General features: G+C 46.1%; 2 protein-coding genes across 2 annotated transcripts; one reads left to right on the top strand and one right to left on the bottom strand.

Annotated features, from left to right (window-relative positions):
• Positions 1-22,226: 22,226 nt before the first annotated feature.
• Positions 22,227-54,581, bottom strand: LOC147636339 (calmodulin-interacting protein 111-like). Its single transcript, XM_086802109.1, has 8 exons — positions 54,486-54,581; positions 52,488-52,542; positions 52,160-52,335; positions 51,109-52,061; positions 33,072-33,276; positions 32,780-32,987; positions 31,126-31,529; positions 22,227-22,682 (listed from the first exon to the last, which is right to left on the bottom strand). The coding sequence occupies exons 1-8, from the start codon at positions 54,579-54,581 to the stop codon at positions 22,242-22,244; spliced, it is 2,538 nt and encodes an 845-aa protein (XP_086658235.1). The 3' UTR covers positions 22,227-22,241.
• Positions 54,582-61,118: 6,537 nt separating this feature from the next.
• LOC147636338 (calmodulin-interacting protein 111-like) lies at positions 61,119-62,616 on the top strand. Its single transcript, XM_086802108.1, has 4 exons — positions 61,119-61,200; positions 61,474-61,554; positions 61,979-62,169; positions 62,251-62,616. Exons 1-4 carry the CDS (start codon positions 61,119-61,121, stop codon positions 62,392-62,394), a joined length of 498 nt encoding a protein of 165 aa, XP_086658234.1. The 3' UTR covers positions 62,395-62,616.
• Positions 62,617-72,089: the final 9,473 nt, after the last annotated feature.

Genomic DNA, 72,089 nt, shown 5'->3' with positions numbered 1-72,089 from the left:
CCTCCTTTCTGTGTGGAAGGCGGTCCTAATCTAGCTTACACTAGCTGTTAGCATTCTTAAGCATTATGGCGAGCCAAACAGGTACTTCACGGGATGTAAATCCAAGGAAGAGTACATATGTGAAGCCAAGAGGAGACAATGTGCATGATGATACTCAAATGCATGAACAATACACTGCTGAAAATGTTTTTCTTGGGTCACATGATGGTATTGCACATGCCGGACAGCCATCTTATGTTAGAAGGGAAGGAAATGCAACTCATGTATATATGGGACAGCCATCCCGAGGTAAGGAGAAGGCTATACAGAGTGATGCACATGATGCTATGCAGGCTGAAATTGCAGACCTCAAAAGGCAATTATGTATGATGCAAAAACAACTCAAGGATATGCATGAAGACTCACAGTCAAGGCATGTATCTCGTGTGTCAAAGCATTCTCCTTTTGTGAATGATGCATTGGAAAATGTTGCCATGGAATTGGGGGTTCAACCAAGAGATATGGCTGTCTCTTACCTCATGGGACAAGGTGATGTAGTTACTCGAAAGGAAGGAGGGCTTAGGTTTAAAAAGCCTCCTCTTATGAATCAACATGCAGCTGAAACATCAAAGCTTAAATCTATTGTGCGACAGGAAAGAGAAGAGGCGTCTGCTACCTCTCATCATGCCTCTACCGCACATGTTTCTCCTCCCCACAGGTCATCTATTAAAGCTCATGAAAGCCTTCTCAAGGAACCGACTCATAAATCAGCCCCTCCTCATAATGGAATTGAGCGATATGTTCCTACTAATGAAGCAAATAAGCAACCACTCGAGAGAGATGAAGAGGAAACGCATCAACATAAGAAGAAGAAGACTAAAGAGTTTACTGCAGGTGACAAAACAGTTAAGTTTGAGTATTTTCATGGAGAATATGATTCTACCAAAGCTCTATCTTTTATCTCCTAATTTGAAATTGCTTTTCATGAGGGAGAATTTTCAGAATCATCAAAACTCAGACATGTGGGCATGTACATGAAAGGCACTGCTGCTCATTGGTGGTTGGCCGAGAAGCTTTCCGGCAACACCATTTCTACATGGGCTGAATTCAAACAAAAGTTTTATGATCAATTTTTGCCTCCAAATTTTACTCAGGATATATGCAGGAAGTGGGACAGGTTGGAGCAAAAAGAAGGGCAGTCCATTACCTCTTACGTCTCCAAATTTTGGGAGGTATTAATGGAAGTGTTACCCTTCATGACCGTTACTGAAGAAGAAAAGAAGAGGAAATTTGAGTCAGGATTGCAACCCATCTTCCAAAGAGGACTACAAATCTATCCATACCAAACTCTTCGTCAACTCATAAACTCGGTCTTGGCTTCCGAAGAGCTTAATGTCAAATGGGTGCAATCTAGAATTGACCAAAGCTTGGGCAAGGGTAAGGAGAAAGCTGGTTTTAATGTGCAAAAGGGTGGACAGCCCTTTAGAAGAGATTTCAAAGCCATGCACAAAGCTGAAAATTCAGATTTGAAGGATGTAAAGCCCCCTCAAAGAGCTGAAAATGCAAAAGAAAAGAAACCGTGGCAGAAAAAGGGTGTTTATGGCTTGACTCCTCAACAAAGGGTACAATACATTCGTGAAGGCAAATGCTTTAGATGTGGTAGTAAAGATCACATCTCTCCACAATGCCCTAACAAGAATAAGAAGCCAGAAGAGCCTAAAGTGCATGTCAACATGGTATATGATGTACAGGGCAACACGGGACATGCAAACATGCATAGAATGGTATGCAAAGCATGGGGACAACTAAAAGACCAGCCAGCTTTATTCATGTTTGATGACTGCTCCACTGACAACTTCATCTCCACTGATATGGCTGCTGCCTTGGGGATTGAAGTAGGTGACATGGGACCCGAAATTCATGCATGTTTAGCTTTTCTGGAAAAAGATGTGAAGGTTACACCCCTTATTGGAAAGCTGCGAATGCATATCCAAGGATACCTCGACCACGAGAACTTTCTCGTTGCCCCTCTTAGTGGATGTGATGTATTACTGGGAAAACCTTGGCATGCACGCCTTGAGCCTACCAAGAATTACAAGACCAACAAAATCACTTTTATGTATAAAGGTAGAGAGCATCATTTAGATGCAGGTGTGTCGGGTGATACTATCCCCGTTGTATCTCATATACAAATCAATAAAGCAATGAAAAAGAGTGTTTCTTCGTACTTGGTTTTTGTACGTGATAATGTGGAACACTGTAATGTACATGTGGACACTCTTACTAAAGAGAGGCTGAAATTTTTAAGCGAATTCGGGGATTGTTTTGCTGACTCTTTACCTAATGTAATGCCTCCTTCACGGCCAGAAGATCACCGCATTGAATTAGTTCCAGGGAATTCACCTCCAAATAGGCCAGCATATCGTGTTAGTGCTTGCCAACAAGAAGAGATTATGAAACAAGTGGGTGAACTACTTGAGAAAGGCTTGGTGCGGCCTAGTTCTTCGCCATTTTGTTCACCCGTTCTTCTTGTACAAAAGAAAGACGGTTCATTCCGTATGTGTGTGGATTACAGGGCATTAAATAAGATTACCATCAAGAATCGGTTTCCCATACCGAGGATTGATGATATCTTGGACAAGCTGGATGGATCATCTTGTTTTAGTCGCATTGATCTTAAAAGCGGCTATCATCAAGTGCGAGTGATGCCACAGGATGTACATAAGACAGCATTTCGCACTTCTTTTGGTCTCTATGAGTATTTGGTCATGCCATTCGGTCTTACAAATGCCCCGGCTACTTTCAATCGCATGATGGACCGAATTTTCAGAAATCATAGAACTTTTACAGGTGTGTTCTTTGATGACATTCTTGTATTCTCCAAGAATGAGGAGGATCACAAAAAGCACTTAAGAGTGGTCTTTGAAGAACTAAGGCAGCATAAGCTTATGATCAACGCCAAAAAGAGTGAATTTTTCCTTTCAGAGATTCACTACTTGGGACACATAGTATCAAAGGATGGTGTACGAATGGATCCTGCAAAGATCCAAACCATCAAAGATTGGCCAGAACTTAAATCTATTCATGAAGTCCGAAGCTTTCTTGGTCTATGTTCATATTACAGGAGATTTATCTTTCACTTTGCAATGATTGCTTCGCCATTGCATGAACTCACCAAGAAACGTCCTATGTTTAAATGGACAGAGGTTGAGATTAATGCTTTCAATAAGCTCAAAAATGCCATTATCACAGGGCCAGTCTTAATCATTCCAGACTTGCAAAAGCCATTTGTGGTAGAATGTGATGCTTGTGGCAATTGCATTGGAGCCGTCTTAAATCAAGAAGGACATGCCATTGCATTTGAAAGCAGGAGATTGCAAAATGCTGAACTTACTCTTGATGTTTATCAGAAGGAATTATTGGCCGTCATTCATGCTCTCACAGTATGGAAACATTACTTATTGGGAGCTGAATTTGTTGTCAAAACTGATCACCAAAGTTTGCGGTACTTTCTTACGCAAACTAAACTCTCTGAGAAACAAATGAGAATGGCCAATTTTCTCTCAATGTTTCATTTTCAGATTTTGCATACTCCTGGCAAGAAAAATGTGGTAGCAGATGCATTGTCCAGAAAACCATATGTGGCTGCAATTTCGGTTGCTTCTCATCAAGACTTGTCTACTATGCGAGAAATGTACCATTTGGATGCTGATTTTTCAGATTTATGGGCTGATTTAATGACTGGTCATACACATGCTTCTTATGTGGTCAAAGATGGTTATATCATGAAGGATAACTGCTTATGTGTGGTTTCAAACATGAGACAAAAAGTTTTGGATGAATGTCATGCACCACCTTATGCAGGGCATAGAGGGATACTCCCTACTACTCAAATGATTGAGAGATACTTCTTTTGGCCAGGTATGAGGAAAGATATAGAAGCCTATGTACGTGCATGTGTCACCTGCCAAAAGGTAAAATTTGATAGGCAAAAGACTCTTGGTTTGCTTCAGCCTTTGCCTATTCCGGACCAGCCATGGGAAAGCATTGCAATGGATTTTATTATGGATTTGCCCCGCACCCCAAAATGGCAATGATGCAATATGGACAATTGTGGACAGGTTTAGTAAACAAGCACATTTTCTACCTGTCAAAAAGACCATAAAACCAGAACATATGGTCAAAATTTTTGTGTCACAGGTATTTAAACACCATGGTATGCCCAAATCAATTGTGGGAGACAGGGATCCCCGAACAACAAGCCTCTTTTGGAGAGCTCTTTTTGATAACATGGGCACAAAGCTGAATTTTTCTTCAGCTTATCATCCTCAAACGGATGGACAAAGTGAAGCTGCAAATTCAGCTGTGTTGGATTTGCTTAAATGCTATGTGACAGATCAGAAATCTTCTTGGGAAAAGTATCTACCGCTTGTAGAATTTGCATACAATAATACGGTACATGCTTCTACAGGCAAGGCCCCATTTGAGATCATTTATGGCAAAGTGGTATTACCACCTATCTTACGCACAAAAGATGAGATATTTGCTGCTGATGACTTTGTCAGGGACCTTGATATTGCCTTTTCACAAGTTCGGACAGCCATTGCACGCTCTCAAGCAAAGCATAAGAAAGCTGCCGACAAGCATAGAAGGCAATTGGACATTAAAGAGAATGACTTGGTATTGCTAAAATTTGAGAAAGCTAGACTCAGGAAGAGGTCTGGCAAGGAGAGAGCATGCCCAAAACTCTCTACCAGGTATTATGGACCCTTCAAGGTGATCAAGAAGATCAATGATGTGGCTTTTCGACTTGCTTTACCGGATCATTGGAAGATTCATAATGCATTCCATGTGAGCCTCTTGCGCAAATATTTGGGACCGGAACCTTTGGAACCGGTTATGGAAGATCCACCAGAGGTGGAAGAGCTGGAAGAGGTATTGCAGCCAGAGCAAATTGTGTTTCATAAGGAGCGAAAGTTTGCAGGTGGCAAACTCCAGAGGCGCTACCTGGTGAAATTCAAGAACTATTCTCCTATGGATGCAAAATGGATGGATGAAACATACTTCCAGGAGTATCCGCAGCTCCTCCAAGCATATTTGGAAGCATTTCAGTTGCGGTCAACTGTTTAGAAGCAGGGGAGGATGTCACTATTTGGGCATTCTCTGCGCTTCAGGCCTATGGACGAGTTCTGTAGGATGGACTGGCATCTTATGGTGGGGGACTTATGTCTACACCGAGAGCCAGTAGGCTGGATATATGGGTTGGGATTGTGTATCTGCGCCCAAATCCAGAGTGTGGTACCACGGACTACAAGCTAAATGAATAGGGAGACTGTTCAATGCATCCTTGCATAACATGTTTGCAAGTTAAAAAAATCCTGTCTTTGCATGAACTATTTGATTGCATGCAAGATTTGTTTGTGTAGTTCACATGTAGGGGACGCCCTCTTGTGAACCGTGCGAGTGAAACTGTATTCTGACCTCGTTTGTGGGCTGTAGACAGGTGGTAAGTACACCACTTTACTCTTTTATGAGTTAAAGCAATGTATTCTTTGTTTTGCAGGTCCACACTTTAATAAGTGTGTCCGCCCAAGTTATAAGTGAGATTGGGCGTCCACACTTCATTAAAGCTCGGGCGGACAAACTATAAGTAAGAATAGACTAGAATTCCCTTCCGGTCGGCTAGGCGAGTGTCCAGGCACCCTTCCCACTAAATTTGTGTGGAAAAGGGATGGTTATGGACTGGGTGGCAGTATGAGGACCTGCCACCATGCTATTACTCATTTTGAAAATTACCTCTCTCTACACTCTCTCTCTAGAAATAGGCGCCCCCCTTCAAGAGAGCCTATTTTTGTTATTCTCTCTAACTTTTTGCTTGGTGAGAGTGCTGATTTTCATTCCCTCTTGCTCCCAACTCCAATGGAAAGCTTGAGGATTCTTCCTTTCACAGTTAAGCCTCCAGTTGCTCACCTTTTCACTCTATCTCTCTTTTCTAAATGAATATGGAGTCTCCTAACCATTCTACCGCCCCCAAATTCTGCTGAAACCCTAATTTTCAGAAACCCTAATTCTGCAGAAACCCTAAATTCAAAAACCCTAATTTTGGAGGAAACCATACCAAGCTGTGCCCCTTACTCATAGGCATCTAAAGAGCCCAAAATGCCCAATTTTGGACTCATATAACCTGCTTAAAACCCTAAAAATCAGAAACCCTAATTTCAGTCGGAAGTGGAAAACGGTCACATTCAAGCTGTAGTTCGTCCGCACGGAGGTGGAGCTCGACATTGATCGTCCAATACTTGGTAAGAGCATTTTGCAAGCAATTTTCAATTTGAGATTCGAATGCTTTGTCAATATGGTCTCCTATGTCTCGGTCCTGGCACACACATGTGTATGTGTATGGATGCCAGTGGAGCATAGCTGCGTTTGACAAGCTTCAAGGAATCAAGGAACGAAGCTACTCTCAAGTGAAGCTATGGATTCCATCGTCTACGACAAATTTGTTTGCAATGCTGTTTTCATGATCATGGATGCACTTGAACAGTTTGGCATGTGAATGCCCGTGAGGCTTGTAACAGTTTTCCTTGATAATAAAACCTATTACAAGGGGGGTCGGCCCTTTCCGGCCCTAGTGCAGTGTGCAAAAATAAAATTCAGCTTCTTACTCTATTGTGTTGCGCCATTTAAAATTGTTTAATTATGTTAATAGCTTAAGTGTTTGCCAAGATTGTGCTCAACCCCGACCGGGGGAATCTCAGTGCAAGCTGTGAAAGAGTAAGATCATCACCAAGAAATTTCAGCTCTTCAGAGGGAGCTTGCAGAGGCCAAGGCAAATGGTGGACTTGAAGAAGGTGAAATTCAGCCATCCATGATAGAAGAGCTCAAGGTTATCAAGGAATAAGTACGGGCAATTAAGGAAGAAGAGAAGCAACACGAAGCAAAGACTTCCTCATGGGTGGAAGTCATCACCAAAACTCAAAAGAAGATGGATGAAGCGGAGAAGTGGATAGAGGTCGCCAAGAAGGGTAAAGGTAAGGAGATAACAACCCCTACACCTACAATCATTAACATGACTTTGGAAGAGGAACAACGAAGACGTACACGTGCTTTGCATGTGAGGATTACCGGTCTTAAAGACGGGGATAAAGTTGAAGAGGAGGTGAAAGAGCTTATGGTGTTGATGGGGATTGACAATCTGGCACACGCAAAAGCCTGGAGAGTGGGCAAAAAAAGCGGAGGCAACGGGGAAACATCAAAGGAAAGAGCTCTCATACTTCGCTTCCCCTCTATTGAGGCGAAGAAGGAGTTCTTGAAGAGACGACTCGAGAGAGAGAAAGAAAGAAAGAAAGAAAGATATATTAATGTCTACGAGAGGCCAAAGTCGGCCTATGAGACAAATCGGTGTACCTGTATGGGGTATCCTCTGTCATCCCAACAAAATGAAAAAGTAATGAACTAAAAAGCTGAATCTGGCTGTGCAATAAGTACAATGAGTGGGGGAGGGGATGGAGCTTTACTACTAGGAGAATGCCAAGCTATATGCATGGAGTATACAATCATGATATGCAACCTAGCTAGCTCCATCCTGTACCATACTGGGGGTATAAAATGGTATACATCAATGAAGGGGGTGTCCACAGCTCCCTGACGAACATGCCTGGGTGTGCTCTGAAGCAAGCCAGTCGCTCCGCACCCTCCCTGTGAAACTGAGCTCTGATCTCTGTCATCTCTCTCTGGTATAGGCGTGGTGTCCGAAAGCCAGGTGTCCTCTGTCTCCTGTGGGCTCTGAGTGTCTGTGCTCTCTGGAGAGTAATTCCCTGCCGTGTAGGGACTGGGAGCGAGATGGATCTCTGAAAAAATGTAGTAATCTGTCTGTCGTCCCCCCTCTGGAGCTGTCTGAGCCTGTAATGATGTCTCTCTGTGGCGCTGTATGTCTAGAATGAATCTCCCCAGTATGCGCTGGTCTGCTGCCTCAAAGATCTGGCGTAGGGAATATGGCTCTCTGAATAAAATGGGATATCTCTCTCTGATGGCTGTATATGCTCTGCATTTGCATACATAATGCTCCTCACTCTCCACCTCCTCTCTGCACAATCTGCATACCCTCTCCTCTCGGGGGGCCCGTGCTGCTCTGCCAGTCTCAATCTCCAATCGGTGTGATGAAACTCTAAGCTGACCAATAGCCACTCGGGAGCCGTGTGGTAAAAAGCCCTCCATGTATCTAGGCCTCTCTATAAATCCATCATTAGTGATACTCATGAAGTGATCTCTGTAGTATAGCTTCTTCGGTGGAAGAGGCTGTGTAGGCGATATCCATGTCTCTCGTGTATAGAGCTGCCATAGGTCCTGTCTCAATACTCTGTTCCTCTCACTATGAGAGAGACGGATATGTGGTGCATCCCTGTCATACTGGAATGGTGGTAGATGATCCATGTCTAGGCCATGCTGTGAGAACCAATGTGTGACCTGTGCATACCATGATCCTCTGTCTCCTGCCTCAGCCAGCTATCTCGATGCCTCAAAAGCTCTGTATGACAATCTGTCTTGTGGCATCTCTCTGAATCTGTCTAGCAGGCATATAGTCTGAAATATGGTCTCTACCATCATAGGAGGCGCAGCAAACTCTGCTCGGATAATGTCATGAGGTACTGACGGTTTGCTGCGTATTATGCGTGCCATCATGAGGGCCTGTGGTCTCTCTATCTGTGTCCGCCAATGGGTAGCAAGGCCTGGCGCCCATACCGCTGCTCCATACATCAATGCCGGTGTGACTAATGTGTCAAATAGCCAGCCCTTCGTCCGGGGCTCCTGAAAATGCGCCTGGTGGCACTGTCTCTCTAACATAGCCAATGCTGCATATCCCCGTGCCAATCTAGCTCTGGCTGCTGAACCCATGGTGAAGCGGGTGGCTGCTGCACAGAAGGTAACCCCAAGGTACACGTATGATGTCACCACCTCCACCTGGCGTCCTGCGAGAGTGAATGTCAGTTGACTCCTGCCCTGTCTCGATGTATGAAAGACCATAACCTTGGTTTTCCCAAGGTTCACAGTAAGACCCCTCTGTGTGCAGAAATCATGGAGTGCATGTAGATGCTGCTGTAGACCACCTGGAGACTCAGACACTAATACAATATCATCAGCATAAAGCATAATATGTACTGAGGTACCTGCTAAATCAACTCCATCTCCGCCTCCCCGTGTAATGAAGTCAGCCACCTCATCAATGTATAACCCAAATAGCGTGGGGGAAAGTGGGCATCCTTGCTTCACACCAATGGTGCTAGCAATAGTCTCGGACATACCTCCTGGACATCTGACTCGCCCAAAAACCTGCTCATATAATGCATAGATGCCCCATGTATCTGCTGGTATGCCAAGAGACTGCAGGCGCTGAAAGAGCCTCTCTCGTGGTACTGTGTCAAATGCCTTGCGGAAATCCACAAAGCAGCAATAGAGCTTTCTCTTCCTCACTCTGGCCTGATCAATCATACATCTCAAAGTGAATACATGGTCAGTGGTAGAGAAAGCTCTCCTGAAGCCTGCCTGCCCTGATGAGCGTAAACCTGCTCGCTCAGCCTATAAGCTAAGCTCTTGCTCCAACACTGCACCATAGAGTTTGGCCAGCACGTGGCCAACCATAACCGTCCTGTAGTTGCTCGGATCGAGCATATCCCCTGTTTTGTGAATCGGCACAATGGTGTGCATCGTCCACTCCACAGGCAAACCATCTGCTAGTGCCCTGTTAAACAGGTGTGCAAGAAAAGGAGCCAAAGAATCTACTGCATATATGAGATGCTCACCCTGCAGGCCCATATGGTCGGTGGCCCGTCCATGCTGTAGGCGGCGAATAGCTTCCTGTACCATCGAGTGGGTAAAGAAGCTAGCTGTGGTAGGTCGAGGCTCTTGTGGTTGAGGTATAGGTGGTGCTGTGGGGCGTGGTATAGGCCCTCTGCATATGTGTGCCATGTCTGTGGGTCTGCAATAGGTGTCGGTGTCCGGGGCTCTCTGAAGTGCCGCCATGAGACAGGGCTATCTCTACTCATGAAGACATGAAAGATCTCTAGCTCCTGTATCTCTGCGAAGGCCCGCCTTTTGCGGCGAGTAAGTCTCCTCATCTCTCTCCTCGACTCCTGCTCTGTGATGGCTCCCAAGGCTCTCTGTATACGGAGCCGTGAGTAGAGGGCTCTGCACTCGTCATCATACCATCTGTTCTGGGGCATAGTCCCAGGTCTCGCAGGCTCTCCTGAGTGTACACGATGTGGGAAGCTCTGTAATGCAGCCGTGTGTAGGAGTGATGCCAGCTGGGCTGTAATGGTATCCATAGGTGCCAGGGGATCCATGAGTAGGAGCCCATCCTCTACTCTGCCAGTGTATATGTCTGCCATGTCATGTGTGAAGTAGATGGTAGTGTGTGGCGTCGGTATGTGGGGGGCTGGTGATACTGGTGATCCGGCTAGTGAAAATGCCAAGTATGTATGATCTGCCCCAGTAGGACGAGGTGGAATGGAGAATGAGGTGACAAGCTGTGATGCCTCCAAAGACCCCATAATGTAGTCTACCACCGTGCCTCCGGTCCGTGTATGACCCCCATGTGGGAAGCATGCCAGCCCTCCTGATCCCGGCCACTGTAGCATCCCGTTATAAATAACGAGACGATGCCTGGCTCCCAACTCTAGTAAGTGGTCCCCATAATGTCCTCTGTCTGGTCCAGTGTCCTCTGATGCCTGACTAGCCCCTATCTCCTCTGGATCCACAGGGTGGAGGATCTCCATGTCATCATAGTCATACACCTCACACTGTCTGCTCTGTGTGTGGGCATTGAAGTCGCCCGTAAGAAATACTTCCCCTAGTGTAGAATAATGCATAATCTCCTCTGACAGACAAGTGTATGGCGAGGCTCCCGTCTCCTCTTCCTGTGGCATGTCCTCTGTAATGACATAGGAGGATCTTGATGGAGAAAAGTAACATAGAGCTATGTATATAACCCTGTCCTGTGATTGAGAGCTGTAAGCTGATCCACATGTATCTGGCCTCTGGATCCTGTGCTACCACTCTCAGTCTCCCCTGGAGCTCCCGTCTGAATAGAACTGCTACTCCCCCCGACCCTCTCGAGGTACCCTGGCGTGTGGTCCTCCTGTATGCTGACTCCCACTGGAATCCCTCTACTCGAGGTAGCCCTCTGTCTGGGCTCTGATGTGTCTTTGTCAAAAGTATGATGTCTCTCCTCACCATAAATGCTCCAGTCATCCAGGCTGCACGCATAGTGAACCATTACAGTTCCATACTGCCATGTTTATCTCTGTCAGTGGCCTGGTCTGTGTCCCATAGACCCCAAACCGCTAATCCATGGGTCGGCCATCAATGATGACCCGACCATCTCGGTAGAAGGCCTTCTTGCCTTCTCTCCTCGCGTGTAAGATTCGTGGCATGCAAGCCTTCCTATGCTCAAGCTGCATCCTCGTGAGATCATCATCCAAGAAAATAGGAGCTCCCTCTAAACCTTGTAGTATGACCCTCTTCCTCTTCCTCATGAAGGTGAGTCTCTCCGTCTCTCCTGCAAATTGTAGGATGAGGGCTCGCTTGCGTGTTGAGTCTTTCCCGGCTCTCCATGCTTTGGTGAAGGGGAGAGGGTGCTCTTCCTTGTAGCCGAGCTTCATGCATAGCATCTTCTTCTCCTCAATGGTGGTGTGAATGATTTGGTGTTCTTCCCTTTGAATCTCCTCCCTCACTTCTTTACGGATGTTCTTCTTCACCACCTCAACCCATCCTGACTGCTTGGCTTCGAGTTTTCCCTCCATGTCCTTTGTGATCTCCTTGGAGATCTCTTCTTTGATGGCCGTGAGAGTGTTGTCATTGATCTCCCCTTCTTCCTTCTCAGTATTCTTGATGGCTACCATTTCCACTTTCAATGTACTCACCTCCTCCTTGAGTGTCGTGTTCTCTTGTTCGAGGTTCGTGACCCGCTCTTCGAGAGCCATGATGTGCCAGTGTAGTTTGTTCTCCACCTCATTGAGGTTGGAATCGGTTGTCTTCTTGTTCTCCTTGATTAGTGCCTTCATTGCCGTCTCGAGGGCCTCGAGTTTCTTTTGGAGACTCGGGGACATTCCTCCAGATCACTCTGCAGTCCTTCCCACAGGCAGGGAGGAGAGAGAGAGTTATGTTGCTGCCTTGGGGGCCTGAGCAAGGGTGAGTGGGGGAAAGGGCGCCAGCCAGCGCAGCTAACAGCAAACAGAAGGCTCAGCGAGCAAGGGTGAAGCACGGGCAGGGCAGGGCAGGGCAGGGCAGCGCAGTGGCAAAGCAGGGCTGGGCGGCGGACAACGAACAGGGTGAAGCGACGGGCAGAGCAGGGCAGGGCGGCGCAGTGGCGAAGCAGGGCTGGGCGGCGGACAGCGAACAGAAAGGGCGCCAGCCAGCGCAGTGGCGAGCAAGGGTGAAGCGACGGGCAGAGCAGGGCAGGGCAGCGCAGTGGCGAAGCAGGGCTGGGCGGCGGAAAGCGAACAGGGTGAAGCGACAGGCGGAGCAGGGCAGGGCGGCGGACAGCGAACAGCGAAGGGGGGCAGGGCAGCGCAGTGGCGAAGCAGGGCTGGGCGGCGGACGGCGAACAGGGTGAAGCGATGGGCAGAGCAGGGCAGGGCGGCGCAGTGGCGAAGCAGGGCTGGGCGGCTGAGAGAGAGAGAGAGAGAGTTGTATGAATGCCTTCAAAAGGCCAAAATGACCTATGAGACTAAAAGGTTACATCATATCCATGAGGTACATTATCCTGGGTACAAAATAGTAATAAAGAAAGATAACGAAAATCTAGAACTTTAAAATCTGATCTAGGTACATGAGCAGAGAGCTCTCATATCACCCTAATATATCCCTCATGGGCCGCTGTGACATGGTGCTCAAGGTGTTAAAACTGAGCTGGCGCGAGGTCCTGCGATGATGGGAGATGATGTCTGGGGTGTCGAGCTCTGCATAACTCAGTGGCTCGTCGAGTGTCACACCTCTCGGCCGAACTCCTACACTAGCCTGTGGTCTGGGTATGATGGGTGGATCGGCCCTTCGAGTGCTGGTATGTAAGAAGTTGGTGAGAGCTCTCTGTGCTGGTCCTCGAGCAAGTACAGCTGATCTGGATCTCACTAAGGACTCCTTGTGTCTACGGAGCTCTAGAAGAAAATGTCCCAGGCATCTTTGATCCGGGAAGTCCATGATCCTGGAAAGTGGTCTGAACCCAGCTCGGAAGAGGCAGTGGAACCTCCCCCGAATCTCATAGTATACAGGGCATCGGCATATGTAATGGTCCTCTGTCTCGGGCTCTGTGTGACAAAGCTGGCATATCCTGTCCTCTGATGTGGCCGCCCTAGGCCCATATCTGGTAGTCTCCACTCTCAGCTGGTGGGATGAGGTGTTGATCTGGCCGATCGCACATCTTACCCCAAAGGATAGGTTTATGTCCATGTAGCGTGGACGGATGATGAACCCATCCTCTGTCAGGCATAGGAGGTGATCTCTGCAAAAGGTCATCTTCATCCCGAGTGGGCGACTAGGTGAACTTCATGTCCTCTGAGTATCGAGTCTGACAATGTCCTTCCTGATAACCCTCCGCTCTGTGCGGCTGAGAGCAAATGACGGGGCCTCTATGCTGGACTGGAAGGGGGGGAGTGCCTCCATCTGCATACCGTGCATGCCAAACCAAGTGCCTACCTGTGCATACCAGCACTCTGTATCTCCCTCAAGTGTCAACTGTCTCGAGGACTCCAGGGCTAGCCGGGGGTATCTATCAAGTGGAAGCTCCCATAGCCTATGCCAGTATGTCACTGTCTGGAATAGAGCTTGTCACTATCGGTGCAGCCCCCATCTTTGCGTGCACAATCTCATGTGGCATTGATGGTTTACTCCTAATCATGCGTGAGATCATCGCCACTAGGGGCCTCTCCATCGGCTTCCACCCATCATATACCTCCTCTGTATCTGTCTCGGCCGGCTCTCTCCTGTGTCTCCTCCTGTGGTATAAGCTAGGACCCCAGATGGGGGCACCATACAGTAGTGCAGGTGTAACTAGAGTATCAAATAGCCAAAGCTTCGTCCTCGGCTCCTGAAACTGTATCTGTGAGCATTGCCTCTCTAGCGAGCCAAGGGCTGCATATCCCCTCATCAATCTAGTGTCGGCCGCCTTCCGCATCGAGAACTGAGGTCCAGCAAAAGTGATCCCAAGGTATACATATGAGGTAACATACTCCACAGGCTCTCCACTGTATGTAAACTGTACTGCAGATTTACTTATCGACTGTGAGGAGGTGTTAAAGATCATGAGTCATGACCTTGGTCTTTCCAAGGTTCACAGTAAGGTCCCGGCAAAAGGCCCGTAATGCATCCAAATGCCTCTGCAGCCCCTCTGGTGAATAAGAAATAAGAACAATCTCATCTGCATACAAGAGGATCTGTATCAGGACTCTTGCCAAATGTGCTCCTGGTCCTCCCTGTCTGTCTATGTAATCCAAGATCTCGTCAATGTATAGACCAAATAGAGTAGGAGACAAGGGGCAGCCCTGCTTCACCCCGATAGTGTTGTGTATGATCTCTGAGTCACCTCCTAGAGCCCGTACTCTGCCAGTGACTGACTCATAGAGTGTAATGATCCCCCACAGCATCTCTGCTGGCACTCCCATATCCAGAAGTCTCCTCATTAGTCTGGCCCGTGGGACAGTATCAAAAGCTTTGCGGAAATCCACAAAGCAGCAGTATATCCATTGCCCGTGAGCTCTCCCCTCCTCAATGATCCCCCGTAGTGTAAAGATATGATCTACTGTGGAGTGCCCTCTCCTGAAGCTGGCCTGCCCCGGTGCTTTGAGTCACTGCTCCTCGGACCATCTACTAAGCTCATGCTCCAAAATCGAACCATAAATCTTGGCCAAGGTGTGACCAATCATGATAGTCCTATAGTTGTTGGGGTCCATGGGGTCACCTGCTTTCAAGATAGGTACAATAGTATTCGATGACCAGCTGACGGGGAAGCCCTCACATAAAGCCCTGTTAAACATGTGAACCAGTAAAGGGGCTAGCGTGTCCCTAGCATGGGAGAAATGCTCGGTGAGGAGTCCATCATGATCCTGTGCTCTCCCAGTCTGCATCCTGTCAATAGCATCCATCTCTCACCATGCTGAGGTGAAAGAAGGAAGAGTGTGGGGGACGAGGTTCGGGTGGATGGGGGAGAGGTGGCTGCTCGGGGACATGGTAGAGAGAGGTGGCATAGGTGTGCCAGGTGCTGGGTGAAGTAATCGGAGTTGGAAGGCGATGATCCTAGAAGATCCTCCAGGCCTCCTTACAGTCCCTTCCAAGAAATAGCTGGTACAGCTCCTGCTGAGAGAGAGAGAGAAAATGAAATGAAATGATATATTAACGTCTTCAAAAGGCCAAAATGACCTATGAGACCAAAAAGGTTACAACAATTGGTGGATCTGATACAATGTCTGTGTAAGGAAAGCTAAAAACAACTAAACAACTAACTGAAACTGAAACAACTATGAGGAAAAATACGGTACCAGGAACTCCTAATGGATAACATCTGGGAGGAAAACTCCAGCAACAAAGGTAAGCATCATACACATCACTATCCAAAGATGTCTCTCATCGGTCGATGGCGGATATCCTCAATGTCCTCCATGGTGAGTACTCTGACTGGACGTCTCCCATGCCGTGCTAGTATGGTCCTGATCCTCTGTTGTAGTCTTCGCCGGTGTCGAGATGGGCCTCTCATCTTGGGGCGCCTGGACCGCCCCAGCTCTATAGCCCGATCAATCAGTGTACCTCTGGTGTGGCTGTACTCTGGGGCTAGCTGCAATGCCTGCTGACCTGACTGCTCAATCTCTGGTCGAAAGAAGTCTGTAATCTGCCTCTGTAGGTGTCTCTCCCTCTCTGATCCCCTCCCTCTCAGGAGACCCTCTCTATGTCTACGCAGCTCCAGCAAGTACAATCCGAGGCATCTCTGATCCTGGTATCTCATGACTCTAGAAAGTGGTCCAAAGCCCTCTCTGAACAGGCAGTGAAAACGGCCCGTATCTCATAATATACTGGACAGTGACATATGTAATGTAACTCTGTCTCTGGCTCCATCTGGCACAGCTGACAAATCCTGGCCTCAGCTGGTACTCCTCTGAATCTGCCAGTCTCAATCTCTAGCTGGTGTGAGGATGTGCGCATCTGACCAATAGCACACCGTACCCCATGAGAAAGATGAGTATCCATGTAGCTGGGTCTAATCACAAACCCATCCTCCGTGAGCTGGAGAAGATGATCTCTATAGAAAGCCATCTTCGTACCAAGCTCGTGTGTCGGCTGTATCCATGTCCTCCTAGTGTCCAGCTGAGTCAAGTCTTGCCTGATAAGTCTGGTAATCTCTGCCCGTGTGAGAGAGAGGGAGGGTGCATCCAGGGAGTACTGAAATGGAGGTAGCCTGTCCATACTAAAGCCATGCAGTTGGAACCAAGCTGTCATCTGTGCATACCAACATGATCCGTCTCCCTGTGATGCCAACTGTCGTGAAGACTCCAGGGCTAAGCGAGCATATCTGTCTCTAGGGAGAGCCCAAGTGCTATGTATAAAGGAGACTGATCGAGTGAGTGCCTCTACTACCAATGGGGGGGCAGCCATCTCTGCACGGATAATATCATGTGGTACGGAGGCCTTGGCCCTAATCATCCGGGAAATCATAGAAACCAAGGACCTCGCCATACGTCTCCATCCATCAGTGCTACCAGCTCGGCTGTGGTGATCCACTGAGGGTCCCCATATCTCCACTCCATACAGCATGGCTGAAGTGACCAAAGTGTCAAAGAGCCAGAGCTTTGTTCGAGGTTCCTGAAACTGAACCTGCGAACACATCCTCTCTAGTCTCCCCAATGCTGCATAAGCTCTGGTCAATCTGGTCTCCGCTGCTCTCCTCAAGGAAAATAGTGGGCCACTAAAAACCACACCAAGGTAAGTATATGCATCTGTATACTCCACTGTCTCCTGACCATATGTAAAGGTGGGCATTGATCTCCTAACCCACTGTGCTGTGGTGTTAAACACCATCACCTTGGTTTTACCAAGGTTAACAGACAATCCACTGTCCTCTGCAAACATGTGCAATGCATCCAAATGACGCTGCATCCCCTCTGGAGAATCTGAGATCAGCACAATATCATCAGCATACAATAACAGCGAAATCCATGTCCCTGCTAGCTGTGCTCCTCTGTCACCCTCCCGCTCTACATAGTCCGAAACCTCATCCACATACATCCCAAATAAGGTGGGGGAAAGGGGGCAGCCCTGTTTCACCCCAATAGTGGAGTGAACCATCTGAGATATACCCTGGGTAGTACGTACCTGCCCCACAACTGTCCTGTATAAAGCCATGATTCCCCAAATCAGCTCTGTGGGCACTCCCATCTCCTGTAGTCTGCGCATCAGTCTGGCTCTCGGTACTGTGTCAAAAGCTTTGCGGAAATCCACAAAGCAACAATAAATCCTCCTGCCATATAATCTGCCCTCCTCAATAATAGCTCTGAGTGTAAAGATATGGTCAAGAGTGGAGAAACCTCTCCTGAACCCTGCCTGCCCTGATGCACGTATGCCCTCTCTCTCTGCCCATCTACTCAACTCCTGCTCAAGAATAGATGCATATAATCTAGCCAATGTGTGACCAATCATGATGGTACGATAATTCCCAGGAAGCATAGGATCCCCTGACTTGAAGATAGGCACAATCGTGGACATATTCCAAGTCTCAGGAAAACCCTCACACATGGCTCGGTTAAACATCATAGCAATAAGCTCTGCAAGCATATCTCTGGCATGAATAAAGTGCTCTGCTACCAAACCATCATGATCATATGCTCTCCCAGTCCTCATCCTGTCAATAGCTTTCCTTACCATCTCAGCAGTAAAGAAAGCACACGTCTCTGGGCATGGCTCCGATGGGGCTGGCAGGGGCGGCTGTCCTGGTGCTGTGTACAGGGATGCTGCATACTCACCCCAAATCTCTGTGGAGGTAATGGCTGGTGATGGTGAATGCTCATGGAATAGTCTCCATGCCTCGCCTGAGTCCTGACTCATAAACAACTGGTACAAATCTCTCTCTAACTGAGCAAGATAAGCCCTCTTCTTCCGTCGCACTAGGTGCCGGAAGGTAATCCGTGATTGTCTGTGAGTGGTAACACCCATGAGCACCTCTCTCTGTAATCTGATCCTCATCTCTCTGCACTCCTCATCATACCAACTGTTCTGGGGCATGTTCCCAGATCGTCTCTGTGTAGGCTGACTATGGGGATATGCCTTTGATGCTGCAGCATGAAGCGTCTCTATCAATATCTGAGTGAGCTCATCTAATGGCCGTCCCGGCTCCTCGGCACATAGGCGTCTGTATATCTCATCCGTGTATACGGTGTCAGTCTCCCTCGTAAAGGTATAACGAGTGTGTGTGGAGACCTGTCCCAATGGAGCGGTGCTGAACTGAAATGTGAGAGTGAAGGACAAGATAGCATGGTCCACTGCTATTCCAACCGGCCTAGTGCCTACCATAAAATCCTGAAAAGAGGGAATGAGACTGGGCTGAGCCATAACATAGTCCACTGTACTAGCACCATGCCGATGTGGAAAGCTAGTGAAACCGCCCGATGTCGGGAATCTCTGTAGGCCATTCAGGATGGCCAATCCATGTGCAGTCCCCATGTCTATCAAATACCGCCCATACACTGTATGTTCCTCATCCTGTGAGAGTCTAGATAGGCCCATATCCCTAACATCAAGCTCCCTCAACATCTCCTCTGAGGTATCATAAAATACTGTCTGGTTATGGGCGGTCCTGGCATTGAAGTCCCCCAAGAGAATGATGTCACCATCCCTGGAGAACTCCCAAATGTCATCATCCAAAAAAAAAAAAGAGAGAGAGAGAGAGAGAGAGAGAGAGAGAGAGAGAGAGAGAGAGAGAGATTTTATTAACGTCTTCCAAAAGACCGAACTCGCGGAGTGGCATCCTTGTTGGGGTTAAAGGCCCCTGTGCCGTCCGGGCGGTCTCCCGTGTCCGGGCGTCCACATGTGTATACACTTATTCATTACATATAGTGAATAAGGGGAGGGCTCACAGTACCACTACCGGACTACTTTGGTACTCTCCCCACCATATCGTGTCTCTCTCTCTCTCTCTCTCTCTCCTATGTGCGTGCTCCGCCCCGGTCCCCTTCAACTGGTATCAGAGCCCGGTGTGTCGTGTGCGTGCGTGTGCGCTTGCGGGTGTGCGGAGTCGTCTTCATCGTTGCGAAGAAGAAGCTCTACTATGGAGTCTTGAGCTTGGCAGGAGGAGAAGAAGAACTTGCTTTGAGTTTGGGTCTCAGCAAGGAGGAAGGAGACACAGATCTGATTTGCAGATCTGGTGAGGAGCTTGCAGGAGGCGTGGAGGTCAACCACAGTGTGCAGGGCAGAGCCGTGGGATCGGGTCAACATTGTGGGGCGTGCAAGCAGTGTCCGTAGTGTCCGCAGTGCCCGCAGTGTCCCAGTGTTCGCAGGTGCAGATTTGAGACAAGTGGATAGTGTGCGTGGGCAGCCAGGAGCAAAACCGTGAGCAGCTCATACAAGAGGCAGTTCGCAGGTGCTAAGGAAATTCGCAGAGTCCACCTTGCTGCCGGATTTGGTTGTGCGTTGAGGATTCCGCACATGTTTGCTCTCTGGTGAGAGTGTTTTGGCAGCAGTTTGCTCTCGGATTAGAGAGTGTTTTGACCTCTTGCAGGACACAGCTTCTCAGCAGCTTGTGAGCTTGGTTTAGCTCAGGTTCGACACAGAGATTGTTACATGTATGCTTACATGTGGTGCTGCTTGTGAGAGGAATTTGATCCTCGTTTATGCCCTCGCTTGGATGCTATGCACGGTTGCCTTGTATGCATCATTGGATGCCTCGTATGTGAATGCCATGTGCTTTGTTGTTGCATGCCCATTTATGCTCCTCGTATAGATCGAGGGTGAGCGGTTGTTGGTGCCTCGTATGCACGATTGCTCCAGTGATTCCGGTCGAGAGTTCTCTCGGACAGTACCATTTTGGATGCCCGTTTGTGTGGATGCCTTTGTGAGAGGTGTGCGATCCTCTTGTTGATATCCACATTTGGATGGCCAGTTTTGGATGCCCATATGGATGCGTTTATGTGTCCTTTGGATGACATGACAGGTAGTTGTTGATGCACTTTTGTATGCAGTTAAGGCAGGTTTGTGACACGGTTAGCTCGTGCTTGAGCTCAGTTACAGCGTGGGCATTTATTGGATGCCATGTATGCATTGTTGGATGCATGACTGCCTCTTGCATGTAAACAAAGTGTGACATCTGTACATGTAAACAAAGTGTGTGAGCTTTGTTGGAGCCATATTGGCATTGTTGGATGCACATTTGCATCTAGTTCGTCGTGTAGACGAGTTGGGGGTTTCTCCTAGATACAGGGGAGACTCTGCCGGATTTTTTGCAAAATCCGTGCATGTGCATTGGATGCTCGGTTGAGCTAGCACACGCTAGTTGAGAGCATCTGACAGTTGTCTCTATACATTTGGACGCGTTTGGTTCAGGTGGGAGACATTGACAGCCACACTACTCTCGGGTAGGAGAGTATATTGTACTCGAGCAGTTTGTCTATCTTGTTTGTGGACAGTCATGGCTTCGGAGATTGCCCACCATGCTGTTGCCCGTTTAGATGGTACAGATGCTACAGGTACAGGGATGGCTGTGGTTGAGACGCCTCATGTGAGAGGCAGGTCTCATACTCATGAGAGACAGAGATCTAGATCACGTCGACAGCAGAGATGTTGGCATTGTGGTTATATGGGGCATATTAGACGTAGTTGCTTCAGGCGTATGAGGCAGCAAAGACGACGGAGTCGTGATGCTAGTTTGGCATTGACAGCAGTTGACAGTGAGATTGACTCAGCGGTTGAGTATCAGTGTGACGGTCAGGTCACCTTTCTCACTAGTGTTCCTTCATTGTATTTTGAGCCTATCGATTGCACATTATCTCCACGATGGTTACTAGATACGCATGCTACTTTTCATGTCACTCCGCAGCGTGACTGGTTTAGTAGTTTTTCTAGTGGGAGACTTGGTTGTGTGCAGCTGGCAGATGGCTCAGTGTATGACATTGAGGGTGCTGGAGATGTATGCATGTCTTTGCCTAGTGGTGCATCGTATACGCTTCGTCATGTACGTTATGTGCCGGGACTCATACAGAGTCTCATCTCAGTCTCACAGTTGAGTGACCAAGGATGCAAAGTTTTACTCGATGAGCATTCGTTTCGGATGCAGTGTGGCTCGCTAGTCATAGCGAGAGGTGCGAGGAGTCACCTAGTATACCCTTTGCATGTCACTTAGATATGAGATGGTCTGGTCTCAGTGATACTCCTTTCATGCAGGCAGCGCGACTTTAGACGCATTTCTTTTGCAGATGAGTTGCATGGTGATGCTCAGACAGTGGTCGAGCATACAGAGCCCGAGGTGCATGGTTTGTCTAGCGTGGGACATGTTGAGAGCAGTGCTTGCATCTAGAGATGCACTACAGGGGCAGCAGTCACGAGATGTGACATAGGAGCCAGTGCATGAGATGTCTATTGATGGACATGTGGAGCATCTGTCCTCTATGGATGCAGAGGGCGAGTCATCATGTGTGATGGCGGAGATGACTGGTTTAGATGCCGATGATGCTTCGGTAGTGCAGTCATTTCTTGACATGCTAATGTCAGACGAGATGCTACAGTCAGAGCATGACGATGCTTCTGACATGGTTCCAGGACACGTGGATATGGTGAGGCTATGCGAGATAGCCTGAATAGCATCAGCGTTCGGGAGTCTCATGTATGAGATACTCATGTCGAGACCCGAGCTTGCATTTGCCGTGGGTGCATTTGCAGTGGGAGTTGTGAGCCGTGCGGTGGCTGACTCCACACCTGGAGCTCCTGACAGGACATGATTAGCAGCCTCACAGCCAGCAGGCACACTTAAAGAGACTAAACAGGGGTCTGCCAATCCACCTGTAAGGTCCATTAGCACAATTTTGATGGGACTTATTAACATGCTCCACGGCCACTAGAAGGCCTTCAGGGTAAATCCAGGGCCATGCAGGAATGGAGAGCAACAGATTTTGCACATGAAGCCCGAGACCCTTCTTGTCCGGAAGAGAGCAGGTAAAAGACACATCCAATGAGGGCATGCACTTATGAAAAACTTGGAAACCAAAAACAGAAAACCGAAATATTCGGGAACATTCTGATTAAAGTTGCATACCATCCATCTCAACTAGTAGTTGACTCATGACCCTGTCTCCGACTGAGACTCCATCATTACTCAAGTTGCGTGATACAGCAAGACCATCAAGCTCATCGAAGAAAACCACAGAGGGAGCAGCTACTCTGGCTCTCTGAAACAATGAATGCACTGCCTTCTCCGACTCTCCCACCCACTTGCTGAACAATTCAGGTCCCTTGACTGCTATGAAGTTCAGCCCTGCTTCTGTTGCTACAGCTCTGGCCATAAGGGTTTTGCTGCATCCGGGTGGACCATATAACAGCACACCTCTAGGGGGCTGGGTCCCGATGCGAGAGAATGCATCCATGTGCTTCTGTGGCCACTCAACGGCTTCTTGTAACTGCTGCTTGATTTCCTCTTGGCCACCAATATCAGACCAGTGCACTTTAGGCACTTCAAGCATGACCTGTTTGCAACATTGGATCAAATTCCCTCCTTACACAACAATTCAGCCCACCACCCCGAAAAAAAGAACACATGAATATCATTAGACCAACGAACGAACTTTAAGCACTTCAGGCATTACCTTTCCAACAAAGAATCGTATATCCTTTTTGAAACAGTTAATTAGACGCAACCCCCCGCCTTCCAAAGGGGGAAAAGCACCCCCCCCCCCCCCCCCCAACTCTCTTCCCGACCGCAAAATAGAACACATGAATATCATTACACCAAAGAAATTTAGGCACTTCAAGCATTTCCTTTCCAACAAAGAATCAAATCTCCTTTACAGTTACTCCACCTCCACAACACAACAACACCCAACACCCCCACACACCCCCCCCCCTCCCCCCCCCCCTTTTCTTTTCTCCCTCCTCCTGTTGAGTGACTTCAATGCACGGACAGTCAGGATGCAAATGCATATGTATGCTTTCCATGCAGAATCTGTCATGCTATCAAAGATAGACCCTAGAGACACGGCTTTACAATGATCATCTCAGGATGCAGGATGTATTACAACATATGGCACACACTTTCTAGACATGGGAGCCAGCATGAGCTACTAATCTATAACACAATGTCCCATTGTCCCACTTCAGATAGCCTTACCTGCTTTCCATATGGAGGGGGATCCAGTACTGTGGATTACTTGATGGGGCCTCCTGCTCTTATGTGACACATCCAGGACTCCACCATTCCACCACCACCTATTGGGGCTGATCACACATACCTAGATTTCACCGTCTCTTGTCCACCTTTGAAACCCACCCCGAACCCCCCCATATCCACCTTTAGCCGCATTCATTTCCATCACGACCCAGACTCTGTCCATGTCGCTGCATTCCTGACCTTGATCTCACACTACCCATCTCAACCCTCACATCACAACTTTCTTCCATCGCCCATGATGCAGCCCAAGCCAGTTTCCCCTACACTGCCTACTCTACTGCCAAGCCCCTAGTGGACTCAGCCACAAAATGGGTGGTATGATGAGAAATACAGGAACACACGACTTCACCTCTTACAGGAGGGAGGATCTCTGTGCAAGAAATGCAGATATCTTTTTGCAGGCTTGCTCAATGGAAGATGCATCTTAGTACAACTCCATCTCGTGTCTTAGCCAAGCGCGAGATGAAGTTGTACCTACTCTTTTTGTGTGTGGACAACTCGGATGCCTAGCACATTCTCGAGGAAAAAAAACACACACGCCTATCACAGATCCCCTCAAATGGGAATCTTATGCCCGACATCTTTATGATGTGCCAAATCAACCTACACTGCATATCTCATACATTCCACATCCCACTTCAGCCATCCTCTTAAACACTACTATTGAAAGTAGCATAATGGTCAGGCAAAGGACTATAAAGATCTTCAAACAGAACACTTTGCACATGAAGATAACACCCTAGCTCCCATTCTTGCCGAACTCTTTAATAGGGCCTTGTGTGAAGGCTTTCCCCCTTCTTGGATCACCAACACCCTTGTCCCTATCCAAAAAGGAGGAGACCCCACTGACCCAAACTACAGGACCAACATGACAGGCCACACAGTGGCGAAGATCTAGGGAGCAGTATTAGAAGCTGAGATAAATTTTGGCAGAGAGACTCAGATAAAGAGCCCCAGACCAGGCAGCCTTCAAGAGAAATTAATCTACTCTAGATCATATCTTTACTCTTCGGGCCATTATAAAGGAGGTGAGGAAGCAACATGTATATTGCTGTTTTGTGGATTTCAAAAGGGCTATGGACTCAGTCCCTTGATCTCGACTTATGGATCATTTACAGGAGCTCCAAATTCCATCAGACATGAAATGGGGGGTGATGGCCTTATGTGAGGCTATGATTGGAAGGGCATGGGCAACTGAAGGCCTTTCAAGGGCCATCAGTAGCATTATTGGGATCAAACAGGGCTGCCCGCTCTCTCCTAAACTATTTGGGCTGTATATAGATGAGATTTCAGCATTTGTGGTGGACAGGTTTAAGGGGATAGGTTCAGAGTTCGCTCATGCAGTTGCGCACATTTCTCTATATGCAGATGACATTGACATTGTCCTGATCTTTGATTCCACAAAGGGTTCACAAAGACATCTCGATGCATTGCGGAGGTTTTGTGATGAGAGAGACTTCACGGTTAATCCCAGCAAAACCAAGATCATGATCTTTTAACACTTCCTCTCGGAAGGGAGCTAGTATGCCTTTTCTATACAGAGGAGCCCATGTGGAGATTGTCTCCTCTTATGTATATCTTGGACTGACCTTCACAGGCCTGATCTTTCCAGGAAACCAAATGCGAGGCCCACTTGGCTAGAGGCTATGCATCCTTAGCCCACTTGGAGAAAGAGCGTTTTCAGGCCGACTTGCCCCCCACCCGAGTGTAGGCTTTTTGACACCTTGGTGCGCCCTGAAGCCATGTGGGACCTCTTTCCGGGAAACCAATTTAGGAGAAAAGGAGTGGAGGAGGATAGAGAATAGCTGCAAGCTATGATGCTCTCACTATGATCAGGAGTAAGCAGTCCATGCCACATGAGATTGTTCAAGCAGAGTTTGGAGCAGCTCTCCTCATCATCGATGCTCTAATCCACACTATCACCTACATCTACCATCTACACACACTTGACAGAGACTCTCTTTCACAGCTGGCTCTTTTTGAGTCCTAGATGCAGTTGGATCGAGATGAGCAGAGTAGATCTTGGAACTCTCAGGTTCCCCGAATCCCCAGTGGTTTGTCCAAGACGGTCTTCAGATGGACCGTCACCCCACCTAGCATAGCCTTGACTACTCATTCCTCCCTCTGCCCAAGCAAGAGATCAATCGTCTTATTCGGCTGGATCTGACACGGCTTCATACGGGCAGGACATGGGTATCTCCCCCAGCGCTTTCTACGAGCCCTAGATATCTCCATAGGCACACGTCACATGCGATGCAGATTCCTATTCGCCAGCTAAGCGTATCATCTCACCGTCTACGGATTGAGTCTGGCAGAACAGAGCGCATCCCACAAGAGGCACTGATATGCAGGTATGTACAACTGGGGAGGTGCAAACAGAGGAGCCCACCCTACTATGAGATCCATGGGAGATTCCATTGTCTTTTCCGAGATGACCACGGAGGCTGTCACCCAGGCTCAACAAGAGCAGCAAGATCGTGCAAGTCACCACTCACATAGACAAGCACACGATCCTCTAGCCCTGTGCACCTGGGGTTTTACCAGAGAGGAAGAGTGAACCCTTCTGAGAGCCTGACACCCTATGTTTGCTACCCGCCTGTTCCAGAAGCTGCCCAGCACACATGTTGTACGCCGTGTTTACACTGCTCTACAGCCTGTATCTACTGTCCTTGTTGCTGGTGTCTTCATTGGTGCCCCCTTGTGCCTCGTGGCTATGAAGATGATCATGTTTGCTGCTGCTGATGCCCAGAGTTGTTGAAAAACAGGGAGTGTTGTCCGTGGGTGCATCCTTGCCCTGTGTGAGACTAGGCTATTGGGCCCTTACTATGCGATCCACACAAGTCTTGGTGTGAAGCTGGAAGCACCCCTTGTTTAGTGGCTTGGGCCACATCCCACTGCTGTACGCCGTGTTTACACTGCTCTACAGCCTGTATCTACTGTCCTTGTTGCTGGTGTCTTCATTGGTGCTCCCGTGTGCCTCGTGGCTATGAAGATGATCATGTTTGCTGCTGCTGATGCCCAGAGTTATTGAAAAACAGGGAGTGTTGTCTCCATGGGTGCATCCTTGCCCTGTGTGAGACTAGGCTATTGGGCCCTTACTATGCGATCCACACAAATCTTGGTGTGAAGCTGGAAGCACCCCTTGCTTACTGGCTTGGGCAGAGGACTCCGTTCCCTTGCTCAGTGGTTGGGGTCTGGAGTAACTGTTTTCTTGGATTTTATATTGTATTTGGAAATTTGGTGCTAGGCACCCTCTACCTTGTACCCAAATTCTCTATTGGATTAAAATAGTCCTAAGGGGGGGGGGAAGGGGGGGGGGGGGAGGGGGGGGAGGGGGGGGCGTGGGGGGTAGAGCCCTAGCATGGAGTACTATGTTTGTTTTGTGTTGTGTGAATTGGTTAAGTGTTGTTTGGCGTTAATAGTTATTTAACCATGAGATTAGAACTCTAAATCCACCACATTACACTACCAGCACTAAACATGTGTGACAATACAAGTAGCCATGTCACCACCTAAGGTGCCAGTATATACATATGGGAAGTGAATCAAATATGCCTCTATGAGCATTAAGGGGAGCTAGGCGTGATGGTGTCCCCACCGCCTCATCCAATTAGGATGTCATCCTCGAGCGGAGAGCAGTGAAAAGTATGTCTTGGATTTGAAGCTGGTGGGTGGACGTTCAAGATTCTTGGGGACAAGGGAAGTTGGCTATCAAAAGTGATTGTGCTCTCTCTCTAGTAACTCTGTGGGAAACCTTGAGGTTTTAACGTGTCATCCCTATGTCTTTGTGAGGCTTGCGCCCCGGGGGCGGGGGCAGGGGCATTGGCGGGCCGCCATAAGCTTACTTGAGTGGCAGTGCTTCCAGGCACATTTAGGATGAAGGGTTGGCTTTTTGACACCATCTTCACACCAGCCTTGATGTATGGAGCAGCCTTCTGGGGCCAGAGTTACCCGATGAGGATTGGCAATGAGTTGAGAGGCCCTAGGTCATGATGTTCTCCCACATGATCCGCAACAAACCATCAGTCCCACACCACATTTTCCAGGCAGAGTTTGCTGCAGCCCCGATGGTAGTGGATGCACTCTTCCAGACAGTCACATACCTCCATCGCATCTTATCACCACCAAGAGCCGAGACCAGAGTTAGCGGGTTACCTCCTAGATCTCTATCACAAACTTCTTCACACTACATTTTCTTTTTGCGAAATGGATTTTCCCCGTGTCACACTGGCATGTGTTGTGGGAAGCATGGTGAAGCGTGGACCACTAAAAGTGACACCAAGGTAGACATAGGATGAGACAATCTCCAAAGGATCCCTTCTATATGTGAAGCTCAATCTGGATGTGAAGGGGCAGGAGGTATTGAAGACCATTACCTTGGTTTTACCAAGGTTAACGAAGAGGTCCCGCTAAGTGCAGAAGTCCTGTAAGGAATCCAACTGAAGTCTACAGTTGATTATGGACTTTTCTATGAGGCTGGTATAGAGATACAGTTGCATGGGTACACAAATGCTGATTGGGCTAGTAGTATTGCAGACAGGAGATCTACCAGTGGTTTTATGTTCTCATTTGGGAGTGCTGCTGTGAGTTGGAGCAGTAAGAAGCAGCCAACAGTTGCCTTGTCGAGTACAAAGGGAGAATACAAGGGTGCTGCTAGGCAGCTTATGAGGTAGCTTGGTTTCTCTAAAGCCCCTGGGCTGAATCTCAAAGGAGGACGATGTCATCTGCATAAAGTAGTAGGGGGATCAATATGACTACCAGGGCGGGACCAACCCCACCTAATCCGTCAATGAGGCTTGAGATCTCATCGATGTAGAGGCCAAAAAGAGTGGGTGATAGAGGGCAGCCCTGTTTCACCCCAATAGTGTAGGAAATCTCTTGTGATTTACCTCCTGGGACTTTCACTCGACCGGTGACGGACTCATAGAGGGCAATGATGCTCCAAACCATGTCAAATGGGACTCGTATCTCTTGTAGATGGTGTAGGAGGTGGGCTCAGGGAGGGCAGCCCTGTTTCACCCCAATACTGAAAGAAATCTCTTGCGATGTATCTTCTGGGGCTCTCACTCATCCGGTGACAGAGTCATAGAGGGTGATGATGCTCCAAACCATGTCAAATGGGACTCGTCTTGGGGTCCAATATCAAAAGCTTTGCGAAAATCCACAAAGCAGCAATAAATCCTCTAATGTCGTGCTCTATCCTCCTCAATGATGGGGCAGGGAAGGTGAAGATGTGGTCAAGGGTAGAGTAGCTACTCCGAAAGCCTATCTGTCTTGAGGCTCTGCAACCCTGTCTCTGCAAATGAATTGAGCTTTGCCTCTAGCACCGATCCATAAAGTTTTCCCAATGTGTGGGCCACTCATGATCATCCTGTAATTATTAGGATCAAGTGGATCTTTGGCCGCTTTGAGGATGGAGTGATGGTGTTAGCACACCAAGAGGGTAGAAATACTTCACAAAGGGCTCTATTGAACATGTAGGCCAGTAGGGGAGCCAAGGTATCATTGGCATGTGAGATGTACCCGGCAGTGAGTCCCTTGTGATCCTGGGCTCGCCCATTACATAGTCTACGTTTGGCCTCAAGGACCATGCCCTTTGTGAAGAAGGTGGAGGTAGTGAGGCGGGGATCTGGTGGTGGGGGTTGGAGAAGTCATTAGAAGGTGTGCCAAAGCCAGAGATCCCATCAGGTAGTCCACGGTGTGGGTACCTCCTGAGTGAGGGAAGGAGGTGAGGGCGTCACAGGAGGGCCATCGGGACCTGTTAGATAACAAGTCCATGTTCAACTCCCACCTCTAAGAAATGTCTCCCATACATTGTGACCTCATGGTCCTGTGATGAAGACACGATTGCTACATTGAAGATGGGGTGTATTAGTCACACTAGCAAAGCCCCTACGCTCTAGTCACACTAGAGTGAGGTAGTACCAATCATACTAGTTATGAAGCATTACCAGTCACACTAGCTAAAAATAGGCAACGGCTAGTCATACTAGAATTTATAGTGTTCCAAAAAAGATCTTTTGGAATCAATGATGCACTTACATCACATCTAATCATGCACAGTCAGCAACAATTAAAAAGCCTCAAAGTAGTTGTCCAAAATCTGTGGATACTCTCTCAGAGTCTACTCTATGCATCCATGGCTGGATAGTTGTCGAACTTAACCAAGTATCTCAGTTGTAGGCGGCCAAAAGGTTTCCAAGCGGCCTCTTTTCTTTGTGGAAGACAACCTACTCTCGCTACAAAATTTCATCCACCTCTGGTGGATCCTTGACGGGCTCCCACATACATGCATAAGAGGCTAACATGAGAGGCATTGTGGATCTTCCAATGATCCGGTAATGCTAGACTGTATGCTACTTCATTGATCTTGTTGATCACTTTGAATAGGCCATAGTATCTTTTGGAAAGCCATTCTTGGAGAACACCAAGATGTCATCAAAGAAGGTTCATGTGAACTTGCTATGTTCCCAGAATATTCTGTCCATCAAACTATTGAATGTGGCAAGCGCATTCCTAAGCCGAAATGGCATTATTAAATACTCAGAGTCCAAATGATGTGCGGAAGTAGTCTTATGCACATCTTGGGGTGCCACCCGCACCTGGTGATAACCACTCTTCAAGTCAATCTTGCTAAAGTATGACGCACCAAGCAACTTATCCTTGGTATAGGGAACCAATTCTTGATGGTCATCTTGTTTAGGGCCTTATAGTCAACGCACGCACATGCGGAAAGACCCATTTCTCTTCTCTGCACAAGAAGCACAAGCAAAAGACTGAGGAACTAGGCCTCACAAATCCCTTCTCAAGAAGCTCATTCACTTGTGTCATAATTTTCTCACGTTGACTCGCACTAGCCCGATAGGCTGGTTGGTGGTGTTGAACTATCATGGATCAAGTCAATAGTACGATCTTTTGACCTTGCCCACGGCATACTAGCAAGCAATGTCTCAGCAAAACAATCACCAAACTCATTAAGAAAATTCAGCCTACTAGCATCAAGAGAATCTAATGCACATTATCATGTTCAACAACATCACGTGCACAAATCAAGTACAAGGAAACACCCTTCCTCGTGACTTTATTAATTCAAATGTGGGATACAAGAGGACTATTATTCCCAACAGTGCCTGCATTTATTGCGTGCTCTTTATGCCTATGAGTATACACCTTCTTGCTTTGGTAATCCTTTCTCCGATTCAAGTGTACATGCCAAGGCATCCCCAATAGTACGCCACACCCATGTAAAGGGGCAATCAAGAAATCCTCATGATCCACATAGCGCTAAATATGCATACAAAACTTTCCATTAACGGGTGTAACCTTCACGTCCTTGGGCAGCCATCTGGATTGAGGTTGTCCCTAGAGCAATCATCAAAAAGGAAGAGGGCAGGCTGATCTTTTAGCTGTCCCCATGCCTTGCATACCTTCCTATCATGTGGTGCATGGGCTGTCTTGCCATGTACATTCGGCACATAGCCCACAACAAATGGATCCAAACAGAGGGAAATTCAACATTCTGCATTTGCTATGTAAAAACAGTCAGAAACAAATCCTCCAACTTAAACATTTTAAACATAAAACAATTCTTTTGAAACAACACTCGCCATGATGACTGAGTTGCCTTCCATCTTAATCTTGTTCTCATCCAAAAAAAAAAAAAACAAGAGCTCATGATAATAATGTAGCATGTAGGATCTTAGCAATAGAGCTTTAAATAGCAAGCATGGTAAGCTCTATACCTCCCGCATCGCACTAGGTCGTACTCTAGTCTTGGCTTCCTGAAAATCGTTCATAGTTATCCTCAAAGACTTGTCAAAATGCCCCAAACCACTGGTTGTAGATGTCAAATTCAAGCACCCAAAATGAAAAGTGACATCAGAAAGTTTGCTTGAAACTGGACCCCCATTCACACACCCATAAGTTGGTTCTTGAAATCTGGTGCGAACTTCTGTTTTGATGTTTTTGTGTACATAATGCCGTAAGGCTATCATCGCTGCTTCATTGCAAAGTGAAGAGAGGTCAGCACCTACAAATCCATGTGTTGCAGCTGCTAAAGTATCAATATCTGCCTTTGTCAATGCATGACTCATCCTTGATAAAAGGGAGAGCAAAATTTCACATCTTCCAGATGGAGATGGAACACCTACATATCACAAGAGACCAAATCAACTGCAAAAACATTAAAGGTAAAGTGAAATGATTGCATGAGTATAGCCTAATAAACTGTTTCCAAGAAAAGATCCAATTTGAGTAAACCGAGAATACGTTCAATACCTCTCACTGCACGAATTCTTTTTTTGACTATGGTCCTTGAAAAGAAAAGGCCATTTGGTCCTTCAAAACAAAGGCTGCTTGTGTGCCATCCACACCTTTCGGTGGTCACACCTTTTGTTTCTTTGGTAGGATTCCTTGACCATTGAGGGAAGTTTTACAGACCATTTTGGTGTAAACACAACAGCATCAAGAACTTAAAAAGACACTTCACATGGACATCCTTGTAATGCATTTCTAAATGTGTACAAATATCTATTTTCAAGTGTTTTTTAAAGTGGATTGTACCTCAATCGAACTTACTTTTCAAAATTTAAAAGTTCCGTACAAGTACCTTCGTTTCGTACCTTCGTTTTGTACCTAACAACTATGACCCAAACACTTCTGATATTAGAACAAAGCACCCATAGATTCCAATCACAATTTGGATCAAGGCCCACCTACAAGGAGCTTGTCTTAAGATAACTCGAAGACTCAAAGCATCCTCTAGACCCAAGTTTCATGAAACCATCCTACTACAAAGTAGATCAAAGAAAGCCCATAGTTGCCATAGATCAGAAAGAGCCCAAAAGATACACCAATCACCAACCTGGACACCAAAACCAATCATGCATATATTTCCCGAAAACCTCAAGGATTGTGATTCTTGGCCACATTCGTGGGCCTTGGATTTGAGAGAGAGTGAGCTCCTGTCTTAGCCAAGCCACACCTGGCCACAGCTCACCAGTGCTTCATGGTCCTTTTCGAGCATCCACCATGAATGTTCATTTCATTTTTCGTGTTACAAAAGCTTCGAGGAAATGCTCTAGCATTCCTTATTACAGACTGTATACACAATGAACACTGCCTATTTCCACCTTGTTGACCATTTTGGCCATATGTACTTAAACATACACAACACAGCAATGGAAAAGCATTCAGTGAATTCCATGTAGAAGGAAAGGATAAGTAGTTATAATTCATGTGTGTCATCATACAGCATCCATTGTCCTCCTAGAGCATGAAGTGTGTGTGTGTGTGTGTGTGTGTTTTCAAGAAGTTCTTCAAAAAAAAATGTAAATCATTCTAGAGCATCCATTGATCCTCCTAGAGCATAAGGTCCTAACCTAACTCAAAACATACCAATATCGATTTCACGATCAAATCTCCCTGGTCTGCGTAAAGCCGGGTCAATGGCTTCCACTCGATTTGTTGCTGCAATGACCAGCACACGTTGTAGGTTCTGACCTCCATCCATAAGGGTCAAGAGAGTGGCAACCATACGCCGCCCCAAGTCTTCTGACCCCTCTGTACGTTGAGGAGCAATAGCATCCAGCTCATCTATAAACACCTTTTGAAAGATCATAGTATCAATCTCCATACATAGAAAAGAGAAAGTGGACATTAAAAAAAAATAGTGGAGAAAAGGGAATACCACAGAAGGAGCTGCTTTTTGAGCTGCTACAAAGACTGCTTGAAGAGCTGCCTCACTCTCTCCATAGTATTCGCTTATGATTTCAGGTCCATTTATAGGGAAAATTTTCACACCAGCTTCAATGGCAGAGGCAAGAGCAAGAGACGTCTTCCCAGTGCCCGGCGGACCATGGAGGAGTACACCATGAGGGGGCTGCAAGCCGAAACTAGCAATACCCCACCAAAAAAAAAAAAAAAACCCATCCTTAGAATGTTGTTTACAAATATCAACCTCATTTGAACAGTAAAACGTAATTTAAACATGCAATGAATAGATAGAGAGAAAAGACAGAGATGAACTGTATTTTCAGTATATTTCTACAGTACAAAAAGATGTATATGACTGTACAACTGCTATGGGCTTTGGCCTTCCAAAAGAGGACTGAATTATGACTTACTAGACTATCTATTGACTAACTGTCCCAAAGTGGGGAGCAGATGAATATGACTAACTATGGGCCTAGCGCTCCTTATGCACAGGTCGGCCAGATTTCTACTTGTCAGCCAGTAACACTTCTGTCCACAACTGCTAACCTGAGATCTAATCCCTGATTTAGGCAACAATCTTAGGGTAGGATTAGGGGACTAGCAGGCTCAGGCAGGGAAGACACATCAAGTCCACAAGTATCAGACATTAGGAAGCTGGCTGACAGCAGGTGCTGAGATACAGGCATCATCAGGGCTGGCCGACCAGCATATTCAGATTTATTAACATTTTAATACTCATGTCCACGGCTGTGCACATGATATTCCCTCCTGCTATACTTGATGATGGGTTGGAAACCTATCATCCTTCCTCCCTCGACTACTGACCATGTACTTTGACTGACTTCTGACACTTTGTCTGAAAACCTGTCATTCCTCTGATTCCACTCCAAGTCTGGTTAGAGAATTGTGCATTTGTTCCACTTTGTCCCCATATTTTGGGCTGTACAGGACTTGGAGATTGGGTAGAAGGCAGCCATCATCGTTGGACACCCACCTTGCATTCTATTTGCAGCCTCTTCTTCTTCTTTTTTTCCACCCACCCTCCCTTCACAAGACCTTGTGAACCCTTGAGATGGTAGATTTGCTTGAGATAGCTGAGAAGCACGTGAAGATCCCGACAGTCCCCGCGTTCCCAATGGACCGCCAGTTGGATGGGAACAACTACGGCATATCGAAGGTAATGATGGAATCAGTTTTGGAGTCCTATAACTTGGCTGATTTCATTGTTGTTGGGGTTCCACAGCCGGACTTGGAAGACGGGGAGTTACCCTCTATTCGGAAGGAACGGGAGGCACAGGCACAGTTATGGGATCGTGTTAATGCCCGAGTCCGTTCTTTCATCTTCCTCAATTGCACACCACAGGTGGATCAAACACATAAAGCATATGATGCTGGCCAAAGGGATTTGGCAGCATTTGGCTTCTCTACAACAACGTATCACCCATGAAGAGAATCTCCCTAGAAGTTCAGATGCAGGTGATGAATCCTACAAAGTGGTCGATGATGCGGGAGCACATCAACAAGCTGCAAGCTCTTCAGTAGAAAGTTCTCCAGGCAGGGAAAGAGATATCAACATAGGATATGGCCATAACGTTGCTGTCACATTTGCCCTCTCAGTACTCAGCCTTTTACTCCTCTTAGTTCACCAGTGGCAAGCTCAGCACCATCACATGGGAGGAGCTTGTGCCCATGGTCTTGGACCAGGAAGAGCGATTCACGAACCCTCCACAGGGCGGAGGTTCTGAGGCCTTGACTGGCAAACAATCGAAAGGCCGTAACAACAACAACAAGGGCAAAGGGAAGTCTTCTGAGAAGAAGCCCGATTCAGACCGAGAGAAACTAAAGGCCAAGAGGACCTGTAATGATTGTGACGAGAAAGGCCACTGTTGGAGGAAGTGTCCCAAGGAAGAGTGTTGATTCTTCAGCTTCAGCTGCAAAGACTCCAGCCTTTGTGCACTTTGGAGATGTTGGACACCGATGCTTCATCTTCTTCAAGCGAGAAGGCAGTTGGCTTCACCGCAAAGGATACTCGGGAATGGATTCTTGATAGTGGTGCTTCCAAACACATGACTCCTTCCCATGATTTCTTTCAGTATCTGAAACGGTAGTCAGGTCGCATTTTTATTGGCGACAATTCCACCATACCGATACACAGTCAGAGCCGGATGGAGATCAAGCATTCCTCTGGTGTTGTTTACATCCCCGCACTTGGTTTTCATCTGTTGTCAGTGCATGAGGTGTGCAAGACTAGCTTCCGGGTCGAGTCTACGGAGCATTCTGTTGATCTACAGGACCGCGAAACTGGCCAGGTTGTTTGGGAGGCCGGCGTGGAGAATGGTATATACAAACTCTCCGCACTCTCCTCTTTGACAGGTTCTCAGATTGGTGATTTGTGGCACTTTCCGTTTGGCCACTTGAATGTGGATGCGCTGCGGTGAGCCTTCCGAGACTAGATGGTGGTTGGCTTGTCTGATGTTGGCAGCAGGCAAGGACGTTGTAATTCTTGCATTCGTGGTAAGCAACACACGAAATCTTTTTCGAAGCAGGCTTCTAGGCGGGCTTGGAAACCTTTGGAGTTGGCACTGACTTGTGTGGACCTATGCAGACAGCATCCTTGGGAGGTCTTTGTACTTTATGTTGCTTGTTGATGATTGTAGCAGATTCACATGGGTTTATTTTCTCTCACAGAAGGACCAAGCTTTTGCTCGGTTCAAGGAGTGGCATGTGATGGTGGAGAAAGAGTCTGGCTTGCAGATAGACTCTTAGGGCTGACAAAGGAGGAGAATTTTCTTCCAATGCATTCATGCGGTTTTTGCGGAACATGGCATCAAGCGGGAGCTGGCCAATATACGTTCGTCGTCAAAGAATGGAGTAATTCAGCGTAAGAACAGGACTGTGGTGGAGATAGCGAGGATGATGCTGGAGCATCGTAATCTTCTTCATCCACTTTGGAGAAAGGCTGTGGCTACGGCTGTCCATATCCTCAACCGTTCTCCGACGACTTCAGTACCAAACATAACTCCCTTTGAGGCGTATTTTGGCAGGAAACCTGATGTCTCCCATTTCCGTGTGTTTGGGAGCGGCATATATTCACATTCCAAAGAAGCAGACGAAGAAGCTCAACTCAAAGTTCCAAAAGTGGTTTTTGATGAGCATGTTCCGGTTTCCACCGTTGATGAGCCACCACTTCTTGGAGACCCAGATGATTCTGATGATGATTCCCAGTCGATTGTTCCAACTGGACAGCCTCAGTCAGTTGAGGAGGTTGAGCCTGTAGCTGGAGATGAGCCCCCGCAACAGCAAGAGGCTCCGCGTTCTATTCGAGTACCCAGGTGGTTGGTAGACATCCTTCGAGAGTCAGGTGTTATGGAGCTTCCCTCCGAATGGACCACAAAGGACGGACCTCAAAGATCGCATAGAGTTCGTGATAAAAATCATTCAACGGAGCTTTTACAGGTAAAACTATGCTTTGATGTCTCGTATCATGCGGGACAAAGAGCCCAGGGCATTCTCATGTTGATGGAGAGTCTAGTGGCTCAGATATGAGCCTTGATGAGGAGGTGTTGGTTTCTTAAATTGATCATATGGCTAGGAAGCTCTTTCTATGCTCTTTCCACGTATGTAACTAATTTCACATATGACCTCGCATACTCTACCAGCTCCCCTCGGAAAGTGAACTGAGGCTCTGATCTCATCACCCCAAGGAAGCCCTTGCATAGGATACTTGGAGGAAAGCCATGCAAGTGGAACTGGATGCAATTGAAAAAAATATCACTAGGGAGTTGGTTCCGAGGCCGTCGAAACGGTCTGTCATTGGTGTCAAGTGGGTCTTTAAGACCAAGTATACGTCAGATGGGTCGGTGGACAAACACAAAGCCAGACTTGTGGCTGAGGGTTATGCTCAACGGCCTGGCATCAACTATGAGGATACCTTTGCACCGCCAATGAGGATGACCACGATTTGGACCGTTCTTGCCCTTGCTTCTCAGCAGTGGCCCGTATTTCAAATGGATATTAAATCTGCATTCCGTAATGGTGAGCTACAAGAGGAGGTGTATGTTGAGCAGCCTCCAGGCTTTGAGGTTCCAAGATCAAAGGGAATGGTTTACAGGTTACGGAAGGCCTTGTATAGTCTTAAGAAGGCTCCCACGGCTTGGAATCAGAAGATTGATTCCTTCTTTCTACGGACTGGATTTCAGAGATCGGTTGTAGATCCCAACCTATATCTCTTTCGGGAACGCGGTATGGTCACATTGATCATCCTTTATGTGGATGACCTCATTCTCACCGGCGGTTATATGGCGCACATTGCACTGATGAAGGCTGCCTTGTCAAAGGAGTTTGAGATAATTGATTTAGGCTTACTCCACTTCTTCTTGGGATTGGAAGTCTGGCAGACCCAGAGGGGGTTCTTTGTCTCTCAACAACGTTATGTCCATGAGTTGCTTGAGTCCTTTGGGATGGAGAAATACAAGCCTATCACATCGCCGATGGACCCGAACACGAAGCTTACAGTGAATGATCCTTGTGAGCCGGTTGATGCCTCTTTGTACTGGAAGCGGGTTGGTTCATTGAGCTGGTTGTTGAACACCAAATTGGACTTGAGCTTTCCTGTGGGGCTGTTGAGCTCATTTATGCAGACACCATTGAAGTCTCATTGGGATGCAGGATCGCCGATCTTGCGATATCTGCAGGGTACGAAGGATCTTGGACTCTTCTACACCACTGGAGGTGAAACAAAGGAACGAGTTTGACTCCAAGGTTGGAGTGACTCAGATTGGGAAGGAGATCCAGACACGAGGAGATCTACATCAGGATACAGTTTTTCCCTTGGCTCAGAAGCAGTTTCATGGAGTGGCAAGAGGCAGCCAACTATTGCCTTGTCGTCGACAGAGGCAGAGTACCGAGCTACTTGTGGTGCTGCTTGCGTGGTTGTGTGGCTGCGGAGGTTGCTTGGCGAGATTGGGTATCCACAAAAGGAGCCCACGATCATCCAATGCGGTAACCAGAGCTGTATCGCTATTGCTCGGAACCCAGTCTTCCATGCTCGGAGCAAGCCTAGGAATAGCCTTTCTATCTCCTCCACGGGAAATAGACCTCGTGGCTCTAGATCCTTTAGCCAAAGATAGGCTTTGGCAGCTTCAACTCCTTCGGTTTCGGTAGCTCTATCCTTGATGAAGTCTTCAAACATTTGAGCCCTTCTTCTGTCATGTTCGCTTTTGGCTCTCCAAGCAAGGAATTCATCATCCCTAAGCAAATGCCTGAATTGCTGAAAATCATTGTACTCTTTTGACGACATGGCTGCGGTCTCATGAGTAATGGATCCATGACCCTAGTTGCCATCATAGTTGTTCCCTTCCTGAAGTCCTGGATCGGCCTCATAATTGTTCCGTTCATTAGGCTCTTGGTTGCCCTCTACTCTCAACATGGCTCTGTCACCCCAAGAAAGATTCCTCGAGAGAAATCCTCCTCTGATACCACTGTACGCCCAACGGGGCGTGCTGTGACAAATTCCACCACGTATCCAAGAGATAGAAGAATAGACAGAGAAGATAGAGAAATGAAATGATATATTAACGTCTCTAAGAGGCCATGATGACCTATGAGACAAAAACTGAGAGTACATCTGGAGTTGGGTGTCTCATCAAACAGAACAACCAAATGAAACTCAAAGAGAGAAGCTTATGATGATCAGCTGTAGTCTTGTCACCCAAACCGAAGTAGAGACAGCCCCAAATAGGTCGCACAAACGCATATGAACCAAATCAGGATCACGGCAACACGGCAATTGATGGCAGTATGGCGCAGGCCATCGACAGCAGCAGCTTAGCCGTACGGCGCAGGCGAAGTTCAGCACGCGCTGGCAACGGCACCTCCGTCAGTCGACGCAGAGCAAGCTGCAGCAGCGATTATGTCAGTCGACAGCAGAATTCTAGATGGCAACAGCCAAGCGGCGACAAACGTACGATCGCAGGCAACAACGGCAACCAAGAGATACGGCAATTGTACGGCGGTATGGCAAGTGCCAACAGCGGACAAACTCCACGCTCCAAAGATGGTGGCAATGATGAGCTCCACGCTTTGATTGATGATGGGGGAGAGAGGTTCTTGCTTGTTTTATACTTGGGGCGGGGGGGGGGGGGGGGGGGGGGGGGGAGATCTTGCTTTTTGCCCAAAAGCTATACATGCTTTTGCTTTGCTTTTCTCTTTTTTACTTTTTTACAATAAATTACATTTCAAATATTATTCAAATATGGCCAGCTTTTCTAGAGTTCTTTGTGCTTTGCTTTTCCTGCTGTAGGGCCTTGCTTTTTGGAACCAGAGCTACTTTTTGAAAAAGCAACTTTTTGCTTTTTGGTCATGCTCAATCCCCTCTTGCCAATGATGCTCCTATCTCGCAGTCAACTTAGTTGAACTTTTTGCTTTTCTCTACTTTTTGACCAAAACTGGTGCGTTTCCATGTGCAAACCTTATGGTCTCCATCCCCATGCCTACTTCCAATAGTCTGGTGTCCGGGCAAGGGTTCCATCATGTGAATAGTGCTAGGAAGGCCAAATAGTTACACCCCTTTTATTTGGTTTCTCAAATCTTGTTTATGTCTGTATTAGGTGATCCTTAAGAGGAATCCCTCACAGTTGGTATCAGAGCAAGCCTAAACCCAAAGGTGGAAAAAATCAAGGTTTTCGAATCGTTTGTGTTTTTTAAGGTCACCTAAGCCAAGTATCTCTCAGTCACCACATCTGCGTTTTGAAACTACAAGAAGTAGATGCTTTTTTGGTTTTGCTCGTAGGAGAGAATTTTTGTCGATTCTGAGAGAACTGGGAGAAAGGGGAGATTTGTATGCATAAGTGCATAGGGGAGATTGTCCCGGCTGGAAACCCCTAGTTTTTGAAAAAAATCCTAGTTTCTCTCTGGTATGTCAGCGCTGCAGATTGGGTCTGTTTGCATGGTGTATGTGGTCGATTAGAAAGAGTTGTGCATGCAGCAGGTGCAAGGTGACCATGTACAAGCTGCAGCACACAAATGTTCTCTGCAAGGAACTGGGTGCAAACTACTGGTGTTCAGCCAACAGTTGTTGCGCAGGTATGCAGCCAGCAGATGGTGTGCAGGTGGGCTGTCTGAAGCTGGTCATACAAGGTGCATAGAAGGGCAGTTCTACAACAAACCGTACAGATCCTGACCTAGCTGTACAGGACCAGCAGACAGGTGACGCACAGGTTCAGCCTGTAATGATGTCTCTCTGTGACGGTGTATGTCTAGAATGAATCTCCCAGGTCTGCTGCCTCAAAGAGCTCGCGTAGGGAATGTGGCTCTCTGAATAAAATGGGATATCTCTCTCAGATGGCTGTATATGCTCTGCATCTACATACATAATGCTCCTCACTCTCCACCTCCTCTCTGCACAATCTGCATACCCTCTCCTCTCGGGGGGATCCGTGCTGCTCTGCCAGTCTCGATCTCCAGTCGATGTGATGAGACTCTAAGCTGACCAATAGCTACTCGGGAGCCGTGTGGTAAAAAGCCCTCCATGTATCTAGGCCTCTCTATAAATCCATCATCAGTGATACTCATGAAGAGAAAGAAAGAAAGAAAGAAAGATATATTAAGCATCTACTAAAGACCCAATGGGCCTATGAGACCGAAGTGATACAATAATGTCCATGGCATATCTCAAAACTGTCCATGGAAACTCATCATGGAATACTAAGAACATAGAAACATGAGAGCCACATCAGCTCCGAGTAGATGGTATACCACTCTCCGGGAGAGAGAGAGAGAGAGAGAGAGAGCAGAGTGGATGGCGGCTATTTTCAGAAAAGTACGCTATAAGCCATCTATAATAGGGAAGCGTTTTTTTAAACAAAAAAGCTGTGCTATTTTTGCTATTAAAAAAAGGGCTGTTTTTATAAAACACAAGCAAGGGGGTCAGTTTTTAGCGCAGAGTTAAAAAACACCTAGAACTTTTTAGGGAAAACGCAGTTAGGTGTTTTCTTTTGGCCATAAAAGGGGAGGCCTTAGGTCCCTCATACTCAGCCCATGACGAAATCGATTGAAAGCAGCCCATTGCGAGGATTCTCAGCTGCTAGCTCTTCATCTCTCTTGTGTGGCGTACAGGTGGGTCACCTTGTTTTGCATGCTTTTCTCCAGTTTCTCATGTGAAATGTATGTTTTTTCCCCAGCTTTTCTGAATTTCACGAGGACCATTGGGTAGGAACGAATCGTGGTAGCCGAGATGGCACATGTTGCATAAAGCAATAGAGGAGCGGGTGGTTGCGCCACCCTGCTTCTCTGAATTTCAGAATCAATCACATAGATATCTTGCAGCAGCAGACCTTTATTTCTGCTCCCTTTTACCATGGCGGCACAACTCCACTTCTTTGATGAGGTTTCCGACCATGAGGAAGATGGTCTTCAAGGGTCGGGGGAACACATGGAGGTGCAGCACGAGGTGGTAAAAAGCGTGGAGAAAACTTACTTCAGGGAGAAGATGGCACAACTCCAGGCAGAGTTCCAAGAAGAGATGCAGCTTTTACAATTCGAGTTTCACCCATTCCCAGAAGCCCAGAAGATTAGATGGTTGTCTCCCGTACTTGGGAGTTTGAGATATTGTTTCGAGATGAATTTGATATTGTGGCCAAGTTTATGGACTTGGACATGATATACAGGGATGTCACTGCACTTTCTGTTTTTCTTTCCCTTTGTTTTCACCATTATCATCTCCATATCCTTCTCATGGATACTTAATATTTACAACTTCCAAGATGGAGGTTCCACACCCATTAGCACTTTCCTATACATCTAAAGGGACCGGCAGAGATGGGGGGTATGTCACCTAGGTTCCCTTGAGATTCCTTGATTTTCCCATGATGCATTCTTAATCACATGATCCTTTGGTGTGCTCTACATTGACATACATCATTCGAGCTTCATGGACACTTTATGGTGTTTGTCTTTTAACACGTACTTATAGAGATTCACAGAGTTGCAGTCCTGAGCAGCACACATGGATGCCACAACATTGTGTAGATTTTTTATCCATGGGTTGGCAAGGGAGCACAAGCTCCAAGTAAAGAACAATCATAGCAAGACACTGGAGGATGCCATCCGGTATATGCTAGGATTTATGAGAAGACGATGGCCAACCAGACTCAAAAGAACGTCTCTCAGAAACCTCTCAGCATGCTTCCAGGCGTAAACAAAAGTTTAAGTCTAAGAAGGCTCCACAGAACCAAACCCAAGCTTCGACGGGTGAACCCAATCCAAAGAAGGATCCAATTCCATGGGAGGATTGAAGGATGGTTTATTTTCTTCAAGGAACTTGAGAAGGTTTTGTTTTTTTTGTCTTGTTCCCACAATCATATGGTAGAGGAACAACAGCTTATGCTGAGCTAGTTCCCAGTGAGAAGAGTCGATGCGTTAGGTGGTCTTTCCACCTCAAAATTGCAGACTGTCGGCGACCCAAAGGGCATCCCTCCAACCCACCATCCTTAGCTAGTGAATGACCATTGTATTGGGAAAATTCAATGTAAAAGGAGTTTTGTATAAGCGTGTGAACTAGGCTTTAAATAAAGCGGTTCTTGTGTGTGAACAATAGTGTGTAGATTCATTTATGTGTGGGAACAGCTCCTTAGAAGGATCTTATGTAAGCAATGATGTGTAAAAGTGACACCTCTTAGGGACACGGCATCACATCTTGTGACATGTGGCATGTGTGGTGGCAACATATGCACACACCTTGTAAAGGGGAGTCTCTATATAAAAGGACCAATATTATAATGTAATATATGTACTTGCACAAGTGTAGTCTCTCTTGCATCTTGCTCTTTAGTTTAGGGCTAATTATATGTGTAGCTTTATATGCCTTCTAGCATCTCTATCTTCTCCCGACATGGCCCAATCAAATGTCAACATTTGGTATCAGAGCTTGTCGCCCTCGCATGTGCCACCAAGAGCGCTTGTGCACCACGATGCACAAGGCCCCCACACGCTTCCCGTCCCCCTCTCTAAGCTTTTGCGCCTATGCGCCTTGCAACCGCCCGCCTCCTGATTGCACCGCCATCCCCGGGCAGCACTAGGCCAGTGGCTCCTCCCCACTCGGGCAGAGCTTGTGAATGTGATAGCAACACCCAACTCGACCAGCTAGGCTGAGCCACAGGAAGAGCCACCCACTCTTGGGGGTTACCCAGCAACTGCCAATTTTCAGCCCGTTGGGAGGTTTTTACTATTACTTTTTTTTGGGCTCTTCGGCGCACCCTTGTCACCCACGTTCTACTCACGACCTCCTCTTCAACATCCTGTTTAGCAGTCTCCACTACCTCTCTGTCGAGCCCACCTGGTCGTCCATGCTCATCATCTACTACATATCTTTGTGAGAACCTCCAATCATAGTCACAGGGGACGCTCGTCCCAGGCCTTGGGGACGGGGGAACGCCGCCCCGGCCTCCCTTTCACACGGGGAAGCGTCCCTCTGTAAGGGGGATGTCCCATGTTCCATCCCTCACCAGGGGATGCCCGTCCCCTATCAAGGGGTGCCTTAAACATGTGGGACGGCTGGTTGGGGACGGGAAGGGAAAAAAACGAACGGGTGTTGAGATCGCCTCATTTTATGTTTTTTTTTGTTAAGAAAAAAGTCCGAGTCGTGCGAGCGTCCAGCGATCTCTGCTCTCCTCCGTCGCTACTGTGCCTGTCACCTGTGCACTTGCTCTCCTCCTTCTCTGCTCTCCCATCTCTGCTCTCCTCCGTCCAGGTCTGTGCTGTTGTGCGCTTTCCAGGTTCCTCCGTCTCTGTTGTCACCTGTGCACACTTGCTCTCACCTCTCCTCCATCTCTCCTCCTCCATCTTTGCTATGTAGTGTGCAGTGACTGCACAAGCAGCTGTAGCACAAGTTCTTGCCACAGCCCACTACTCCAGAGTCCAGTCTCCATCTAAGCTGCCTAGCCCCCAGGCCCCAGGCCCCAGTGCCCTCAGTGGCCAGCCTTCAAAGCTCAAAGTTAAATCACAATGGCCTCTTCCTCGCGAGCACTAGCAGCCCGTGTTGGGAGCAAGGGTTCAAATTGCTCTTGGTGGGAAGATGTGAATGCCCAGAGTTCAGGAAGCGGGGGAGGTTCACGTCAATGGCGCTACAAGTTATGCCCATACACACGAACAAGTGGGGCAAACAACGTGAGAGCTCACCTTCTCCATGAGTCTGGGCATGAGGTGCAGTTTTGACCAAATGTAAGCCAAGAGAAGAGAGTGGAGCTCTTAGAGCGGGCTACAACACAAGCGTCTCTCTTTAGAGCAAGGAGGGCGGCACGTCTTGTGGCAGTTGACCCCGCAGCATTTATCAAGCCACCTGTATCAGAGGCATGTAGTAGAGCCTCTAGAGCTTCTGCATCAGCATCAGCTAGCCATACATCATCCACACCACATGTCACCATTTGGCCACCCGAATGGTTCACTCTTGCTTTCACACAATGTACATATTGGATTGGTGTCCATGGCTTATGGAATGAGCCTATGCATGTGATTGACACGTGTCATGCTTTATAGTTGGATATGATATTCTGCTGGGACTTGATGTTATCATGCCCGGAATATCTGGAGGACTTGGCTTTCCACTGGGACTTGTGCCTTTGTGTACATGCCCGGAAACGCCTGGACGACTTGGCTTTCCGCTGGGACTTGTGCCTTTGTGTACATGCCCGGAAACGCCTGGAGGATTGGCTTTCCACTGGGTCTGGTATTGCATATACTTGCCTGGAAACGCCTGGTCTTATATGGTTTCATAAACATTAGATGGGTCAAATTACTCCCTATGGAGTTTTATGGTCACCTAATCAAGAAGCCAATGCTAACAGGAAGGTTGGCTAGGTGGATGTTGTTATTACAGGAGTTTGATTTTGTGATTGTTCATACTCCAGGAAAAGACCATGCCATTGCTGATTACCTGAGTAGGCTAGAAACAGGTGAAGAACCAGTGGGAGTGAATGATGATTTACCAGAATCTCCATTATTTGAAGTTCAGCCTACTGTGTCGGATTCTTGGTATGACCAATTATTGACATTTCTGATTGACGGCACTATCCCAGGTGAGTTTACTGCAGATCAGAGGAGGAAGTTTGCCTTGAAGAGTAGACCTTTTTTGGTAATTAGTCAGCATATAAAGAATAGACACAAGTATGCCTGCTAGGGATGCCCCTTCACCTACCCGCTTTGTCAATAAAGTCTGAGAGCTCGTCAATGTATAGCCCGAAGTGTCAGAATGCACAGCGGAAATGAAGACAACTACTGTAGAGAGCAATACACAGATGAAAGAGAGAGAGAAGCTTGTGTAACTCTGCTATATACACCAATAAAATCCCGGAATAATACATGATGGAGTGTGTGGGTAAGGGGCCATTTTATATGGCCCCTGGCTGCTGCCAACAGTAGCTTAACTGCTCACGACCAGCAAATAGGTCAGTCGGCTAGAATAAATCCAGTCAACCAGCACTGTAAGAGTGGTCGGGTATCAACAGAGCAGTCCAGCAGCAAGCAAACACAGTCAGCCAGCAACTGGGGGCAGCCGACAGCCCATACACAGCTCCAGATAAATGGGAAAAAAAATACAAAGAGTGAGAAAAATGGGAAGACACCAAATACAGGCGGGCACACCCACAACAGAGGCCCTAACATAGTGTACAGACAGGAGATGACTGCTAACACCCCCTCTCAGCTCCTAGATGTGAAACCAATCCCAATGAGCTAGAGTAGGGTCCATAAGGTTTGATTAAGAAAAAGCACCATTCTTGGTCAAAAAGCAAGAAAATGCAAAAAGTCAAACAGGGTGTCTCCAGCCAAGACCTTCTCACGAACAAAGTGATATTGTATCTCTATGTGCTTGGTCCGGGCATGGAAGACCAGGTTCCGAGCAATAGCGATACAGCTTTGGTTATCGCACTGGATGACCGTGGGCTCCTTTTGTGGAAACCCAATCTCGCCAAGCAACCTCCACAACCACCCAACCTCGCAAGCAACACCACAAGCAGCCCAGTACTCTGCCTCTGTACGCGATAGGGTAATAGTTGGCTGCCTCTTGCTGCTCCATGAAACAGCTCCGGAGCCAAGGGTAAAACTGTAGCCTGATGTAGATCTCCTCGTATCTGGATCCTCCCAATCTAAGTCACTCCAACCTTGGAGTCGAACTCGTTCCTGCGTTTCACCTCCAGTGATGTAGAAGAGTCCAAGATCCTTCGTACCCTGCATATACTGCAAGATCCGCAATCTTGCGTCCCAATGAGACTTCAACGGCATCTGCATAAAGCAAATCAACAGCCCCTCAGGAAAGCTCAAGTCCAATCTAGTGTTCAGCAACCAGATCAATGAACCAACCAGCTTCTGGTACAGAGAGGCATCAACTAGCTCACAAGAATCATTAACTGTAAGTTTCGTGTTCGGGTCCATGGGTGACGTGATAGGCTTGCAGTTCTCCATCCCAAAGGCCTCAAGCAACTCATGGACATACCGCTCCTGAGAGACAAAGAACCCCCTCTAGGTCTGCCAGATCTCCAATCCCAAGAAGAAGTGGAGTAAGCCTAAATCGGTCATCTCAAACTCCATTGACAAGGCACCCTTTGTCACTGCAATGTGCTCCATATGACCGCCGGTAAGAATGAGGTTATCCACATAAAGGATCATCAATGTGACCATGCCGCGTTCCCGAAAGAGATATAGGTTAGGATCTGCAACCGATCTTTGAAATCTAGTCCGTAGAAAGAAGGAATCAATCTTCTAGTTCCAAGCCCTAGGAGCATGTTTAAACTGAGGGGTTCCAACTGGAACAATCGACTGGGAATCATCATCAGAATCATTTGGGTCTCCAAGAAGTGGCAGCTCATCAACAGTGGAAACCAGAACATGCTCATCAAAAACCACATCCCTACTGACAACGACCTCGTTCCTCTCTGGATCATACAACCTGTATCCCTTGGAAAGAGAGTTATATCCCACAAAGACAAGCTTTTGGGACTTTGAGTCGAGCTTCCCCCTCTGCTTCTTTGAAATGTGAACATATGCATCACTCCCAAATACACGGAAATGGGAGACATCTAGTTTCCTGCCAACATACGCCTCAAAGGGAGTCATGTTTGGTACTGAAGTCGTCGGAGAACGGTTGAGGATATGGACAGCCGTAGCAACAACCTCTCCCCAAAGTGGACGAGGAAGATCACGATGCTCCAGCATCGTCCTCGCCATCTCCACCAGTCCTGTTCATACGCTCAACTACTCCATTCTCAGAAGGCGAACCTATATTGGCTAGCTCCCGCTTGATGCCATGTTCCGCACAAATGCATTGGAAGAAAATTCTCCTCCTTTGTCAGCCCTAAGAGTCTTTATCTGCAAGCCAGACTCTTTCTCCACCATCACATGCCACTCCTTGAACCGAGCAAAATCTTGGTACTTTTGTGAAAGAAAATAAACCCATGTGAATCTGCGACAATCATCAACAAGCAGCATAAAGTACAAAGAACCTCCCAAGCATGCTGTCTGCATAGGTCCACACAAGTCAGTGTCTACCAACTCCAAAGGTTTCAAAGCCCACCTAGAAGCCTGCTTCGGAAAAGATTCCATGTGCTCCTTACCACGAATGCAAGAACTACAGTGTCCCTGCCTGCGGCCAACATCTGGCAAGCCAACCACCATCTGGTCCCGGAAAGCTTGCCGCAGTGCATCCACATTTAAGTGGCCAAACCGAAAGTGTCATAAATCACCAATCTGAGAACTTGTCAAAGAGAAGAGTGCTAGGAGTTTGTATATACCATTCTCCACTCCACCTTCCCAAACAACCTGGCCAATCTCACAGTCTCGTAGAGCAACAAAATGCTCCTCAAACTTCACCCGGAAGCCACACCTCATGCACTGACAACAGCTGAAAACCAAGTACGGGGACGTAAAGAACACGAGAGGAATGCTTCCCCCCTCTGCCATCGGGAATGATCTCCATCCACCCTCACTGTGAATCGGTATGGTGGAATTGTCGCCAATGAAAATGCAACCTGACTGCCGTTTCAGATCCTGAAAGAAGTCACGGGAAGGAGTCATGTGCCTGGAGACCACTATCAAGAATCCATTCCCGAGTATCCTTGGGGGCGATGAAGCCAACTGCCTCCTCGCTCAAAGAATATGAACCATCGGTGTCCAACATCTCCAAGTGCACAAAGGTTGGAGTCTTTGCAGCGGAAGCTGAAGCTAAAGAATCAACACTCTTCCTAGTCCGCTTGGGACACTTCCTCCAATAGTGGCCTTTCTCGCCACAATCATTACAGGTTCTCTTGGCCTTCAGTTTCTCTCGGTCTGAGTCGGGCTTCTTCTCAGAAGACTTCTCCGATGAAGACTTCCCTTTGCCCTTGTTGTTGTTGTTACGGCCTTTCGACAGTCAAGGCCTCAGAACCTCCGCCCTGTGGAGGGTTCATGAATCGCTCTTTCTGGTCCAAGACCATGGGCACAAGGTCCTCCCATGTGATGGTGCTGAGCCTGCCACTGGTGATCAAAGAGGAGTACAATGCTGAGTACTGAGAGGGCAAGTGTGACAACAACGTTATGGCCATATCCTCTAACGATATCTCTTTCCCGGCCTGGAGAACCTCCTGCTGAAGAGCCTGCAGCTTGTTGATGTGCTCCCGCATCGTCGTCGACGACTTTGCAAGATTCATCATCCGCATCTGAACTTCCAAGGAGATCCTCTTCATGGGTGATACCCTGTTGTAGAGAGAAGCCAAATGCTACCAAATCCCTCTGGCCAACGTCATATGCTTTATGTGATTGATCACCTGTGGTGTGCAATTGAGGAAGATGAAAGAACGGACTCGGGTATTAACATGATCCCATAACTTGTGCCTCCCGTTCCTTCCGAATAGAGGGTAACTCCCCATCTTCCAACTCTGGCTGTGGAACCCCAACAACAATGAAAGCCAAGTCATAGAACTCCAAAACAGATTCCATCATTACCTTCCATATGCCATAGTTGTTCCCGTCCAATTGTCGGTCCACCGAGAACGTGGGGAGTGTCGGGATCTTCACGTGCTTCTCAGCCATCTCAAGCAAATCTGCCATCTCAAGGGTTCACAAGGTCTTGTGAAGGGAGGGTCGGTGGGAAAAAAGAAGAAGAAGAGACTGCAAATAGAATGCAAGGTGGCTGTCCGACGGTGATGTCCGCCTTCTACCCGATCTCCAAGTCCCGTACAGCCCAAACAGTCTCCAATCAGCACCTCAATCAGCAAACCCTCAACGTCCCACTGTCTCCAAGCTTCAAGCCACCTGGGGCTCTGATACCATGTCAGAATGCACAGCGGAAACGAAGACAACTACTGTAGAGAGCAATACATAGATGAAAGAGAGAGAGAAGCTTGTGTAACTCTGCTATATACACCATTAAAATCCCGGAATAATACATGATGGAGTGTGTAGGCAAGGGGCCATTTTATACGGCCCTTGGCCGCTGGTCAGCCAGCCCAAAAACAGGCCAACAGCAGCCTGACTGCTCACGACCAGCAAATAGATCAGTCGGCCAGAATAAATCCAGTCGACCAGCATTGTAAGAGTGGTCAGGTATCAACAGAGCAGTCGGGCAGCAAGCAAACACAGTCGGGCAGCAATTGGGAGCAGCCGACAGCCCATACAGAGCTTTAGATAAATGGAAAAAAAAATATGGAGAGTGAGGAAAAATGGGAAGACACCAAATACCGGCGGACACACCCACAACAGAGGCCCTGACATAGTGTACAGACAAGAGATGATTGCTAACATGAAGAGGGTAGGGGATAGTGGGTAGCCCTATTTCAGCCCAATAGTACTACATATCTCCTCGGAGAGTCCACGAGGGCATCTCACCCTCCCAAACGCTGACTCATATAACGCAATAATGCCCCAAATCATGTCCGATGGAACCCCAAGTATCTATAGGCGCTGCAGTAGGTGATCACATGGCACCATATTAAAGGCTTTGCAGAAACCCACAAAGCAACAGTAGAGGCGTCGGCCATCAGCCTTGGCCTACTCAATGAGGCTCATGAGTGTGAAGATGAGGCTCATGTGTGTGAAGATGTGATCCAGGGTGGAGAAGGTCCCCATGAACCCTACCTGGCCTCATGCTCTATGCCTCTCTCTCTGCCAATGAGCTGAGCACAAGCACGCACAAGTAGCCCTATAACTACTATACTGTATTATGTACAATGAAAATGGTTAAGACAGAATTAGAAGTACAAAATGTTACTAAAATATCTCAGCCCATACACAACTGTAGATCACCCTTGGCCAGTCTCTGTCCAGAGAAACACTCTGCAAAAGCTTGATCACTTAATAGAAAGTGAGAGGGAATTCTGGATATCTACGCATGCTTATATAGGAGGCATCATGCCCAGTTGGCCAGTAGATCCTCTTGTTGGTGTATAGAGGACATGCCCATGACCACATTTATGATGGCCAACGGCTGCTGCTGCTGGCTCAGAGCCACGTGGCATCTGTGTCGACTTCTACTGCTCTTGAGGCTGCCCGACTGCTCCTGGGCACTGCCTGTGTTCGGTGTGCCCCCCTTTTCGTCCTCTTCCTCACTGCAAGCAGCAAGCAGCATTTGTTGACCCCTTGCAGCTTTGCAAGACTTCTCTTTTCAAGTTGTGTTTAGCGTGTAATGCAGCAGATTTACTGCCCACACTCAGTTTTAGTGAGAAGTTTGTCCCTGGGTCTGCCAGAAGAGAGCCTGAACTGCACCAGAGAGAAGACATCTTCCATTCTATTGATAATGGGAGCAGCTATGGAGATTCATAGAGAACTATAATGGAAGTGCGTTCTGTTGTTTTTCCCTTACTCCATGGTAGGAAATGGATGGGAGAGTGGGGGAGGAAATGGATGGGAGAGTTTTCTAAAGACCAGTTGGCAAGCTGATCTACAATGGTTCGACAAAGCTTCTTTTGGCTAGCCAATAGCTCACACAATCCATGACAAGCAACCTGGAGATAAAAAGATACTTGATATTTCTTGAAATGCGTACGTACCTCATCAAACGCTCAGGTTGTAGAAGAGAAAACTTAATGATTTCTTTCAATGTTGCCATCTGCTCAGAAAGACCCCCTAATGCAGAGTACTCCAGCTTCTCTAAAGGCATCCTAATATGCTCTGCAGATACCCCACCACTTTTCTCATGCGTTGCATCAGCATCCATGTGAATTTGTGTAGCAACCTGCACCGCAGGTGCAACAAGTTTAATCTGTGTCTTGTTTCCTATAAGGAACGTGTTGGGCACTTGAGTCCATGCTAGACCAGGTTTTCTGTCATCTATATCAGAGATTCTTCCATGATCCAAGGTTGCAACTCCGGCCCCTAAAGAGCTTTTGGCATCAACAACTTGAAAAATACAAGATTGCCCACATACCGGGATACCAACAATATTTCCCTTAAACAGATACCGGCCATGAAGCAGTCGACCAGCAAATCTTTCAAGCAATTTGGAGGCCCTACTATTCTCATCTCCCAAGATAATGGACAAAGTAACCTGCTCTTTGGACTGCCACTGTCTTTCACCTGCTTCCTGCTTTTGAGGTGGTTTTGGGTCACAATCAGCAGCATGTCCATTTTTTGAAGAGCTCAAATTTTCTACTCCCCTCTTTACAAAATCTGTCTGAGTCTTCAACTGCTTATCCACAGATGAAAAAGATGATTCCTCAATAGCCTTTGGAATCAAATGCTGATGATCAGGCCTATTTTTGACTGTGAGGAGAGATCCGAATGCATCAGCAAGATCATCATCCACTTCAATTGGGCACCATCTAAGAACAAGCTCCTGGCACTCGTGCATATTCACTTCCATGGCTGCTGTGCTATTACGCTTCAACCCTCTAAGATGGTCCAGCTCGGGACAAGTTATTGGACTCAGACAAACCTGTGTTGCGGACTGCGAGCAGCCTAGGGCAAGAGCTAGTTGTTTTGATACCCTGACCCCATCCTTAAGCTGAAACAGCACATGCACAGGGTCAGGGTTGTTTATATGTGAAAATTCAACAAAAACAGCAACTCTTAACAAACTTGAAGCATATAAAATCTTGTTACTTTGCGGCAAGGCCATGCAGATGCAATCACGCAATAACTTCCAGGCTCATCCTTTAAATGGTCCTTGATTGCAAAACCAAAGTGCCTACTGCAGCGTTTTTCCAGATTTTCCACTTGTGAAGTCTCAAGAAGGTCATAAGAGCATTTGAGGCACACAGAAACCTGCAACACAGCAACTAGTCATTATCCTTACATGTAAGTCCTTATAAAGCTCACAAAAATGCATAGTTTTCAAAACGTCAAAATGGAAACACACTTCATGAAACCGTATGAACCCATAGAGTTAATGAAAACATAAACAGGTAAAAACGCCATGCAAGTATATCACCTTTGCCAACTCGCGTTTGCAAATGTTTAGGCAAGATGACAAAGATTTCTACAACCTAGAGATTAGGAATGCCAAAAACATCATGAAAACCCGAGAACGTAATAAAAAACACAAAAAGGTGTTCTAAGCCATGTGAAAAGAGTTATTATGCAACTAGGCAAGAATATAGAAAATGTACCAGGCTTAACCTGCAAGGTCTTGAAAATTCACTTCATTAAAAACAAAGATGCAAATATGATAGGCAAAGATAATTTCACCGTGCATGCATAGGTGTGTTCTCCATGTGTAGAAACTATATTGGGCACCAAAAACGGGCTAGTCCACCTCTCCCTTCTTCCCGTTTGGGTTTTCTGTTTTTTTCCCAAATCTGGATACAATCTTTGTGGAGGCATATTGTCACTATCCTCAGATCTAATGTGCACACAATAAAACTAACCAATTATTAGGAATTGTCTTTCGATCCACGGGCTACTCATCTCCTCATTCTTTACCAACGAGCACGCATTGCTTTCCACAACCCCGGACATGGATCTTCAAGTCTTCAACACACCATACGTCTCCGTCAGATTTTTCAGCCATGGGCACAGCCAAACTGCCCATTTATCGGAAAACCATTCCAGCCTAACAGCCAGCAGATGGCCACACAGTTACCCAAAAGCTGCGTCAGGCTGCCTATACAACATACACCAGCTATCCATAACTTATTTAGTCTCGTCAATTTATTTGGGACATGGATTCTTTCAACTATATTGGACTTATGAGACTGTCTCACCTCGCCCACTTGATAGGTCATGATTATATCTTGGATATATGGCTTGAAACTTAAAGTCGCCAGCTATCCATAACTTATTTAGTCTCGTCAATTTATTTGGGACATGGATTCTTTCAACTATATTGGATTTATGAGACTGTCTCGCCTTGCCTACTTCACAGATCGTGATTATATCTTGGATATATGGCTTGAAACTTAAAAGTTGCAGACAACTTTTAAGAAGTTGGGGAGGATGTCACCACCCTGGACATTTCCAGGCATAAATGAAAGGGCTATAGTGAACTCTAGGATGTCTATCTATTTGGAAGTACAAGCTTTGGGAATGGGAAATTATCCTAGAATACAAAGGATCACACTCCTAAAATCTAGGAGGGTTTACTATTTTTAGACAACCCCTAATGGAAATTCCGTTCACATCCATCTCTTAAATAGGGACATGTGGCAAGACAATGGATCAAAGTGAGACAAGTGGCCCCACACTTATCACCTCAGCTCTACACTTGTCATTATAACTTTTACTGCCATTCTAGTTCACGAGAGCCCCAAATCTATAAATTGGAGCCCTCTCTCTTCATTTGGAAAAGCTCTCTTGCTGCAAATTAGCCTCCACTATGTTGCTTGCCCGCATTCCTCTCCACTACTACTTGTGGATATTGGCATATATGCTATGAGTAGTGCCACATGTGAACATGGGCTAACCAAGGACACCTTTCTTTTCCCCTTGGATATCTAGTGTGAAAGGACACAACCACTTTTATTGTATTTTGATATTATGGAGTTGACTCTACAGCTCCACACATTTCAATGCAAATCCATTGTGTGAGCATCAATCACCATCCCCTGTGTACTTGCTTGCTGTTGCTAATTCTCTGCGTGTGTGTCTGTCTGAAACCCTAACCCTGATCTGTGCCAACAGTGGTATCAAAGCCTAGTTCTCTCTGTCCCTGTCATGCAGGCCATCGCCGCCGCTTTAAGCTGCGCCTGGAGTTCCGTCCAGCGACACCCACACGCCTACAGTTCCGTCCGTCCGTCGACGCTGTAGTACTCGGGCCATTGTCCCCTTGCTCTGTCGCCAGCCCTGCCTCCAACCACACCGACAACCTCCCCATTCAACCACCCCACCCGACGGCACTAGTTCCCAAGGCACCACCTCCGCCCAACCGACCAACAGCGCTAGCTCCATAGCGGGCGCAGTTTGGCAGAGCTCAACCACACTTGGGGCTTACATGGCAACCGTCGAATTTTCGTGAAAACTTGGCACTATTCCGCTTGGCAGTTCCACCGTCTGTCGACATCGCTGGTTCCGACCAAAACGTCGTCATCGCTAGTTCCGACCAAGTCGCTCGCCATCGCCGGTTCCACCCAGATCACGTCACCGTCCGGCCACAGCTCACTATTCACCGCCCCTCTGCTCCTCCTCGTCGGCCGAGTTGCGTGCAAGCTGCCTCTGCTGCCCATTCATCACTAGCCTGCCCATTCATGACCAGCGAACCCCCTCACCTCAAGCAGCCATTCAGGTACTTGATTTGGGTTCATTTCATGGGGCTTTTGTGAAATACTTGCGTCAGTGCAAAATACAGGTACATGCAGCAATACAGGGCCTGATTTGGTGCAAGGTTCAATGAAAATTTGGGAATTTGGTGTATAAAAATGCACAATTGCAGTTACAAGACACAGAGAAATTTGGGGCTTTCCTAAATCAGTGATTAATCGCACAATTAAAGCTCATTGGTGCACAGATTTTTGGAGCTTTTGTGATTTATGTGCAATTGATACATAAAACAGCCCATTGGTGCCCACAAATGTGGGGCTTTTCGCATTGCAAGCCTTGTTTGCAAATTTATGCAGTGATTGTGCGAGTTTATGCAGTGATTGTGTTGTCAGGGACTCAGGACACTACAAACTTTATTTGCAGCCTTGTATTTGGGGCAAAACATTTACACAAGACCTTGTGGTTGCCTTGCATTGCACTCTGGTGCGTTGGGGTTTTGCCTCCACGTGCTTTTTACAGCATATTGGTTGCACATGTTTGCATACCTCTAGGTAAAGAGATTTCAGCATTATGGCTGGGAATACAACCGATATATTCGGAGTTTTGTCCCAAGAGGACAAATTGGATGGCAATAACTACTCCCTCTGGAGTTTCATGGTCCGAAACCTTCTTGTGGCCAAAGGATTATGGGGTTACGTGTTAGGTGAAGAGTACGCCCTGTTGACATAGCACCTAACACACCTGGCCGTGGTGCTCAACAAGCTGCAATACCTACTCCTCCCTCACACATGGGATACTCGTGATGCCCAAGCGATGGCTTTGATTGTTTTGTCAGTAAACCATATATCCGGTCTTGCAAGACCTCATGGGGCGAGCTTGGGATGTACTTGAAACCATGTATCAAGCAAAGAATGAGGCCAGGATTGCATATCTCAAGAAAGAACCTGAGAACTTGGACATGAATGATGGTGATAGTATGGCTGATCATCTTACGAAGATCAAGGAACTTTGGGAGCAGTTGCTCAATATTGATGAGGTCGTTTCTGAAAAGAAATTGGTTTCCACGACACTATCATCACTGCTAAAAACTTACCACACATCACTCAATCTATCTATGCGAGGAAACTCGGAACCAATCTTGTTTGAAGAGTTGGTTGGCTTGTTACTACTAGGGTAGAATCGGAAGAACAAATCTTCCGTCATGCATAGTAGTGATGGGGCTTTTGTTGCCCATGGCAAGAACAAGGGAAAAGCCAAAAGTAATTTTCAGCCAAAGGCTGATTTGGGATAGGCTTCACAAAAGGCTAAAAATGATGCAGGCAAGCCCAAGAAAAGGGATAAATGTCACTATTGCAAAAAGCCAGCCACTATTTGAATGAGTGCAGAAAGCGGCTTGCAAAGAAGAAGAAAAAGGAAAGCAACCACCCTCCCATTCACACAACTTAACCCCTTGCCACAACCACGGTCGTTTGAGCTCACACTCTCAACAACCTACGCATTATATCAATTAGCTCGACTATGGTCCTCACTAAGGCCTTTCAACCTCCATCATCATGAACACAAAAGCTATCCACTACAGTGGCTAAAATTGGATGGGCTCTCACTATCTATGTTCTGTTGGAATTTCATGGGAAAGGAATCAACCGTGCCTATGTGCGAGGTGCACCGACTACCACAAGCAAAAGATGCCGAATTGTGGAGGTATGTTCACATATCCAATTTTCACACATACATCACTCATGCAATCACACCATACATGCACACGCACCTAACCGGCACTGTCAAGCATAACCATATCTTCTATACCTATATATCTATATCTTCTATATAGATATAAGGAGAAGGTGTACCATGTGGCAAGATGAGAGATCTAGGTTGAGGGACAAAGAGACAAGGACAATTGGCAAGAGAGGGGAGAGAGATTCTAGGCTACATGTGGCACATGTCTAATGATGAAAGTTACTTGGTCGTGTTTTGCAAGGCAAGCTATATCATGAAAGTTACGCGGTAGCACCACCCATGCCTCCCCTTTGACGAGGTGTGTGAGGCATTGCAATCGAGGTTGAACAACCTCTCCTCCTTCCTACATCATCGAGCAGCACAGAGCAAGGCTTGCCTAATTGCTTGGGGTGGTGGTTGTATGTAAGTCAAGATTCAAAGTCCCTTCAAGGGTAAAGCTGCTCTTTGATTTCCCTTCGGGGACGGAGCTCCTCCTTCCTATCATCGAGCACAGAGTAGGGCTTGCCTAATTGCTTCAAGTGGTGGTTTTATGTAGTCAAGATTCAATGTCATCCCTATATTGAGTATTTGATAGATCAAGGCTTGTCTAATTGCTATGGAGATGAGGGTTGTACGCAATTTTCCATGAAGGCTACCTCCACCGACGCTTCCTACTATGAGCGAGGGGGTCGCCCACCATCGTTATATAGGGGGAGGTGGATGTAGTCAGCCGCTTCCTCAACATTTTTGTAGGCTAGGGTGAGTCCTTGCCGCCCGCCCACATCTTGCTCGAGACTTAACTCTTTGCATGCGTGGTGAACTTCTGCATGGCCCTGCCAAGTCGAGGAGCTCGAACAAGGCACCATTTACCCCTTTTTGTCGTGGCTATTCACCCCCTTACATGAATACTCTATTGCCAACTTAACATCTTTTTAATCGTGTTCTGGAAGGCCATTGGGGACTATTTTCCATGAGGTCACTTACAGCATCGTAGTACTACCCGCATGCATACTTCACAACTTCCTTATCTACATCGGCGACACGAGCCCTTATCTCTAAAGGTCTTCTCAATCTCTCCCTGCTTAGGAAAATAGCTAACGGTGGTGAAAGCATCTGTGATGCATTGGCTGCCTACCTCAGTAATGTTGCCTATGTCCACACATAGCAGCTATCATGAAAATGTTTGCCCCTAGCTTAGCCACCCCCCTAGCTCAGATTTTCTTGAAAAAGGTATTACACAACTCGATGCTATGGTTTTCCATAAAAGTATATGTGCTGCAATAGGTTGGGTAAATTGAAATTTCATGTTTTCCCCTCTGGCAGGTTCAAAGGTAGAAATTTCACAGCTAATTAATACATGACAACATATAGTATATATTATCTATATCTATATCTCTATCTATATATCTGTAAAGGAAGTGTGTGACATGTAGCTGAGCCACTTCAGAGGGGGGTTGATTATGAGAGATGATATTCAGGAGGCACTCACAGAGGAGTGGTTCACGCCTCTCGAGCCAGTGACCCCACGGTGGATGGGAGCCTTTACACAGTTGGAGATCCTGATTGCTGTCAGAGCTTGCACTGAGGATGGCAGTTGCCTCTACTATGAGATTCAGGATGAGGGCAGACTCCAGCGAGTGGAGGTGGAGTCGCCTTTGGTTGCAGAGTGCACCTTTCAGAGGATTCGGGTAGTGGCCGCCGCTTCTCGGAAGTGGCATATAGACCCTGATCCTGCTGATGTGCTCCCGGATTGGCGCATATGGGCATATGCAGCGCGCCCCTTGGCCCGGCTACAGTGGGACCCCGGGGAGTACGAGTGGCATGATCCTTATGCATCCCTTGAGGCCACAGAGATTACCTTTTTCCAGTATACTGTTCGGCTGGGGCGGCATAATTTGACGGCGAGGAGGACGGTCTCTCCAGCGGCAGCGGGGCATTGGCGGCTACAGGGTCTCTCACAGGAGTTCCTGGAGGATTTTTGGGCTCGGCTCTGGGCTAGTCGACAGGCCCGCAGGATCTCGACTTTTCAGTGGCTGGTCGCCCACAGGGGCTCAGCAGTTGGCACTTGGCTTGCTTACAGCGGTCTTTCGGCGGCCTGCGTCCGATGCGACCACCCTATGGAGACACAGAGACACTGCCTTTGGGATTGCCCTCAGGCGCAGCAGATTTGGCTGCGGATGCTGCGTATTCTGGCTCCCCTCTCTCCAGAGGGTATGTTTACGTGGAGTGCCGCTGCTTGATCGACTTCGTCAGGGCCTGCTATGGGCTATGAGATGGAGCAGGGCAGTCAGGCCATCAGATTTATTAGGGGCCAGCCTCGCCTGGTTCCAGCACCGGATTTCTCGTCCGCCAACTGGACACAGGAGCGGGATTTACGATGGGAGCTCCTCAACAGCCTCACCATCTGGTTCACCTAGAGGGCCCGGTGCTTTTCGGCCTTTGAGGGGAGATTGGAGCCACCAGCAGAGACTGTACGGGGGATTTGGCAGGAGTTGATCCACACCCTGCGAGGACAGTACGACCGCATCCAGGGAGACTCGGATGAGGCGATCTTGCGGCGCCAGGCCTTTCACACCACTTGGCGCTGTGGCCCCTTCTACACCTTACACACGGGATCCCCCCGTTGGCACTACAGGCCACCTGTTTGGCTCTTCCCCCCCCCCCTATTGTATGATTTAGCCTCTCAGTCCTTTGTACTGATGCTTGTATTTTGCAGCACCTAGGGAGAGTCTCCCGGGCTGCCATGCTGTATTCACTGCTCTGTTTCTCTTATGAGCAGGAGAGATCTTTTGTAGCCCTACGGGCGTTTTTATATAACTAATGAAAGGATCTTTTCTCGGAAAAAAAAAAAGTGTGTGACATGTGGCACCTAAAGGATTTTTTGGGATTTTTTTAATTTTTGGGCTTTTCATAACGTGGCATCTAAGGATTTGAATTTTGAATTTAAAGATATAAAGGGTGTGACACATGGCACCCAAAGGGTGTGACACTCTGCCTTCGTTGCCTGTACTAGGTTGTCCATCTGGGCCCCGACCTATCTTGACAGTGACAGCTAAACTCCCACCTTCACCCTTTACCCCCATTATCATAATTAGCTGGTCTAATCAAAGGTTGAGTTGTAAACTCGTTTTGCTGTGGCAGGTGAGCATCAAGATGGATCCGATATAGTTGGTAAAGATGTTCAAGATATTGAATCCACATAACAAGCTAGGTAGGCTAATAGTGATTGTGTGGAGGAGAGCTAAAAAGTTGTGGTTGAAGCTACCACACCTAATAAGAGCTATGAGGCAAGCTAGCTTGATCGTGACATGGGTTAGTGACCCTATACATGGCAACATGATCAAGGTCCCATCGAGCTACAAGACAAGATTGTTTGATGCAATCCTGGTGAGCACACCTTTCATGTCTACCTACCTTTGTTAAGTTGATTGCGGGTTGGATGTTGATGAGAGGGGACATCGTTAGACGTTCTTACTTACGTGACAGAGTGTTATGTCGGACGTTTGTGCCAACGAAATGTTTGCCAGATGTTGGTTCTCACGAAGTTTTTGATGGATGCCCAATTGATGCTGGGAATTTTTTTGATGACAAGGGAAGATCAAGGCATTCTTTGACGTTCACGATGAGGAAGAGGGTAGCCATGTAGGGGATGTCCACCTGGAGACGATGGGTCAGAACATGATGAAAGCATCAAGGGGTTGAAAGCCATCATCGTGGATAACTTTGTGTCCTCCTACCACACCCACTACAATTCCTGCTTCAATGCCTCCCAATCGCTCAAGCTTGCCTTCATCACGTTGGCAAGCTCTGCCACAACCTAAAATCAGAGCCTCTAAGTAGCACGAATAGCACTACGCTATGCCTTAGGCTAAGTCTAATGTGCCACATTACTCCCCCACTGTCTAAGTTAAATTATCAATTCAATTCTTTGATGCCCATCTCATCAAAACGATTCCATATCTATCATAATACTACCTACTCGTGATGTGAAAGTACCACCACTTTTATTGTATTTTGATATTATGGAGTTGACTCTACAGCCCCACACATTCCAATGCAATCCACAGTGTGAGCTACTTGCTTGCTACTGCTGATTCTCTGTGTGTGTCTGTCTGAAACCCTAACCCTGATCTGTGCCAACAGTGGAGAGTTACTACACTTCTTCACTCCTCTCTATACAGAAGGTTTCTCTACTACTTTAGCCTCTTGATGGTTGTACCAGGCTGTACCATCCTTGTACCCATTAACCTAACTGTTGTACCAACCCATGTACCTAGCTGTTTTGAGGGCTGTACTTGCTGTACCAGCCACTGTACTTGCTGTTCCATCCACTTTACATGCCGTTCCAACAGATACCCCATTACCCTAACTGTTGTACCAACCCATGTACCTACTGTACGGGCCGATTGGAGGGCTGTACCTCCTGTACCAGATTCTGTACCTGCCATTTTGACGACAATACCTGCTGTTTTGAGGGCTGTACTTGCTGTACCAGCCACTGTACTTGCTGTTCCATCCACTTTACATGCCGTTCCAACCATTGTATCTGTTGGTTATGCTTCTGTATCACTGTTTGGGTCCCGAGGGTGCATGCTGCAGCATGTGTTTCCCCCTGCATGCTTGGATGCCAATCCAGCAGACTAGAGCCATGCTGATACCTCCTGCTGCTAGTGCTAGTTTCTTTGAATCCAAGGTTGGACTGCGAACCATGCCACAATATGCCAGAAATGGTATCAGTCCATCATGTGAAGACAAGGTCTAATAAGCATCCCCAAATCCCACCAGTTTTCATGAAAGCCTGTTGGTTTTCTCAAACTGAAACACGACCATGTAATGGTGTTCCTAGTTCCCTAGCCTTGGTGGCATGTTATGGCACCCAGTTGGATCTCAGACATCGTGTTGAACTGAACTAAAAATATTTGAATTCCTGCTTAAGTTATATGGCAACCCATTTGGATTTTGAAGGTAGAGCCACAAATTTGTGATGGTTTTGTAATGGACAGGATTAAGCTCGAGGAAAGGTGTAACGGTGATTGCAGCAACAAATCGGCCGGACAAAATTGATGCTGCTTTATTGCGTCCAGGTAGTTACTTTTTAGTATAGAACTGGTTCACATGCCTCTGCCACACATGCAAAACATAAGTTAATTCAAATGGCATGTGAAAAATGTTATTCGAAGGTTTTTTCAATGCATCAAAAAACCAAATTTTCCAGTTAAAAAAGTTAGGCTAATCATTCAAGATGTGTTTTAGTAAAAGTCAAGGATAATCAAGAAAATGTTCCTACATGTAGGAATATGTATGTGCGCGCACGCATGCTCATGCATGTATGTATATTCCCACATGTTTGTACATGATGCTGTAGTGTGTGCATGCACATGTGCACATTTCTGCATGCGTGTATGTAAGTATGTTTCTATTAACATGACTGTATGTTTCTATTAACATGACTGTACCTGATGCTGTAGTTCATTTTCATGTTGAGATGCCTTTCTGTCCAAACTGCAGGTCGTTTTGATAGACTGCTTTACGTTGGCCCACCTGATGAAGCTGCTAGGCTACAGATTTTTGAAATTCACACAAAAAAAATGCCTTGTGCGCCAGACGTAGATAAGAGAGGTCTTGCAACACGTACGAAGGGTTACACTGGTGCAGATATCGCCTCCATTTGCAGGGAGTCCGCCATGGCAGCTTTGGAGGTTTGTTACAGGAGGTTGTACTGGCCTTTCAATAATAGCTTTTTTGCTCATTGACCCCATTTTGCATGTTTGGATTTGCAGGAGGATTTGAAGGCCCATGAAGTAAGCATGCGTCATTTCAACTCTGCTTTACACACAGTGCAACGCAGTGTTTCTGAAGTTTCAGAATCCTTGTACACACACTTTAGTCGGGGTGTTGTACAGAACATGACACAGAAATCTTGAAAATGCATCACACTGTTTAATGCCTTAAGGACTTCTTGAGGAGCTTGAAGCGGTCCGTATATGTTGTCATGTCATTGCCAGTAGGAGGGGATGTCTTTGGGCCACCATTGTTACTCAGGCCAAATATATTATACCATGGCCATGGTCTGTGTTTTCGAGTGTTATACGACTTTTTTGGCTTCAAAATGCGAAATCCCACTAGCCAAGCTTACCTTTGCTTCATTCATGCCTGTGATGTGTAGCCTTGTTACTGTCATAGAAGTTGCATCCAACATAGAGGCAAAATGGAGGTGCTAAGGCTTTAACGTAACTAAGGCTTCATTCAATGTAGTTTTGTTGTGTTTTATAGCAGTAGTTTTTAGATGGTGATACGGTGATGATAATATTAGGTTGGTAGTTGTAGAAGCAATAGATTCAAGCCCACCAGTTGTTAAAGTCAAGAGCTTATCTTTGAAGGATGTGTCGTTGGGTCTTGCCTGAAGAGCCACAAATGTAACTTCCTTATGTGGGTGCAATAGCTCTTCTGTGGTGTCCTCACTCTGTTGTCACATTCCTCCTTGCCAATGGGGTGAAGGGAGAGCTCTCTATGCCTAGATGGAGGCAACAATAGATGGTTCTTTGCAGTGGTTCTCTCTTGCAAAAGGCGGATATCAAGAGGAAGCTAATGCAAGACATAAGAGGGAGCACACAAGCAAACTATTGCAATGGATTGATTGCTTATTGTATAAAATGACTTATATACAAGTTGCTAGTTTTCACACTAGATTGGTTAAATTCAAGAATGGTATGGGCTCCATTACTAGTCTTAAGCAAGTATGTATACAAAGTCCTTGGACTTTCACTCTTCGACATTAAGCACAAGGTAAGGCCGCTTTGTGTTCCGTCATCTCACAAAAAATAAGTGCTCACTCGAGTGTGAAAGATGGCAAAGCGCCTTATAGTAGGTCAGGCAGGTGAAACCATGTCAACGTACCGAGTGGACCCTCTTACGAATGGTGACCGCATCCTCACATCAACCAAGTTAGTGGTAAAGTTGTCGTCGGGGTGAAAAGGTGGTTTATTACCATTTTCATGAAGTTTATATAACATTGTTTACAAAGTTAGTTGATGAATTTGGGGTCTTGAAGATTGTGGCGGCTCGTGTTTCTAGGTGTTCCGTTGTTCCTCCGCGCATGTTTGCGTTTAGTAGGCTCACTTATCTGAAAGCTCCTCGCTTTGAGGTGGATAACTAAGGCAACAATTAGTTGAGATCGGGTTTGTATCAAGGATTTCACTCTAATGAAACGAGTCTCTAGTGCTTCTTGAGGTAGGTTTGAAGTCGATTTTAGGCACATTTGTGTTAAACTATAAGAAAATACAAAAATAGGTTGCGTTTTTTGATTCTTTGAATCTCTTTTTTTGGATGTTAGTTAGGTCCATGTCTCTAGGTTCATGCAAATGAACTTCAAATCAAAACCAAAATCAATAAAACTAACACATTCAAGACTCTAAGATTGTATGTTTTTCGGAGTATGACGTTCTTGTGAACACCGGGCAATGTTGGGTGTTCCAATAGCTAGATGAATGGACCTAAGTCCTAGACTAGTCGGAGCACCAAATATGTTAAGTCGAGCTTACCTTAGCTTTATCGAAACACGTCATTGGGTCTTGCCTTACAGATGAAAATGCAAGTTCCCTACAAGGGTGAGCTAGTTTGTACGGTGTGTCATCATTGTTAGTCTCTCGGGAACACTCCTTGTGCCAATGGGGTAGAGGAAGAGCTAGCTCTCTATGCGTAGATGGAGGCATCCACAGATGGTCCTAAATGGTGGTTCTCTTTTGCAAAAGCAGAGGGAGCAAGTGGAAGTTAATGCAAGCAAACAACATGCAACAATCAATTCTATCTAGCAAGCATCCATCAAACATGCTAGATTCAATAGCATACATGCAAGCAAAAAGAGGGAAAAGAAGAGTTCACAAGTAAACTATTGTAAGGGAATGATTGTGTATCGCTTATTGTAAAAAATGACTTTATACAAGTGAGTGTTGGCAAACTTTACAGTGGTCCGGCCTCTATCACTAGTCTTAAACAAGTATGTACATGAAGTTGTTAGACTTTCCCTATTTGACATAAGCACAAGGTCGGGTCACTTTATATGTTCCATCATCGTTTTACAAAAGATAAGTGTCTGTTCCAGTGGGTAAGATGGCAAAGCGCTTTACGATAGGTCGGACGGGCGAAACCATGTTAACTTGCAAAGTGGGTAACACTAATGCTTATGATCTAATCCCAATTTAGCAAGAACATATATCTTGCTAAAAAGGTTTACGCCTAAAAAATACAGAGGTGCTAGGATATCTCGGTAGTGAGGTATTTGTAGGTAAAAAAACAAAAAACTTAGTAACAAAATCTTTCATGATGCAAAATATGAGGTGCTTCGATCTTTAATAAGAATTTGTGTATGTAGGTACCACCTCCGCCACCTCTCTCTCCGAAACCACTATAACCATTAGCACAAGTTCTTGCTTAAAATATGTAACGAATGATGTTTATTTCATAAGCATGGTTATTAGTATATGTTAACATTTATAGTCTAAGATGTTATTTATGTATGGTAAGTTATAGGCATGAGTGTAACCCGAGTAAGGTGTTCGAGGAACTTTACTAAATTGTTGAACAAGAGATAAGTTATAACAAATTATAAATCGTTTTTTTAATCAATTTATTATAAGCACAAGGTAAGGTCGCTTTATATGTTTCAATTCTGTTTTACAAAAGATAAGTGCTTGTTCCAGTGGAGAAGATGGCAAAGCGCCTTACGATAGGTTGGACTAGTGAAGCCATGTTAATAGAGTGGTTAACAACATTGCTTGTGATTTAATCCCATTTCAGTAAGAATATACATCTTGCTAAAAAGGTTTACGTCTAAAAAATGGAGAGGTGCTAGGATATCTCGTTAGTGAGCTATTCGTAAGCAAAAAACAAAAAACTTAGTAGTAACAAAATCTTTCATGATGTAAAATATGAGGTGCTTCCACTTCCACCTTTAATAAGAGTTTGTATATGTAGGTACCACCCCCTCCACCTATCTCCAAACCACTTTGACCATTAGGACGAGTTCTTGCTTAAAATATGTAACGAATTATGTTTATCCCACAAGCATAGTTATTAGTATATTTTAACATTTATAGTCTAAGATGTTATTTATGTGAGATAAATATCTGTATTTTATTGAAGTTATAGGCATGAGTGTAATCCGAGTAGGGTGTTCGAGGAACTTTACTAAACTATTGAACAAGAGATTAAGTTATGACAAATTATAAATCATTTATTTAATCACATTACAATATAAGAAAATAAAAAAAAGAGATTGGATATCACACTTGATTGGAGCACCATCATTGTCCCTCCCCAATCTCATTGGTGAGCTATATGTAGACAAAAAATAGAAAACTTAGTAGTAACAAAAGCTTTCATGATGTAATTTCCACCTTCAATAAGAATTTGTGTATGTAGGTACCACCCCCTCCACCTATCTCCAAAACCATTATGACCATTAGTACAAGTTCTTGCTGAAAAAATGTAATGAATGATATTTATCCCACAAGCATGGCTATTAGTATATTTTAACATTTATAGTCGAAGATGTTATTTATGTGAGGTAAATATGTGTATTTTATTGAGGTTATAGGCATGAGTGTAATCGAGTAGGGTGTTTGAGGAACTTTACTAAACTGTTGATTGAACAAGAGATTAAACTGTGACAAAAATATAAACCATTCATTCAATCACGTTACAATACAAGAAAATAACAAAAAAGATACTCGACATCACACTTGATTGGAACACCATCCCTCCCCTGTCTCGTTAATGAGCTATTTGTAGGCAAAAAATAGAAAGCTTAGTCGTAACAAAAGCTTTAATGATGTAAAATATGAGGTGCTTCCACCTTCAACAAGAATTTGTGCATGTTGGTACCACCTCCTCCACCCATCTACAAAACCACTATGACCAAAAAATAGAAAACTTAGTAGTAACAAAAGCTTTCATGATGTAAAATATGAGGTGCTTCCACCTTCAATAAGAATTTGTGCATGTAGGTACCACCTCCTCTAGCTATCTCCAAAACCACTATGACCATTAGCTCAAGTTCTTGCTTAAAATATGTAATTAATGACGTTTATCCCACAAGCATGATTATTAGTATATTTTAACATTTACAGTCGAAGATGTTATTTATGTGAGGTATTCTATTGAAGTTATAGGCATGAGTGTAACCCGAGTAGTTTGTTTTAGGAACTTTACTAAATATTGAGCAAAAGATTAAGTTGTGACAAAATATAAACTGTTCATTTAATCACATTACAATACAAGAAATAACAAAAAAGATACTGGACAAAAAAGATTAAGTTATGACAGCATATAAACCATTGTAATGATGAGTATTACTTAGGAGTTTTTAGTACAACCCGTGGGGCATCTCGAAGGATCACATAAACATGAAAGCAAACAATAAATAGTAGCACCAAAAAGATAACACTTTCCTAGTCACAACCCTCATGGAGTAGGTGACATGGTAAGGCTCTCGTGGTCTAGCATGATGGGTTGCACCACCTGTGTGCCACATGCAGCCTTATTGATGCATTCCGAAGGATCACTGGATTGCACATACGCGTGAAAGCAAGCACCGAAATGATAATGCTTTCCTAGTCACAGTCCTTGTCTCCCCAGGGAGTAGGTGACGTGGAGCTCACGCTAGGGCTCTTTGTGTCTAGCACGATGGGTTGCACCACCTTGTGTGCCACATGTAGCTTCTGAGGCCTTATTGATGCATTACGTGTACATAACTTTTAAGCAAATCAAGCACGGTTGGCAAGCACGGATGGATGTGCAGCTTCACTTTTCCCATATTTCTAAGAGTGATAGGGTGAAGAGAAACTCAGATTTGTTCCCATCATATCAAACATAGCTCTCCAACATAATCTTGTTGCCCTAGAATTTGTCCCCCCCACAAAAAACTTCTTAATACCATGATGCTTGGACCACCTTTGTAAGAAAGATGCGAACCATGTGCTCAACTATAAATAGTTTTCCTCACTAAAGTGATTTTGTACTCAACTTGTCGACGATCGTCCAAACAACATCATACCCATAGGATGTCCTACAAATTAGGATGAAGTCCATAGTGATACTCTCCCATGGATCACTACGAGTAGGTAAAGGATGAAGTAGACTAAAAGCCCTATGTCAATCAAACTTCATGACATGTAAGATTCTATCAAACATAAGCAGCCTCTATATCCCGTCTCATGTATCTCTCAATCATCTTAGTCTCATCAGAAGAATACCCTAATGACCCATATAGAGAGGAGCATGGATGGCACTCATCCATACCTTTGTCCCGTCACATCCCTATATCAAATTTCGTCATGCACACTTCTGTTTAGACTCAAGTCACTTTTGGTAAGGCTCATGTCATGGCCAACCAGAGAGTTGTTTGTGTAGTTTGGGGCTTGGTTTTTTTTAGACTTGTTTGGGGGTGCCCAATGTTCCTATCTTAATGAGAGGGTTTATGTAAGTAACATAATGTTTGATTATTATATTTTGTTGATTTTATGTGCTCTAATGCTACCAAATGCATGAACAATAAAAAAAACTTTTTCTACACTCTAATCCACAAGATTGGAGCTTCTAGCCAAGGGTTTTGGATTGCATATCATCCCTAATCACGAAAGGTAAGTAATCCATTGTTTTAATGCAATGAATTCCATGCCTTTCGGGCCCGGACCTCATGCAAATGGCCAATAAAATTAGAGCTTTCCCCTTTCAAAAGCTTCAAATCGAATGTTCTAATCCGAATGCAAACAACATTGAAAATAATACAAAAACACACATCTGAGGCTCCAAATTAAGATTGAAGGATTGGATTCAAAGCTAATCCCTTAGGTTGCTCCCCAAAGCGGTGCCATATATGTTCAAGTTGAAAGTTGACCTAGCCCTGAAACAAGTGTCATTGGGAGCTTTGTCTTAGAGAAGTGAAATACAACTTCTCCATTGTGGATGTGCTAGCTTATCGTCTAGATCCTCACTCCGCTATCTCCTCGGGGAGCTTTGCTTTAGAGCAGTGAAATGCAACTTCTCACTTGTGGATGTGCTAGTCCATTGTCTAGATCCTCTTCGTTATCTCATCATAGAGCTTGAAGGCTATGGGGTGTGAAGAAAGAGATTTAGCCACCAAGATGGATATGGGAAGAAGATTCCTACACTATGGATCAAGCTTCGAAGATCTCATAAAAGTGATCTTCTACCACTCACATATACATACCTCTGTTAATCCCATTTTGGATTAACAAGGATGCTCCTCCAATTGAGGACATTAATAAGTGTTATGTAAAGCACTATAAAAGTTGTACATTTTGAGAGATTGGCCACCCAAGGCCTTAGTTAGTGAGTTTTGGGCGCCCAAGTGTGAATAAGGGCTAGATGTATAAAGGGTAATTTCTCATAATGAAAGAACACAATCCCCCTTGTGCTATGAGAGATCTTGCTTTATCTTGAGAGAGAGAGAGAGAGAGAGAGAGGGAGAGTGTGGTCTAGTGCATGTTCCTCTTTTATGCATGTGTGTGGGAGAGTGAGAGGTAGATTGCCTTGCATTGTGGTGCGAGTGACTCCGCAGCAGTAACAACGTGGAGGTGGAGATCGGAGGAGTGGATCTTCTAAAGCGAGGTTGGGGAGCCTCAAGGGACATGAGCTCGAAGCATTGGTAAGTACCCAACGATTGTTGTGTCTATTGCTTCTCCTGATTGCGGTTGTGTGGAGTTTCCTCTTGGGAGGTGTGGTATCCCATAACATTTTTGGCGCCGTTGCCGGGGAAACACCATTGTTTCTTCCATCCTCTTAGAGCTCCAGCTCCCACTATGCAAGATTCTCTATTGCCTTTGAATTTGGAAGGTGCAATGTGAAGAAACTTGTAGATAAGGTTTGAGTGATAGAGAAGGAATTACAAAAAATCGTGTATTGGAAGTGTGGGTGAGTACTTAGAGGAAAGCTACACTCAGTTTTACCTTCAATTTTGTTGTTTTTTGTCAAACCAATTCCTACAGTGTTAGCTAGTAGGAGGTAACACGTTTTGTTCTATTTTTTAAAAAATCACGAAAACTACAAAAATAAAGAGCCATTGGTTGTGTTCATGACTTGCATTATTGCATTCCTAATCCTTGGCAAAACCTTTTTGGAACATTTGGATAGGAAAATCACACTCTAACCATCACTCTGTCAATGCGGTTGTAAACACGAGAAAGTGTAGGAAACGATTCACTACGTGAAACATAACCTACTACTTCACGACGTGAAACACTTTTCGTAATTAGCGTCGGGAATCTCGGGATTACCTTACTAAAATTAGGGTGCCTTATCCTGACACATCTGACATAACGAAACTAAAAAATCTTATCACATGAAATAGTAGCAAAGCACTTCACGGCGTGAACCATACTCCGTTTAATGGCGTGAATTATATTCTGTTTCACGGTGTGAAGCATAGGACACTTCATGACGTGAACCATAACTTGCTACTTCACGGGTTAATACTTCATGAGTTAATCCTTCACGCTTTAACACTTCAGGTGTTAGCAGTTCACGAGTTAAGCATTTACAGACTGCTAGTTCACGAATTAAGGGTTCTCAGACACCAGCGGCGGGCAGTAAGAGAAATACTCTAATTGCACCATTGGAGTCTATCCAATCAACTTGAAGTAATTCTGACCTCCTGGAAATTTGAAACGTGAAATAAAAGTTACCATAGTGTAAAAAACAGTTCACGACGTGAACAACATTTTGTTTCACGGCGTGTACTGCTTCCTACAACTTCACGACGTGAACCATCGTATGTTGTTTTATGGAGATCTGCTATTTCATGACCAAAAAAGATAGTTCAACAGAAAACCAGGTGAAACGGTTGGAGTAGTGATTTCATCTGTTGAAATGCTTTTTCATGCACTTAAGGTTCGGGAATCTCATTGGAGATGACCTTACCCATTCTTCTTACCAAAAAAGTGTTGGCTCTCAGACCGCTCGGTGAGCACTCAATTGAGTGTTTTAGCTTGGAGGAATCTGATCGCCATAGAAACAAGTAGCAAAGAATCCATGGAAGAAGGGCTAAGACTCTCTGGCCTTGAAGAGGAAGAAAAATCCTCTTCTCCTGTGAGATCCAACGGAATCTTTGATATAGCCAGGAGATTTTTTGGTCTACAACACGGCACGGAAGATAAAGCATAATCTATGGGCACGGGCCTGTCAACAAGCACGGGACACGGTCTAAGACTAGATTTACCAACCCAACCTTCTGTCCCTAGAATGCTAACATAGTGAGGATTAGTGGAATAACCCCCATGGTTAGAAGGGATAAGTTTTCTTCCTCAAATTAGAGAAAATCGAAACAGACTTGAAGAGGGCTGAGGGAGAGCGACAATTGCGGCTATTGAGCTGAAGAAAACAAGAGCTTGATACACAAAGAGCAAGGGAGGAACAAAGGGAAATGGAGAATGTAAATCCATTTCGACCACGTGGAGCTTGATACGCAAAGAGCAAGGGAGGAACAAAGGGAAATGGAGAATGTAAATCCATTTCGACCACGTGGCAAAGAACCAGAAACATCTAGAAATGCCACTGATAGCATGTGAATGGGAATAACAAAAGGAGTGATACCAACTCTAGAACGCATGAATGAGGAATCAAAGGCTGAAGAAATTCTTGAGACACAAGAAGAGGAGGAAAATCTATTTAGGGTACTTTGCAGAAGGTGGGGATCATCTCTATACAAGAGAGGATATATAAGAAATGATCAATGATCCCGTGTTCTTGCAGAGCATGGAACTCCTGATCGAACAAAGGCGGTCTGAGGCTGCTAACAATGAGCCAGGTAATGAGCAATTACACAGACCCAGCCATAGACCCAAATTGAATAGAAGAACCTATCCAAGAAGAGGATGTGGGTCTAGGTAGGGGGTAGCTCCTTGGAGGCCAACTATAGATCCCAACACAAATCTAAACGTAGTCATTAGGGCAGATCTACTGAATATGGCTGCAAAAATGGGCCGGGGTATGGTTAAGGAACTTAGCACTGCCCTAGAATCCAAACCATCCTAGATGAAGCCACATATCATTTCAAAGCTTGTGCGAAAATTCTCAGGAGATGGGGACCCGATCCAACATGTAAAGGTCTTTGAGTCTACCTGTGAAACTTATGGGCCAGTAAGTGATGTAACCATGATACATACTTTTTCTCTGACCCTAGAAGGGAAATCCCACCAATGGTATCAAACACTAAAGTAGGAGGATAAAGTCAACTTCATTCGGCTGCTTAAGAATGTCTTCATACCAAGCTTTGCTTGAAGTGGGGACCGATGGAGTCCTGTGTGGCAAAAGGAAAATGAGTCCATGTGGGATTATGTTTCTCGGCTCAAGCACTTGAATTCAAGATGCAAGTTGAGGAAAAGGCTAACTGATGATCAGTTATTGCCTTGCGTTCGGAGAGGAGTCCAAGATCATAAGATGCATGATAATCTAATGTTAGCCCGACCAGCTACTGTAGATACTTGTGCTGTGAGCTGGCAATTGAATATAAGGACAATATGCTTGAGTTGCCGCAACTGGAAGTCGCCAAGGCAGCTTCTTCAATCAGTAGTGGCAACATTATGAGTCTCCAGTCATAAGG

The sequence above is a fragment of the Cibotium barometz genome, chromosome 8 (assembly GCF_041138505.1).
Source record: "Cibotium barometz isolate CiBa-2024 chromosome 8, ASM4113850v1, whole genome shotgun sequence".
NCBI classification, from domain to species: domain Eukaryota; kingdom Viridiplantae; phylum Streptophyta; class Polypodiopsida; order Cyatheales; family Cibotiaceae; genus Cibotium; species Cibotium barometz.
The sequence above is the reverse complement of the archived record's forward strand: the minus strand, read 5'-3'. Positions and strand labels throughout refer to the sequence as shown.

What these genes read in the sequence shown, in the direction of transcription:
- LOC147636339 (XM_086802109.1), bottom strand. Translation starts at nt 54,581, where the DNA reads ATGACGACGTTTTGGTCGGAACCAGCGATGTCGACAGACGGTGGAACT. An exon ending in CAACCTGAGCGTTTGATGAG is followed by an intron (nt 33,277 to 51,108) that starts GTACGTACGCAT and finishes GGGTATTGCTAG; the next exon opens with TTTCGGCTTGCAGCCCCCTC. An exon ending in GACCTAGTGCGATGCGGGAG is followed by an intron (nt 22,683 to 31,125) that starts GTATAGAGCTTA and finishes TGTTGCAAACAG; the next exon opens with GTCATGCTTGAAGTGCCTAA.
- LOC147636338 (XM_086802108.1), top strand. Translation starts at nt 61,119, where the DNA reads ATGCTGATACCTCCTGCTGCTAGTGCTAGTTTCTTTGAATCCAAGGTT. An exon ending in GCCACAATATGCCAGAAATG is followed by an intron (nt 61,201 to 61,473) that starts GTATCAGTCCAT and finishes TGTAATGGACAG; the next exon opens with GATTAAGCTCGAGGAAAGGT. An exon ending in TGCTGCTTTATTGCGTCCAG is followed by an intron (nt 61,555 to 61,978) that starts GTAGTTACTTTT and finishes TCCAAACTGCAG; the next exon opens with GTCGTTTTGATAGACTGCTT.